Source organism: Elgaria multicarinata, chromosome 2, assembly GCF_023053635.1.
Source record: "Elgaria multicarinata webbii isolate HBS135686 ecotype San Diego chromosome 2, rElgMul1.1.pri, whole genome shotgun sequence".
In the NCBI taxonomy this organism is placed as follows: Eukaryota; Metazoa; Chordata; class Lepidosauria; order Squamata; family Anguidae; genus Elgaria; species Elgaria multicarinata.
The window spans coordinates 102,124,995-102,197,083 of record NC_086172.1 but is presented as its reverse complement, the minus strand read 5'-3'; the positions used below and the strand labels follow the sequence as shown (position 1 = coordinate 102,197,083).

At 39.9% G+C, this 72,089-nt stretch overlaps 1 protein-coding gene across 4 annotated transcripts; it reads right to left on the bottom strand.

Annotated features, from left to right (window-relative positions):
* Nucleotides 1-15,189: 15,189 nt before the first annotated feature.
* Nucleotides 15,190-66,299, bottom strand: WT1 (WT1 transcription factor). 4 transcript variants are annotated; one of them, XM_063118777.1, is made up of 9 exons: nucleotides 65,897-66,299; nucleotides 55,611-55,733; nucleotides 54,010-54,112; nucleotides 36,571-36,648; nucleotides 26,191-26,293; nucleotides 25,500-25,650; nucleotides 18,596-18,685; nucleotides 16,558-16,650; nucleotides 15,190-15,311 (listed from the first exon to the last, which is right to left on the bottom strand). In XM_063118777.1, exons 1-9 carry the CDS (start codon nucleotides 66,297-66,299, stop codon nucleotides 15,190-15,192), a joined length of 1,266 nt encoding a protein of 421 aa, XP_062974847.1. The 4 variants fall into 4 exon arrangements, with proteins under 4 accessions (XP_062974847.1, XP_062974848.1, XP_062974849.1 ...); XM_063118778.1 differs by having other exon boundaries at nucleotides 16,567-16,650; XM_063118779.1 differs by lacking the exon at nucleotides 36,571-36,648.
* Nucleotides 66,300-72,089: the final 5,790 nt, after the last annotated feature.

Below are 72,089 nucleotides of genomic sequence, written 5' to 3'. Positions count from 1 at the left end.
TGGGGCTGCAAGGGGGGAGGGTCGGCAAGTGCCCCTCCCTAACAATAACTGGCCCTCCTCCCAGCTGCAAAGCATCATTGGCAGGAGTAACCAGAGAGTGGCCATACCTGACACTGCAGCCAGTCATGAGCTTTTTGCATGCAGAGGAGGATTGCTCTATTTTCCCCTTTCTTTATGTCCCCAAATATGTTCTTCTAACAAAAACAGTGGAGGCTCCAAGCTGGAGGTATCTTTGCTCATCCCCACTTCCTCTGGCAGCTCCCTGCATCACTCTAATGCCATCCTGGAGGGTTTCTTGACTGTCCAGAGCAACCTTCAGGGGAGAAGAGGGACTGCAAAGATCCACTGTCCGCATCTTCCAGTGCAAGGAGAACTCCAGTAGGTGCTAATCTGCATATAATTATCTTGTTACGATGATTATGGTGGTGGTGGTGGTGGTTTCTCATGTGTATTTTTCTCCTTACCAGCTCACTTTTCTTTAGGGAGAAGCCAATGAAGGTTGGTGGCTCCGATTTTGGTAGGGCTGTGAATCCATTCTGGGTTACAAATCAGAGTCAACAAGAACTCTAATTGTGCTATCCAAGGTGCTGAACCTCATTTGGGGATGGGGTTTGGCACCTTGGATAGCTCCTTTAGAGTTCTGACTGAAACCCAGAATGGATTCATAGCGCCACTGAAATCAGAGCAACCAGCCTCCACCGGGAGGGGCCATAGGTCAATGGCAGAGCACCTGCTTTGCATGCAGAAGGTCCCAGGTTCAACGCCCTGCCGTCTCCAGATGGGGCTGAGAGAACCCCTGCCTGAAACACTGCAAGTCAGTGTTGACAATACTGGTCTAGATAGACTGATAGTCTGACTCTGTATATGGCATCTTCCTCTGTTTCCATATAATTTGTCTAATCCTCTTTTAAATCTGTCTAAGCTACTGACTCAGTATAATTCAGCTTCCTATGTTCCTATTCTTACGCAGAATCCATGTCACAACAAGTAGGATTATGTTGCTGTATAGTCATTCTGAATAGAAATTGCTCTCTAACCAGAACATGCAGCAGGAAGCAGGAAGCAGCAGCAGCAGGAGAAGAATTCCATGATGTTAAGCGGAAAGGTAGCTTTTTTACAGTTTTGCACAGAGTTCTAATCATGGGTTCTTGTCAGTTCCCAAACAGATCTCAGGTGATCTGCACTGGAATGAAGCAGGTGAATATTCTGTAGTCAATTGCATTCAGGACTTATAAGGTGCAATCATATGCATGTTTAGATAGAAAAAAGTCCTACAACTAAAAAGTCCTAAGTTGTAGGATATTTTTCTGTCTACGTAAACATGCATAGGATTGTACCCATAAAAAGTAAATCAGACTTGATGCTACTTGATATTATTGAAGGGGGCTGCTTCATATGGTAAAATCATTAAAACTCTCTTTCATTTTCTTCAGGAACAGCACTCGCCCCTCCTTCAACACACCCACACATACACACATAAATATACCTCTAATGAAGAGGTGCTACTGCCAAAGAATAACATTTACAATAGCATTTATATGAAACAACTTTCTAAACTTCCATTTTTTCAAAGCAACAAAAAAACAAAGAGAAAGAAATTTAGGCATATCTTTAAAGATGCAGTTAGGACTTAGTTATTATTATTTAAGAAATATTACCCCACTTTTCCCCTCGAAAAAAAGGAACTGCTCACAGCAGACAGACAGACAGACACAGACAGACAGACAGATGCACATGAGCCTTTCAAATTGGGAAAGGAAAAACATCTTCTAACACACTGGGTTCTTCTTTCTAAAAAAAATCTGTTTTCAAATGCTATCTTGGTTTCTAAGTCAGTACAAAGTTAATACAGTTTGCTAGCAGAGACTAGAAATAGATTACAAAGACCCAAATATGTTGATATTAAGAGCAATGCAAACATTTTCCATGCCAAAAGGGGGCTTGCAGGGGGAGGAGATATTGGAGTATGACCTGGAAGTTTGAGAACTTGGAGAGCATTGCTTCAGTGTTTAATTTCGTCTTTCTCTGGCACCAATTCTGTTCATTTCAATTTACTGGCGATGCATTTGGAACAGATGTTGATTGTCTCCAGTATACAGTGATAATGACCTAGTACTCCAGTGATTTAGTAAGACTCAGTTCTAGGCAGGCCACTCAGCCAGTAAAAGTCTAATCCCTTAATGGTCATTCATGTCTTTGCAACACATCTAAAAAAAACCACACCTCAACAATACTGCAAATTGAACTTGGTGGATTTACTTGCACGTTGTCCACCCTTGTTATCTTATCAGGAGGCTAATTCCCACAAATTACTGTGAAGTTCCAAAGAGTGGGCAAGGGGGCGGGGGGAGAACACTTGAATCATAAATTTGTCCTTCTTCAGACAGCTGCTAAGTCAGTAGAATCTTGATCAAGTGTGAATTAGCAATTATTCTGAACAATTAAGACCTGAAAGGGGTTTGGGCTCTCTTTCAACAGAATTTGTATTGATTAAAATAGCTGATATAGAGGTGGTGGCTGGTTGGTTGGTTTTTGAGGAATTATTCATTCCTAAATCAAAAATAAATAATGCTTTAACTGGTTAACTGAGAAATGTTCTCACAAATGCACTGTTTTATTTTATTTTATTGGTTCTTTTCCAAGAATTGATCATTGATCATTTACTGTCTCTGTCTTCTAAGTAACCATGCCTATGATTGTGGTGAAAAATCAGTATAATATAATGCAGGTCAAATTTTTCATCATGGATGTTTTAGAGGTGTTTTTTTTTAATGGTAATGGATTAGCATTTTTTGAGTCACCTTACCTCTTCTTCCCAAGCCTAAATCCTCATCCATCACCATTACTGGTGCATTTAAGCACTGTTCATTTTACCTTTTCTTGATAAAGTTCATCTATCTGTCCCTTATCTATGGAGCCACAGGAAGTCAATAGTTCCTCCATTTTTTCTATCCGTATTTCTCATCCCATTCTCAATGTGACCTTGCCATTTTCTATCTGTAACTCAGACAGACGCTTCTCCTAGGTCATCTTAGTCTCTCAATTTCCATTGTTTTAAAATCTGTTATTGAATTTTAAAATCTTTACACTGCTGCATATATTTTTTATTTTGGTTTTATACTTGCCATTGTAAAACTTCAAAAGTTTTGGATTATGCTTTATTGTGGTGTGTTTTATGGAGTTTCTTGGTGTGAACTGCCCAGAGAGCTTTGGTTATTGGGTGGTATAGAAATGTAATAAATAAATATCTGCTTTGTAATGTAAGATCTAAAGCACATTGGGCCTGAACAACTTGACTTCTAGAACTATAGCAGGTTTGGGGAATGTGTGGCCTTCCAGATGTAGCTAGACTGCAAGTTCCATCATCTCTCACCACTGGCTCTGCTGGCTAGGACTGGTGTGAGTTGCAATCCAACAACATCTGGAGAGCAACAAATTCTCCAGCCTTGATTAATAGCAAGTATTCCTCCCTTAACATCTGTGCTCTCAGTGTCCAACATTGCCGGTTTCATACTTTGCATAAGACTAGGATTTTCTTTTGTCTTTTGTAATTATACTGTTTACCTTATTAAACCAGGATAAGATTGTCAACTGTCCTGAAAATCAACATTATCCCCAGAATTAAACACACACACACACAAAGAGGGAGAGAGAGAAAGGGAGAGAGGGAGGGAGAGGGAGAGAGAAAGTTCCTTTCAGTACAGGGTAATGGTTTGAATTGTTAAGAGATATTAGGATGGAGAATAAATAGATAGATAGATAGATAGATAGATAGATAGATAGATAGATAGATATTATAAACCCCCAAAGGTAGTAAAGCTTCCTGTTCTTGACACAATATATCCTTCCTTCTATGTCAATAGACTGGTTCTCTCATGTACATTACTTAATCCAGTGATTATTTGCATGTATGAACATACCATGAAACAGAACATTCATATTGCCTCAAATTGCCTCAGAAGCAAATCGCCTCAGAAGCAATGCTTTTAAATAAATAAATAAATAAATAAACAAATAAATAAATAAATAAATAAATAAATAAATAAATAAATGGAACCCTGAAGGGAACGACTGAAAAACAGTCCATGAGGCTGAGCATGCTCAGTGGCCCTGAAATGCTGACAGCTGCGGGGAGGGGGGAAGGAATGGGAAATAGAAGGGGGGAGTAATGGAATGGAGTAGAGTATCATGGAGGAGGAAGGACTGACTGGAACAGGGAACAGGACCACTCTGCACTGCAACATTTTGTTGAAGTCCCAAATTTGAATGAGAGCTAATCCATATGTCTAAAATTGCCCATATGAACACGGCAAATCCTATATGTATTACAACTGACCACACAATGATTTATGTATGTTCCATTCCTGGCCCAGATTACATTAAGTAAACAATTCTATTAAAACCATTTATTGACCTTACCTCTTCTTTAAAGAGAATTCTTAGCAGAAAGGGGATGACATCTTTCATCAGCATTACTCCAGTTTAAAGTATTTCTTCTATCAGTTCTCCCATGCAGAATCTAAAAGATCATGTCCAATTGTTCGTTTGAACCAGGGATTTCAAATGTTGGTGAAGTGAAACAGGAACCAAGAGAGTTAACACAACTCTAATCAGTGGCAGCAGAGTAGCAGCAAATGTAGTGTACATAAACAGGTGATAAAAGCCGATAAGAGAGATGACCAAAAATTATGAAAATAAAAAAACACTGTTATAAAGATTTATGGAGCAGCTAAAGCAGAGCTAAATAAATGATAACAACCCCTGATAAAAAGAAATGGGGCATCGGCTGTATAAACACTTGAGGAAACTTCAATGCTTCTGTGTGTTACTATGACACTGGTTTGTTTATGCCAGCATTGACCTTCTGCACCAGGAGAAGTATATTAACCATCTCAGTGTCTTTTCTGTTGTTTTACTCCTCAAGGGAAAGTTGTGCAGGGCCGAATCTGATGAATGGCTTTTGCCAAAAGTCAAGTTATCCTTGACTAGATGCAGATGGCCCAGTAAAAAATGAATACTGCCAGCAGACGTCGTCTTTATCAGTTGTAAAAGTTCAGCAGGGACTAGACTTCCTCATCCCTGGCCAGAAAAATGTCCCCCCGCCCACCCCAGCCTTTTTTTTTTCAGCACCAGATCGCATATTGTCCTGACAAATTCTTGCATTTCGATTCAGATAAATATGTTTCTATTCAAGTAGTTTCTAGCCGTTTGGCGCATTTACACAAGCATTTCAAATCCTGCCTGGGACAGACATCAGGAATTTATAGAGCTTAGAAAATATTAGACGGTTCTTACATTGTCTGTCCTGCCTGTTGACCTCCTGTGTCACAGACCAGAGTTCATGCTCTCCAGACTGTCTTCCAAGAGAGGAAGAAGTTGGCAACAGACTTGAGATGAACTCCTGCATCCCAGTCAAAACAGGACTAGAGATCATCAGTGTGCTTAGTTACCAGGAAGCTCTGTTCTTCCTGGGAACAACATACAAAGACTAATTAGATGGGATTCATTCTAAAAATGGAACTCAGGGTTTGGCGCGATGTCTTCCATTTCAACCAATCCTAGGCCAACTTTTGAGTCTTTCCAATGGCTGTCACATATCATTTGTTCAAAATAAGATCAATCTTGCCACGAAACAGGGTGAAGTGACCTGTTTCAGGCAGTTCTGGGGCGGGGGGCAGATGAAGGCCAGAATTAATATGACAAGACTTTTAAACTCTTTGTCTTAGTGAGGAGCTATTTGGGCTCCGTTTCATGCAGCAACGGTTCTTGGGCTGGCACTGGCTCAAACAAAAACAAGACAAGTTAGCTGCTTGCAGAAATTAAAAGCAAAATGTATGAATAGGTTTGCCCAATTGTATCTTGGATAGGACACTCTTGCAAGGCCAAAGGAGCCGGGTGGGAAGAAGAAGGGCCATAATGGACTGGATGAGGGCAAACAAATTGAAAGCTTCATCCCACATACCTGCTTCCCTTGGATTATCCTCGTAGCTCTAAGCTTTCGCCATTGTTGTTGTTGTTTTTGCTACCGGGTAACAGTGATCCTTTGTATACCAGGAAATGAGTTTAGGGGGGATGTAAAAAAATCATAAAAAATCAACGGATGACCCAATCCAATTCAAATTTGGTATGCTTAAAGCACTCCCTAATATCTATTACTGTGCCAATTTTGGTGTCTTTATCTTTAAATCTTACGCAGATGTAAGCATTTCTTTAAAATCCTGCTCCTGCGCCGGCTCGGAAGATACGCTCAAAAAGTAGGGGCTAAATATGGCGAATCTTTTGGCTTTATAGCACAATTAAGGCAGGATGCATGGGAGTACTTCACAATCAAAGCAGATTATAAGGTAGAAAACGTCTGAGTCCTTTACATGCAATTCACAGTAATTGCACAGTATAACGCTGGTGTGATAAAGCCCTGAAGCTTAATCCAAGCAAGACAGAGGTCTCCTGGTCAGTCGTAAGGCAGATCAGGGAATAGGGATTCAGCTTGTGCTGGATGGGGTTAAACTCCCCCTGAAGACACAGGGTCACAGCTTGGGTGTACTCCTGGATTCAGCCCTGAGCCTGGATGCCCAGGTTTCAGCGGTGGCCAAGAGTGCATTTGCACAGTTAAAGCTAGTGAGCCAGCTGCACTCGTTCCTAGAGATGTCTGACCTGGCCACAGTGACACATGCCTTAGTCACATCCCAATTGGATTACTGTCATAAACTCTATGTGGGGCTGCCTTTAAAGAGTATTCACAAACGTCAGCTGGTTCAAAGAGCTGCAGCCAGATTGTTCACCGGGACTGGTTACAGGGAGCATACAGCTCCACTGGCTTCCAGTCTGTTTCCGGGCGCAATTCAAAATGCTGTTTATGACATATACAGCCCTATAAGGCTCAGGTCCAGGTTATCTGAAAGACAGTATTCTCCCTTACGAGCCTGTCCATCCTCTGAGATCTTCCGGGGAGGCCCTTCTCTCAGTCCCACCACCATCACTGGCACACCTTGTGGGAACATGGGAGAGGACCTTCTTGGTAGCTGCTCCAGTGCTCTGGAACTCTCTTCCCAGGGAAGCTAGACTGGCTCCCTCCATGGCGTGTTTCCAGAGGCAGACTAGAACTTTTTTATTCCAGCTTGCCTTTGGGGAGAAATCTGGATCTCTGTTCATGCACTGTTTAGATATTGGATTTTTTTAATTGTTCATATTTTAAATGTTTTAATATTGTAGCTTGTTTAATTATTGTTTTTTTTTTTTTGTATATCTCCATTTGTTTTAACTGTACATGTTTTAATTTGTAAAGCCACCTTGAGTCCCAGTTTTGGGGGAAAGGCAGGATATAAATAAATATAATAATAATTAATAAATACATAAGGTGGCCATTTATACATCACCAAAGAAGAATTGGCCTCAAAATTATAGGTACTTATTTTTACCTTAAATTTATGCAAATTTAAAGATGATTTTTGTAATTTAAATGGAAATAAAATTCATCTCACCATAGCTGTGAAGACTGTTACCAGTTGACCTGTGTGTCTGCTCCATCATTGTCCAAGTGCTAACTGTTGATGGGCAACTTCAAGTCCCCTGCTCAATCTTCTTATAGTTCTTTATCTTTACATTAAATTGGATTGGACAGATCTTCAAATAGAGGATTATCCTCTGCAAAGTAGGAGCCATGGCTACTCTAGGTATGGAACACAGCAACATCATGGTGAGTTTACCTTGGCACTAGATAGCTTCATCACCATTGCTTCCAGATCTTTATACAGCATGGGAATATGGCAATACAAATTGCAGCATCCTTGAAATAGTGCAAGAGGAAATTGTAGTGCCTAGGAGTTTTAGAAATAAGTATCAGGATCCAGAATAGGCCTAGCAGATGTAGAGTTTTAATGTTCAGGTTCTCCCCCCTGCTAACAACAGCAATCAGTTTCCTGGTTCTTCTTTTTAGCATCCTTCCTGTCTCTTCTATTCTAATTGAAGTCTTGGGATAGACTAGCCTGTGACTAGCATTCTGGCATACTAACTTAGGTCATGGAATATATCAGAAACATCTTCTATTCTATGTCTGATCTTCAGGGGAGAGTGCCTGTGCTTATGCAGCCAAAACATCAACAGCCATGCACAAGACAGGAGTATCAGAAGAATCAGGGGAAACCTGGAGCTTGCAGAAGTACAAAAAACATGTTTAGAAATCCAGCCCACCCACCCACACACAAAAAAAAAACCCAATGAGGATTTAGCATGCTCACTGGGTACAGAATGCTAACTGTGGAATAGAAAGTGGAATAGAAAATGCAGGTAGTGGTGGAACGGAGCGTCCATATGATAAAGATAAAGAACCATATGATGTGATGTGATTTGTGTGTTATGAATCTCTCTTATTATTATTTATTTATATAGCACCATCAATGTACATGGTGCTGTACAGAGTAAAACAGTAAATAGCAAGACCCTGCCGCATAGGCTTACATTCTAATAAAATCATAATAAAACAATAAGGAGGGGAAGAGAATGCACCAAACAGGCACAGGCACAGAGCCAAACAGGCTGGCTCTCTCTCTCTCTCTCTCTCTCTCTCTCTGTGTATATATATATATATATATATATATATATATATATATGCATTAATGTTATGACTATTTTACTGGTAAGTAGATCTAGAAAGTGAATGGTATGACAGGAGGTAAATTGTATTTGCATATGTGACATAATTGGCTGAGTGAGTGTGGGGTGTGTGAAATAGGGGGTGATATATAAACAGGGACCAATGTCTGTGGAGTTTATGTAGGGAATGGATAGGGAAAAGACAGAAAGAGCTTGTGGGGAGATAGTGCCTAGGATCTGTCCTTATAGGATTAGGGTGATGATAGACTGCTTCTCTAAACAAATGATTTACAGAAGTTTGCAGGTTGGTTACATGACGTCATCAACAAGCAAGCTGTCTCCTGCTCGTATATGCACTGGCACCCGGCACAGTTGGTCTCCTTCAGATCAGGGCTGGCCCAGAAATAGTCTGGAATAAATACTAGCACTCTTCAGTTTGTATGCAATGGGCCCTGCATGTGAGATTAAAAGCCCTGTAAAAAGCACACACACCCCAAAAGGGCAATGGAGAATCCAAATTCTGCACTGGTGGGGTGGGAGCAGGAAATATTGTAGTTGTCCACATAAAGAAATGTAAAACAAATGGGTGCAGATTATAATCATTTGCACAATCATTCCAGATTTGTAAACCGCCCAGAGAGCTTCGGCTGTGGGGCGGTATATAAATGTAATTAAATAAATAAATAAAATAAATTTTAGAATTGCATTTTCCTGACCGCACAATTTGGGATTTTTAGGATGCAGCTCTAACCCTTGGCACACTTTGGGTTCTCTCCAGAATTCTTCTTCATTCATGCTAGTGAAACTCCGGCATCTCATTAGCAACCTTTCAAGCAGCAGCATTCGACAGTGTGGATGATAATGTACAGATGTTTATCTGTCAAACTCACCTTTGCTGCAGATCATTTGGACATTTTATTTTTCTCCTTGCAAGTCTTTGCTGACATGTAGGGTCAAAGCCACATTACCTTCTGCTCAGCTACTTACAAAATTCTTGCAAACGGCAGGCATGCTCCAGATTGTGAAAGCAGTTGGCCCACCAAATCTGCCCAGCATTCTTCCTCTGTACTGTATCTCTATTATTTTGTCACTGTCTTTACACCTATCAAAAAATGCATCCTATGAACACGTTCAAATTAAACTGATAAAGAAATGCATGCCATGTGCTGCTCCAAACTGCACTCATGTCCAGCCACGAGTACTTCCCCACCCACCTGTTTTGTTCTTTCCCCCCCCCCTCAAAAAACGCATTGCTGAGGCCGCAACCTTGAGTGGATGGAGAACCAGCAGATAGGCAAACAGAGATGCAAAACCCTTTCACGGTCAATTCTTTTCCTGCTCAGCACTCACCCATCCCAGCTAGGGTGCCCAGGTGTCTCCTACTTTACAGAGGACAGTCTGCGATTTTTGAGAGCTGTTAAAGGACAGTCCTCTATTACAAGGTGTCATCTATTTGATGGGCTCTCCGGTCCAAATCCAGTTTAAAGATAAAGAACTATAAGGGGAAAGAGCGAGAGCCTTGGAGTTGCCCATCAATACTCAGCACCTGGACAGCAGACTGAGCAGCCACATAGCTCACCTGGTCAGTCTCCTCCATTATGGGAGAAGAGTTGAGTGTTTAAAATATTGTATTTCTATTAAAATTATAGTGTGTGCTCATGTACGCATGTGTATATTAGCATATGCAAATTTTGTCCTCATTTTTGTTGATGTGTAAGTGGTCACTTATAAATTGCCAAAAAAAGATGAAATGCATCACCAAAGAAAGAGGACCAAAGAGATCACTGATTTGCATACATTTCGCTTACGCCAATTGATAGGCAAATTTAGAAAAACTCATTTTACTTTTACTAGAAATACATTACATCTCAGCTGTGTGCCTGCCTGTTCAGGCTGCTGCCCAGGTGCTAACTGTTGATGGGCAACAGATCTGATGTTTGTTATCTTTGAACCAGAATGAACAGGACAACCTTCCAAGTAGAGGATGCCTTCAAATAAAGGACAATTCTATAACAGCCGTTCAAACAGTGGACTGTCCTCTTTAAAACCAAAAAAACAAAACCAAAGGGTACCTGTACACCCTAGCTGGCCCACCACTACTTGCCAGCTAGGGTATAGTTAAAAGAAGGATCGAGATAAAAGACTACACCCCTCAATGGTTTTATGCTATTTTACACCATCAAATCAGACTGAAGACTCAATCTGGTTGTATAACTGTCCTGGGGCCATGCCAAACGATCTTGAATGAAAACTCACTCAAGCCCATTTTTTCACAAAGATACCTTTTAAGAACTATATCACAATGCACACACTGAAAGGACTGGTCTTTGGGAACCAGATATCAATAAGACAACAACGGAATAACTAAATAGAAGAAAACATCACATCACCATGATAGTCTTACAGAAACCTATGAGATGGAAAATCATAATGGAACGAAAAATCATAATGTAAAAGGTAATGGATGGGGGAAATGCTTAAAAATTATTGCTGTTAGGCATTTGCATGCTCAGTACAAACAGTTGCCACTTGCAACATGTAGAATGTTTATATTACTTAATATTCCTTTTTTTATGATCATGCGAAATGTATACAATGATCATTTATTTTCAATTAATACTTTTTATTTCTGATAAATTAGGTTGGAAGAGTAAAACATATTGCTCTATTCACCATATTAGCTGTGAGGTTGTTGATGCAATAAAGACCGTGGGGCATGGGCTCCACCCATTGACACACAAGTGGACTTTCTCTAGTGCAATGGAGCTTCTCCTTCATCTTCTCCACACTGCACCCAAACATGAGCCCCCCAAATCTGCTTGAGCATCCTCTGAGCAATCCTTGGCATGTCTACTCAGGTGTAAACTTCACTGAGATCAATTAAGCTAACTCCTAGGTAAATGTGCATAGGACTGCAGTCTAAAACCTCATAGAATTCATTTACAATGCATGTCTACTCAGAAGTAACCTCCACTAAATTTATTCAATATGACTTTATTTGAATAGACATGGATAGAATTATATTGTAAAATTTCTTTAATTGGGTGATAGCCCAATACTGTATTCATGACTATATTTTCAAAAAGGGTACTTTATTCACCTTATTTTACCACATGGCTTGTACCATAAATCCATTGGGCAGGTGTCTACTTGGAACAAAAATAAAAGCAGTCTGCATCATGCTGAAAAGAACACATGGATTCTTATTAAGTCTGAATTTTTAAAGAGGGGATTTAAACTGGGATCATCAGTATATATAATCTGGGAAGTATAATGTGTGTATGTATCTTTTACACACACAGTGCGAGAAAGCGTGTGTGTGTATATACTATATATAGTGTGTGTACAACTACCTTTTTCCAAATTCTTTTTGTTTGCTACTCTTGTTATGAGTTTCACCAGAGGCATACTATCTTCTGACAGCAAAAGATAAAGCTGACTAATACAAATGAGACACAGGTCCCTTGAAATTTAGAGTGATTCAATTCCAAAGTAAGGAAGACAACTTGAAGAATTAACTGTTGCATTATTCTATAAGATGCAGCTGTACACTGCAAATATAATGAAGGCAAATATAAACCACTTCCCTTTAGTGCATTTTTTATATAAATGAACAAGAGGAAAATGAAAGGAAATAGGCACACTTTAAAGAGAAAATGTAAGATTAAAAAAAATGAGGGCATAAGCCAGAGTCAAGACCTGGACAGGTTAATGTATTAGTCACTGTGGCAAATACATATGTGTTGCACAAATAATGCTCACTTACATGCTTCACTCTTTTTAACAAGAGTTCTCAGTCAGTTGGAAGGGCCACTTCACACATTTCATTTTTAGGTGCACACCAAAAGTCTTTGTCCATGGAAATTAAAGTAGTTCAGATTACCACTCATCCATGAAGTTCACTCACTCTAACACTAACCTACCTCACAGGATTGGTGTTTGGATAAAATGGGCTGACATAAATCTATGTCTGCCATCATGAGCTGTTTGGAGAAAGTGTGGATTGTTGTTGTTGTTGTTTTAAAGGTAGTTAATAACAGTAATAATCATGCACACAGTCACAGGTATTTTGGGATTGTGGTGTGAAGCTGTGATATTAAAGGGAACGAAACTTTTATATCTTATCCTGGTATATTTAGTTTGTACTGAAGACAGTGGAATCTATTCCAATGTAGGAGAGGCAATTCACTAAACTCTATCAGACCAGAGTAAGTATATCCTGTGGGTTATTCTCTTAAAGAAAAACTGCTGTAAGTGTCCAGAAAGTGGAGTGAAACAACTCTCTCCTACAATGTAATATGAAATCTGATACTGTTGTCAGTACAATTCCCCTCTGAGAAGGATAAATTGTGGTCAAGACCTGGACAGGTTAACTAGTGGTCATCCATTCTGGTGGTACCTTTATATACAAAAAGGGGTCAACACGATTGGAGAAGAAATTTGAAACCTAATACCAGCCATGAAACAAGACATCTGTTGGACTCTTATTTGCTTCTCTTTAAATGGGCTTTAATTGAAAGCTCAGTGAAAAATGCAGGTTACAGTCTTTGTGGTATCAATAGCTTGCAGCAACATCTGAACTGTGATGCATCTAACGTTTATTCACTTTCTAATTTTAATTGTTTAAGAGCAATACATTATTAGATATATATTTATAGATATATGTACACCACTTCAAGCAATTAATAGTAAATAATAAACCATAAACCCTGAAATAATATATTTCCTCACATTGGGCATCTCTTTTTGCACATATAATTGTAAATGGAGAGACAGTCAAGTCACTTAAGAGCCATCTGTTTAGCTTAAGCGCCATGTGTTAATGGAAATTCTGGACCAGCCTCTTCTTAAGTTCAACTTTAATTTTATTTTATACAACTTGCTAGCCACATAACCAGCATGGCTGCATGTTAAACATCTACAATGATATGGACGCTACTTTGTGCAAGGACCTGTGTCTCAAAGTGAAATAAAGTTAAACCAGTTTCAAAATACAAAAAAAAGTACAGTTTCTTTTACATGAAAGCTGTTGGGAAAAACAAGTCAACTTCAATGTAAGATTCTCATTTTCAGTATAGGAAAGCCTTGGCTCCTTTAACTTTATCAACTGTGGAAAAAATCTAGCCTTCTTGCAGATTTCACACAAGTTGGGTTTTTCACATACTCACCAATCAGTTCTATGCAACATAGCGTTTCACAGCACAATCCTATATGTATCTACTCAGATGGGGCTTTCTTGCAGTAAATTGTGCTGGCATAGGATTGCGCTGTCAGCCTCCTTAAACGACTAAGGGTACACCAGCATGACCTTCGGATGCTCTTCATCAGAGTGAGAAAAGGGAGGAGAAACAGAGTGTCTAATAGCATGGAAGATGTGATAGGGTAGAAACACAGATATAGGGGTGCAAAAATCTAGGTGCCCAATGGCATCTAAATATGTGGGCTTGGTGATCTGGCAACTTGGATGCTTATGAGGACAGGAAGCATCTCCCAATTAAGCATTCGTTGAAAAGGAGGCCAATGTGTCACTGACTATTCCAATTCCAGTCTTGTCATCAGGGAGGTTACAGACCATTCACACTGAATATACATGGGGGCGGGGCAGGGGGAAAGCAGAATCATGGTGGCAAGCCTGACTCTTGAACAATATATATTCAAGGTCTACACAGAGCATGGGATTGAACAACTTTATCTGCATAGGGCTCTCTCCATATGAACAGGAATCCTGAAAAAGGAAGGTTCGTGACCTGATTGTACAGAGGAAGTCCTACAATACTTTATGGTATGCTCTATAGTCTTTGCAGACTTTTAATCAAGCATAGATCAAGGTAGGGACAGCATGCATGATCACACACACAGACGTATGCACTGATTTTCTGAAAGAGGGTTGCATCAGGTGCACTGTCTTCAGTGTAAAAAAGTATGAGAACAGTACATGTTACAGCCAACCCAGACTGCAGGGCTCCAATGCATATCAAGATATGTATTCAATGAACTCCATATGCCTATAAGAAAAGCAGAGCACCCACAGTTCTGAGGAATGGAAGCAAGATACTTGGAATAGTCAAAAATGAAGATTCACAGAAAGAGTATAAAACTGTCCCCCTTGGGTAGTACAAAGAGTACCCAAATTGACTCAATAGTTGTACAGGACTCCAGCAGTATTTGGAAACTTCAATGGTCGCAATAAGCACATTGTATACATGAACAGACTTTCACACAAACAAATCATTATGTATGAGCATTGCCATTAGCTTGCACTTGCAAATTTCAAGTAAAAAATAAAAAGTACAAAACCTTCTGAAGGAAAGAACAAATATACATAACTAGAGTCTATAGTAATATTTATAGTATAACATATTCAACTTGTAATGATATAATAATGTTACAAATTGAAACCATTTGAGGTTTCTGAATAGGAAGATTCAAAAGTCCAAGCAGAGGCCCAAACTGAACAGAATCCTACAGTTTAGTTAACTTGTCTCAACTGCATTGTGAAAGCATCTGAGGATTTCCTTAAGAGTCGAGAGATGATGTTTGAAACATTTGCAGTAGTTCATAGGGTCCCATCTGGTTTATACAGATAGTATGAAACATCTAAAGGGTAAGTTGAAGTTTAGTCATGTTCCTGTTGTGCATGTTATGATGACGGACCAATTCATCAGACCGGGCAAATTTTTTTTGACAGCTGGGCCACCGACAACTGAACGGCTTTTCACCTGTCAACAAAACACATAATTATTAAACTAGCATAGACTGGAACCTTATCATCTAGTTCCTTCCCTGGAGACCCTTAGCAAATATGTAAAGCAGCCTTCCCCAACTTGGCGCCCTCTAGAAGAGTTGAGTATAGTAACATAATCCCTATCCAGTATAGAACTGCTGGCTGAGGATAATGGCAGTTGTAGTCCAGGACATCAGTTTGATGAAAACTGATGTAGCCCTAGCTAAAGCATGTATCTAAGCTTTGAATATATGGTGCTTTATTAAAGTCATGGGAGCCAATAATTTCATTAAGAGGTGGATGGCGCTTTTAGCTTCTATTACTTTCTATTTTAAAAACTATGCTTGCACCATATTATACTTACTCTGAAAAGTTCAGAATGATTCCAGTGCATCTCCCACCCTGGTGGTGTTCAGGGGCAGACCAAGTTAGCTTCAGCAGATCATCCTTTGGGTCATAGTAGCTTCTTTTATTGCTTTTAAGCTTCAGGAAAGGGCATCATCCTCTTATTTTTATTTATTTTATTTTATTTATTTCATTTCTATGCTGCCCAATAGCTGAAGCTCTCTGGGCGGTTCACAAAAATTAAAACCATGAAGAGCCTGTAGCTTGATTGTTTCTGTACATACATATACACACACACACAAAGGATTATGTGCAGCAGAAACACTACTTAAACTGCTAAGGATTTTTATAGATGATCCATTGATGAAGACAACAGATGTTCTTATATTCCTATCAAAATATGATCCTACAATCTCCAACTTCAGTGGTCACTATTTTTTTGATATTTAAAGTTCAGGTGAAGCCACATGAAGACTCACACTATCCTGACTTTTAAATCTTTTTTTCTTTTAAAACAAGAAACTCAAACTTGGCTACCTTTCCATCTATCTAGTACATTTGACAAAATATTGCACTGCAGAGCCTAAACTAGGGCTGGTACATATCTAAGAAAAAGTTCTGTTATTTCAGTCACCTAGAAAGGCTGTGAACATTTGTGCAATATTTCTATGCGCTCTTGCTTAAGCTTTACTCTTCCACCAGGTGGTGACGGTGATAACTTTCTCTATCTCTTTCCTTCACTCTAAGCAATATTTTCTGATGTCATCACTAAAAGAAATGGATGCCATTTATACGTTCACTATTTCCTGGGGAGGGGGTCTAAGAATTTACATCACAGCAAAATTAGTTTAGGTAAAGTAAATTTAAAAATATAAATGGGAAAAAAGTATACGCACTTGTTTTACCTGTATGAGTCCTGGTGTGGGTCTTCAGGTGATCAGATCTGGAGAACTTTCTCTGACAGGTTTTACACTGGAAGGGTTTCACACCTAAATAGATAAAATAAGTCTATTCCCATATTCGAATACCTTTTCAGAGAAGTGAGGGACATTGGTTAATTCTGAGTGTCTAAACTACGGTCTTTTTTGTTGTTCCAAACTACACTCCTACACATCCCAATGGTCATTAATCAGGCTTCCCAGCTATCTAACCTTTTACAACCCTCTTTTCCTCTTTAACTCCAGTTAGAACTTTCACAGTGCTTTTGTTCCTGGCAAAGTAAGCAACTATTAACTCTCCATTAGATTCAAAACTTGAAAAGTTGCAAATGAGATGCAATCCTGTGGAGCTGATTGTTGTTTTTACAATGTAGTATCTCAGGCATTGTTAACATTTAAATTTGAAAAATACTTCAGCTCAGTGTCCTAACATTTTCTGTTTTAAAAGTTTATAAATCATGTGATTCTTAAGGAACCATTTCACCTAGGATATTTACTCTCAATACTTAGCACAAGTCTTTAACAATCAGTTGTACCCATAAAACTGAGCACAGTATTCCACATACTTTATTAATAAGACCTAAAATTTAATGTTGTCAACAGAAGGTTTAATGAATGCAAAAATGCTTTGTATTAAGCTACTAGTTTAGCTGTTTTAACTCCAAGGTGTTGTGTTGTATTGTGGAGAGGCCCACACAGCATAATTGTTAGCAAAGGTTTTCTCATCCTTTCTTAAAAGAAAAATAAAATAAACATATACATGGTTAGGATTATTTTCCAACTTTGGGTAGCATGCAACATTGTTCCAACACTAGCATTAATGTTGTTGCACTAACACAAACCAATGCTTGCGCAACTTAACTAATTCAACAGGGGAAAGAGGTGATTTGCTGCCGAAACTTGGTGACGCAGCAGTAAAAGAAAGAAAACTTTTCTTCAAAACTGGTTGGATACCACTCTAAGGCTACAATCCTATGCCCACTTACCTGAGAGTAAGCCCCATTTAATCCAATGGTTCTTATGTTTGGGTAGACATGTATAGAATTACACTGTTAGTCACATTCTTTACTTCTCCAGTTTTGGCTACATAGAGAGTTCCATTTCAGCAAAACATTAAAATCTTTGTAATATTTTACATTAAAAAAAATACAGAAGAGATTTGCTGCACTAAGATGTAGACCTCTATATCATAAAGGAAGTGTAATCTAACCATATCTCTACCCCATCTGTATTTCTTTTTCCCATCAACAAATGACTGTAATTGCCATGCAAATAGGGGAGTGTGGCATTTGTTATTAATGAGGGGTGGATAATGTATGGATATCACAGTTATATAGTTCATCATGTTTGTATTAATAATATATTATAAATTATGGATTTAAAGTAAATTTGCAAATATGTGTCATGACCCTCCAACTAATAATTTGTTTCCATTTAGTGAAGTTTAATTGCTGAACAATTTTACCATTCTTTTTTGTATAAGCATATTACCACCCCAGCTACACTGTTTGGTAACTCTTTTCTAAACTATTAGTATTATAATCAATAGTGAAGTATTTTTTCCAGGGACATTATTTATGGATGATGGGAAGAGCAGCCCATCCCTATTGGTTTCAGAACATAAGATTATTCATCAGCATCACATGTACCAATGGACAACGTACTTGTCCATGCACTGGCTACAGACATAAACAATTACATTGTCATGCATTTACATTGTCAAAGGCACAATTCTGTTTGCTTGTCCCCATATTAGGGATGACTGACCAGTGCTAAAAATACTATAACTTTATGAGGCATAAAAATGACCACAATATAAGTTTGGTACTGCTTTTTTGCAGTTTAATTTTGAATATACTGAAACACTTGATGGCATATGCACACAGAATCCTGAATGGCTAGCAAAAAGAAAAAAGAAAGAATTCCATCATACACACTCCAAGTAAGAGAAATTGCAAAAGGCTACACATTTCAAAAGCCAAGATATACGACAAACCTGTATGTCGTCTTTGGTGTCGTTTGAGTTGATCTGAACGAGAGAATCTTCGTTCACAGTCCTTAAAGTCACACTGGTATGGTTTTTCACCTTAGGGAGGTGAAAAGAGTAAATAAAGTTGGAAGGCATTAAAAAAAATCCCATATTAAAATGCTAGAACAATTCTCACTCACATAAAAAGAAGTACATTCTATGGAGGGAAATACATCTAGGGGAAAGTCAACATAACTTGTGCTTCAATAATAAATAAAAATAAGGTAAGGAGACTTTATAAAAGCCATTTTCTCAAGAAAATCTCAAAATAGGCGTACATATCACATATGAAGCATAGCAAAATCATTGATTTTGTTACCAGTGCACAGGTAGGGCATCAGTTACCCAATCTTCGCATTTATAACAAAATAACCCTCATACTACAGTTCAGACATCTCACTGTTTTTGCTTAAATTGAATATCCATTCTTAAAGGAACATACTCATGTAAATTGTACTTCTTTTTAAATAGCAGGTTGAAAGGGCTATGTTTAACTAACTTGTTAGTGGTGTAATCAAAATACTCAAAATATTTAATAACCAGTGCAAAATGTCCCTGGAAGATACAAGCATGAATGTTTTTATTTTTATGAATCTTATAAAAAAAAATGTGTATTTTATAGAAGATGCCTAGAGTGCCTAGAATGCCATTTTTGGTAGACAGTGGGGTAAAAATAAAATAGATTAATAATAATAATAATCTGCAAAAGAAATTAGTTAATAATATATGTGTTATAATTTGATTGCAGTACCTTAAAGAAGTTAATTTAAATGTTTAAGATTTTTTCCTCCTCCTCTGAGTTTAGAGAAAGCAAGTACCACACTTCTGAAATGAGTCTTGTGCCTTATGGTGAGGGAGCTCTGTCTCATAGTATTTAGACATCTATGACAGAAATTGGCCGAATTCTTATAAAAAATATGTTATCTTGTTAATATGGCATAAAGCAACAACTCTTATATATTGATTTGTGTTTTCCAAAAAGCAGGTGATGCCAGCAATATTAACAGCTCTTCTACATATGCATTGTGTGCATTAAGATCAAAACCTAAAAGTAACTATTGAATATCTGTCAGAGAATCTTTATAACTTCCTGTGCAGTCACCCAAAGGAGTTTACTGGCTCTTAAACCCCCAAATGGGTTATTTCCATGTCTCTTCAATTTAATTTATTTATCCAGAAAGTTATATTTGTCACATGTGTTTAAGATGGTTCCTTTCAAATCTGACCACAAGGTCTCCCACAGGAATAATTGTGCCTTGAAACCAATTCTGAAAAAGGCTTATGCCTTGGCAGATTTAAAAGGAACAGTGTTGGTGGAACAGAATGCACTGAGTTGATGATAGCCTCCAAACTGCAATGCAAAATACAGTGCTAAAACATGTGGATTTGAACAGAACAGTGTGATATGTTTCACAGTGCTTTTATATTGCAAACAAAGGTCCTTTGTTGTTGTTAGACTTGCTGGAATTTTATGTCTTTCTCAAGTCAAGGTACAGGTGCTAGCTACTAGACTCATGCTACCGTCACTCGCATACATCGGCGTATGTTAAAACAGAACATCATTCACCCACTTCAGAATGTTAATGTCTTCACCCATCTCTGCATTTCTGATTTAAAAACTTAGTTACCGGGGAGAGGAAAAAATCTGATCAGATCCGGATTAAGATTGAAATTTAAATAACATGTGAAAATATTTTTGGAATCAAGACTGTCCCCATGATCACATACCTAAATACACAGCTTGCCTTGTCATGCAAACCCAGCAAGATTCCCATCGTTAACAAGCCACCCTAGAACCCTAAAATAACCTATAAGTTCTGGGTGGCTTGTTAACCACAGCAACAAAACACCCCTCACAGGTTCGCACTACATGCCAAGCCACACAGGAGAGGGTAATTATGCAAATCCCTCTGGCACATGACCATGATGTGCAGCAATGACTTACCACCATGACTTACTTCCCTCTCTATGTTCATGTGAATCTGGTTGTTCATACATTAGGTCTGTTCACATATTAAGTATGCACACCTCAGATGTTTTAAGTGTACACTCAAACACGCAAACCATACTTACCAGGGACAGAATGCTTATTTATTTACTTATTTATTATTAAGACATTTGTATCCTGCCATATATCACAAGGATCTCAGGGCGGCTTAGTAACAAACCTTGAGTAATGTGTGAATGCCTTTCAACATGTAAATGTTAAAGTTTCTGTATGTTCTACTTGAGCTATTACTACTAGCCTTTAATATATATAGAATAGTACCTGACAGAGGACTGTCTAGCTGCATCTTGAATGTCTCTAGTGTGGTAGAGCCCACAACCTCCCTAGGTAATTGGTTCCATTGTCATACTGCTCTAACAGTCAGGATGTTTTTTTCCCCTGATGTTCAGCCAGAATCTGGCTTCCTGTAACTTGAGCCCATTATTCCTTGTCCTGCACTCTGGGAAGATCCAGAAGAGATCCTGGCCCTCCTTTACAAGTATTTGTAGAGTGCTATCATGTCTCCCCTCAATCTTCTCTTCTCCAGGCTAAACATGCCCAGTTCTTTCAGTCTTTACTCATAGGGCTTTGGTTTCCAGACCCCTGATCATCCTTGTTGCCCTCCTCTGAACCTCCTTCAGCTTTAATGCATCCTTGGTGCAAACAATGTGCTAGGCTTGAGTCATTTTGCTGAATGATGCCAGAGGGCACCATGCTTTGTTTCTGGTCATGATCAAGTATGTTTCTATGTGGATGTTCATGTGTGAATTATGTGAGTCTGCAGATGCATTTGCATAAATGTGCAGATATGGATGCATATGTGCATGAAACTCCCAACCCACCACCCAGCACCATATGTGATCCTCAGTGCAGAAAAAGTTGCCCAACACTAGAATCTAGGGCCTGCAGTCAAATGTGTCCCAGGATAAGAGTTATGAACATAGGAAGCTGCCTCATACTGAGTCAGATCATTTGTTCATTTAACTCAGTGGCTGTTTGGAGTTTCAGACAGGAGTTTTGCCTAGCCCTGCCTGGAGAAGCCTTAAGCATGCAAAGCACTCTACCACTGTGCTATGGCTTCTCTCCATAGATTACCTATTTATGCATTTTAATGGGCATCAGGACTGGTTCAGACACATACTTGTCATTGAGATGCCAGAAACCAACCAAATTTGGAGCACTATCCAACACTTTTAGGCTCATAAAAACAATCACTAAGCAGCACACAGAGGGTTGAATGAGCAGCAAAGTCACATCTGACCCACTGAGGTCTGCACACATGAAGATGGATCACTGTAAGCCCATACAGGAGACTAATTCCACTGTGCATTCATGCATAGGAGCCATCTTATAGCTTGGTAGTATCTTGCCACCTAACTCCAAAAGGGTGAAGACAGAAATCAAACTCTTACTACTGAAAATGCAAGAAATGAACTTTTGTGGAAAGACCTTCAATGCTGAAAGTATGAAGTGTATCAAGACATGCCAGCTATGAAACTTATACAGGAAGAAAGAATTGTTGTATTTAATTGTTTTGTAGTTATGATGTAGAAAACCCCATTTTGGATACTTTTTTTTCTTATACCAGCTGTCCATAAATTTAACTAGTCTCAAGATTAACCTCAGTGCGTACATTCCAGGAAACAACAGATGTGTCCCCAGGGAGCTGCCTGTCTCCCATTCATTTTCTCTTCAAACCTAAACCACTTCATACTAGCCTGTTGAGACCACAGACTGATTAAGTGCCCAGCTAGGTAGAGTTTCAGGGGGCAGCTCCATCTTGACTACCAGTGATCTTCTTTCCTGCCCCCATTGCTTTTAGTAAGTATCAAAACACCTGAAAAGTTCAGCTTCATAGCTAATCGCTACATTGCCTGGTCCCAAATGTAAAGTGACATTAAGGGTAGTATCCTATGTTATTCCTATGTAGAGGAGACCCACTGAAATAAATAAGACTTAAGTTAATCATGACTACTCTATGTAGGAATAACATTAGATTAGATACTACCCTAAACCCTCAGTCCCAGTCCTGAGTGGCAAGGAGTCATAAAGCAAAATTCAGCATTCAAAAGAGGGGCGGGTTGTTGTTTTTAAAAAGTGTGGATTTTCCTAGGGAGTGGAGGGCAGACAGAAATCACTACTGATACTGAGATGATGCTATCTATTATGTTCTACATCAAGGTGTCATTATTGGAATGCTGATTTTTATCCTAGCAAAATTTTAAGGCTTTAGCAAGCTCAACAGTTTGCATCAATGCAGACACAGAGTAGAGAATTTGGTATTAGGTTTGTAGTTTAGTTCTTTTCTGAGAATTGCAAATATTGATGCTTTTGACCCCCAGTGGTTCCCAGTCTTGAGTTCCCAGGTGGTGTTGGACTATAACTCCCATCATTTCCAACCATTGGCCATGTTTCCATAGGATGATGGGAATTGGAGTAAAACAACACCTGGAGCCCCAAAGCTGGGAACCATTGTCTTTATTTACCAATAAAAATACCTCTTAAGTGGTGATGTTCTTTAAGCTCACTAATATACCCACAATTCTTGAGTAACATTAGTGATCTGGAAAAGAATGGGTATTGGGTAAAGTTGGAGAGGCAGCACATTCAGAGGGTGGGAATAAGAGATCTGCACCCAGAGAACATCCTCCTAAGCAAACTCTCTAAAGGTGATCCCTGCTTTGGAGTAGAAATGGTATATGGATTGGTACAGTGAATCAGCCCTGCCTGATAAAATGCAGAAGGAAATTCTATTCAGAACCAGCACAGCCCTGTACAAAATGAGGTGAGCAGGTTCCAATGAATAAGTTCATGACGATATGAAGACATTTTGGAGAAGAGATTTTGTTTCCCCTTCTTTTCCCTTTCTTTGGGGATGCGCCATGACTTTCCATATGAACTCATTAATGCAAATCTTTTTTACTTAACGAAATTCTAATCTTCAAACTAAAAGTTCTGTTATAAGAACTGTTTGTTCAGTATGATGATCTATTCTGTTCACAGTTATGTTTACAGTTTTGCTGAGAAGGAAGCTTTCATTGGGACAAAGTATCACTTTTTGCTGGCAAAAAACAAATCCTCAACCCATACATCAAGTTCCAGAAAATCTTCAAACACATGATTCATTGTTGCTGGAACTTGTTAATGGTAGATGGAAGATTCATGAAATCTTATCACAATATTGTTAATACTTTCCCCCTCTTATATTTATAAGCTTCAGAATGCTCCAAGATAACAGTATCCTTCATGATTATATCTGTTTCAATAATGCCATTGTTAATGCTAAGTACACAAAAACAGCAAACGTTTTGTGGCACCTTAAAGGTTAACAAATTTATTCTGGGAGCCATAGTGGGATGAGATGTCAGCAAAACATGTGTTCAAACATTGATAAATACTGATATGAATTCCAGTTTTGTTTATCAGAGTTCTACAGATAATAACACTATCTGAAAAATAGTCTGCAGAAAATGTAATGAGTCAGTTGCCTATAAATGTTTAGGCAGTGAGAAAGAGGAATCTGATGATCCATGTTTTGTTTTGTTTTTTTGTAACCAAATTGCTGCTTGGCTTACCCCCCTCTAAAATACAAATCTATATTTTCAAGGACTATTTACTGGAAAACATCAATTACTATACACTCATGAGGCAAGAGCGGCAGAAACTCTGTCCATTCTAGCCCAGCGGGCTCCATCCGCAGGGAAAATAATCCCATGCCAGCAAGGGTTTGGGGAGCCCAGATAGTGCCATCCCTGGGTGGGGCAGTGCAATTCTCACCTCCCCATGCGCTTCCTGGCATGTGCACATGCCGTCCCTGGTGGGGCACTGCCAATTGCGGTACCCTTGTCACCACCACCCAATCCCCTCCTTCCTCAGCAAAGTATTGCCCCAGTGGAGCCATCTCTCCTTGAGAGGAGCTGGGATTCATTCACCACTGCAGCCGTCACTCAACAATGGACGTGCTGTGTCTCTGCGCAGTTTGTGTCTCCTCCCCATGGAATGGTGGCACCCCGGTAAGGTAAACGGTAACCAGCGCCAACATCGCCCAAGGGCGCTCCACAAATAGCCATCCATGGAGTGGACTACTTCCACTCCGTGGACTAAAGTGTCGCCCAAACACACCCACTGAAAATGATATATGTAAGTACTCTGCTCCCTTAAAACACCACACATTCTTGTGGCACCCCAAAGACTAACACGTTTATTACAACATAAGCTTTCATGGACTACAGTCCAAGTCACCATGGTCCACAAAAACTAATTCCATAAATAAACTTGTTAGTCTTAGTTCTTTTTGCAGCAACAGGCTAACACACTACCCCTCCAGAAGTGTGTCCTTATGCATGTAGTATTGCCAACAGAACAGATATTACTGGTGGATCAAATTCTCCCTCTCCTCTGCAGCTCCCCTCCCAAAGCTGCTCCAGAGGGTTGAGGGGTCCTTCCAAGCAGATTTGGCACAATACAGGGAACCACATGGAGGAGGGAAAGAGAAACTTGCATTGTGAGAGCAAAAGGCTATTTGCATCATGTTGGATTTAGACCTACAAAGCCACATCAACACAGGCAGGATCTACACTACTGCTTTAAAGCGCTTTAAAGTGCTTTATAACAGTTTTGACAACTGTTGGGGCCCAGAACACACTGCATATACAGTTTTCAAAATGTTTTCAAAGCACTTTAAAGCAGTAGTGTAGATCCCCCTTTAGACTCTGTTTATTATATGTGGTCAGTGAAGGATTATATTGAACTCTCAAGTTCCAAGGCCCGTAGAATGACTTGTGTTGGATGGACTACAAAAGGGTTCCATTGCTAGGACAAGGGCATGGGCCCCAAGATATATAATCAAGTAGAGACAGTTCTGCAGTCAGTTAAGACACTTACCAGTGTGTTTTCTACCATGCATCTGCAGATGAGACAGTTTAAAATATCGCTTGTTGCAGCCAGGGTATACACACATGAAAGGCCGTTTCTCATTTGTCTCACCAGCTGATCTAACAATTGTAGGAGCTACTCCAGGCACTCGCCGCACATCCTATAGTGGCATAAAGAATATGGGTTTGCAATATGAAGAATATTATTTGACCAACTGGATAACTGGAAAAACTGTAGGGCATACAAAAACGACTGCTTTCAAGCTACCTTAACCTGCCAACAAAACACACACACACACCAAATATACAATAACAAGTCCTAATCCTTTTATTTATTTATGTTTGCCTTCCACAGAACGAGCTATAATGTACTGCCATTTTACAACAGTAGATGCTCAGGTAGCTGAAGAACTGGGGTTAAAATTTGGGAATAAGCAAAGTCACTTAGAGGTTTCCAGTTTAAAGACATTTTGCAGCTAGTTAGCAATTAAGTCTCAAATGTATTCTAATAAAAAGGAAATTTGTAATTCCCATTTCTTTTGATTTACCCTGTGACTGACAATGAATTTATATTGGTCTTCCATGGAAGAAAATGGTTCCTTATTAAGATTTATTACTGACACAGTGAACTGAAGCACAGCAGTGATTAGCATCAGCCAGGTAATCGATCTAGAATTATACATTTGCCCCAAAATACTCACTTGTATTCCTCTAAATACTCCATGGGTGTGTATTCTATATTGGGCCCCACAGCTGTATAACATAGGGCCTGCATGGTTATCACTTTCATACCCTGTTGCATGGCTGAAAATAGAAAAAAGACCAAATGTTGTGATTTCAGTATACTTGGTTCACAAATCTCTATAGGAAAATGTTTGCAATGCTTCTTCATTCAGTACTAAAACAGTTATAGTCCAAACATCCAGTGAAACATAGTAGAGGAAGATATCGTGGTTCTGTTTAAAACATAGATTTCAAAGAAAGAAGACAAGATTTGTCTAGCAGTTTTAAATGTGTGATTAGTGAAGAAAATTAGTGAAGATGGAGAAAAACACAGAAGAGCAAAAAAAAAAGAGAGTTAATGCTGTGCATACGTGCAAGTTATTTATCAGCTAAATGCCAAGTTGGCTATTGCTAATATCTTTGGAATGAGCAAAATGCCTCAGGTTTCACATTAAGTGCAGTGGGGTTTTGTCAGCACCTCATGACTCAGATATAACCAGATAGGTCTGAGAAAGTGATGACATTTACAAGAACAGCAGTGGTACAGCCACAGGATAGGATTACAAATCAGTGTACTAACTATTTAACCCACATATCAGCTTGGAAGATGTACTGAAGATTAACCTTTTGTAATATCAACAAACAGGGAAATCGTTACCCTGTGGAAATCAATGGTCTTTTAGACTTTCAAGAATTTTACTCAGCCAATTCTTTAAAAAAAGTATTTAGGGCTTTAAATTCAAGGTTAGAAATTTTGGGAATTCATTGATGTATATTCCATAATATGAACTTTCCCTGCATATAAATCTGTGTTTCCCAAACTTTTGATAGCTGATACCCCCCTCCAAAGATCACATCCTATATTACATTGTTCCATTGCATTGTGATAATGGGGTTTAAAAGTCTAGCACAAAGTCACCAACAATATGGAGAAGGGAAAAGGCATAAATAAAATTAATTTTTATTAATTAAAACTGGAGGCCTGCTTTAGTTATTGATAGAGCAAAAGGTTAGAGGCAGCTATGGCTTCATGGAAAATTTGCTGAAAAATCAGTATAACACTTCCATCTTAAAGACACTTTTTAGAACGAAGTACCATTGATTTTACAGGATTGTACATTTAAATGACTATGACTAGTCACAATGTTTAAACCATTAATATTTTTTCTTTACACATAATCAAAGATCCACAGAGAAAGAAGCAAAAAATCTGATTTACATCCCACATTAAAACAATTTCTTTTTATGGTACCTAGTATAATGACCATCCAATTCTGATCTTTAGTTCTTACTGTCATAATATCCTCAAATATCACTCGATCAATGGAACCCCCCTCCAAAGATCACATCCTATATAACATTGTTCCATTGCATTGTGATAATGGGGTTTAAAAGTCTAGCACAAAGTCACCAACAATATGGAGAAGGGAAAAGGCATAAATAAAAGAGACAACCTATGATTTGAAAAGGCATACAACATTAGTCAACCTTTTAGAATAAACACAGGAATAGAGATCTATCCAAAAGAATTTCCCTGCCTTTTCCAAGTTCATAAGCAGCCACATGCCTTAGTGCTAGCTACTGGAAGCACGTATGCAGGGTGTTTGCTGGTTGAGGAATTTGAATAGACCATTCAAGCAACTTGGACGCCTTATTTCAAACCCTAGAAAAGATGCATAGATCACAAAGAAACACAAATTGATACTTGAATTTTTTTAGCAAGCACTATATTTATCTGTCTGAAAGCCAAGGAAATCCTTAATAATTGGACAGAAAATGTTTTAAAATTATTAATCATAATTCTGTTTAGTTTGTATAAAACTGGTAAAATGTAGGTCTTACAGAATAAAATGTGTGATGAAAAACAGAGCAGCTTTGAGGAATCATATCAATGGGATTTAAAGAAAATCTCAGAGAATGATTAAATTCTAATCTGAAAAGTATGAAATCTTCAATTACTTTCTTACGCCATTCTTTAATTTTGTTACTTTGGCCTTGTTCATATGATTCATATATTATCGCCCTAAGTTAATAAAGATGTACTAAGCTTTTTCTACAGAACACAGAGACAAGTTAGCAAACATCAGCATGAAATATGAACACTGAGTGATTCATCATCATCAGTCCTGAATGCCTTTTTTTTAATCCTGGGGTGGGGAGAAGATTACACAGAGCAGATACAACATTAAGTTATAACTTAATAGCATTTCAAGGAACAAACTGAAATTTTAGCATGCAGACAGCCAAAAATGTGAGACACAACGAAGATACCATTTTCATTTTTTTTAACTTGAATAAAAATTTAACATGACTGTCTCTTTTTAAAATTTGTCAGAAGACTGAAAAATATTCACTACTGATTGCTATGGCAATAATACTACTATAAAGCAGAGACATTATGAAGAAGGTCTGGACTTTATTTTTAAACAGTTTAAGTATCTGTTGAGGTGTTCTCCTTGCCCAGGTTAAGTGCTACAGGCTCTGTACACAACTTGGAGTAGGGTTGGGTACCTTAAGTCCATTGATTTCAGTATTCTTAAGTATGACTGACATTGCATCCACTAGCTTAGTTCCAAAGGTGCTCTTGTGCAAGCAGATGTGCAAATGGCCCGTGCCATTTTCTCAATTTCCCCTTTCTGCTGCCACTGCAGTACTCCATCCCATTCCATCCCTTACCTATGCCCTTCTTTCTTTCTCCAACTTACAAGATGCACTTTGCGGATGCAGAGTGCTGGAGTGGGGAGGAAGAGACAGGAAAGCCCTATTGTATGAGCAATGCTCTTTTCATGCATCTTAGGATCCAAGCCATTGTTTATAGTAGCAGTCTTTAGATTTTGGCACTGAATTTAGGAGTCTGGATCCAAAATACAATTCTAATCATGTTCAGGCTTGGAGAAGTCACCAGGCAGCTCCCAGAAAATGTCATTATGGCAGGTACCTGACATTTTCTGGGGGGCAGTGTTCTAACACAATATCCCTAAAAGGATTTTTTAAGGAGAGGGGGGGGACAACTTTTTTTTATCAACTGGCGATGGAGCAAGCCCTGTAAAGTGGAAAGGGGGGCATATTGTTTGATCCCTTCAATTATGTGGTACAGCACACTAAACATAACAGTTAATCCAGTTCTGAACACTGTGAGCTGAGAATGTTTTTAAGTAATATCTGTTTAGCTCACAAAGAACTAAAACCATCTGAATAATGAAGTTTTTCTCTTGACATTATTTAAACTGCTGTAATAGTAGCGTGATACTGATTTGCCAAAAAAGTTAGTTTTTCAAAAATAATCACTGTAATCATGGGGGGGGAGGGAAACACAGTAGATGAAGAAAAGGTAGTCAGACAAATGGTTTTAATTAGACTGTATATATAATCCATAAGTAATAATCATCAAATCTAAGTTGGCAATGCTATATTGTACGCCACCATGAGTTATTAATGATATAGGGCGGGATACAAATGGTTTAAATAAATAAATAAAATAGATTTTTTTTAAAAAAAATCCTCAGCTTTTCAAGGGTCAATACAGTCTTCAATGGGATGAGAAGGAGGTGGGGAACCCTTTTGTTAACACAGAACACCACATGTAGTTCCATATCTGTGAAATCAGGACAAGTGAAACTTTGTATACGATCATATGATATTTCAACTCAACGTATTTGGAAAGGCTATGAGATATATGGCTTTATGTTCTTGCTAACCCATCATCTTTTCTATTTTATGAATACCTGACTTTAATATTTAAATGCAATTTATTATGTGTCATTTTGGAATTTTAAGAAATCGTAAAATGCCAGAGAGAGAGAGAGATTCACAGAGCTGGATGCTTTTACTTCTATTTTTCCTTCATCTGTAGCACAAAAGAAAATTAAGCTGGTAGATTAACAGAGAAATGGTGAAAAAGAACCAATACATGGAGATCTCTGAGAATAACAGGGCACTTCCCTCTATAACTCTTTATTATGCCTCTTACTGTTGCTCAACAACCATTGAGAAAGTTGCCCAGTTACTATTAGAATGTAAGCTATTGGCAAGGGCTTATTTTTCTAATTTATATAGTGCCTAAAGTAATATTATACACTTTAGCAATATAGTAGTAGCAGTCATAAATTTATGTTTGTCAAATACATAATTAATGGTTTGGTTTAATTGCCATTATTGCATAGCATCCAGTAAACATGGCATGTTACAGAATGTCATGTATATCACTTAGTCTCTGCTCATATTTATCAACAGTTCATGACTCAGAGATGATTGTTTGAACCGATTCTTGCTTCAGTGTAAAAAGGACTGTTCCGCAGATAGCAGATAGCAGCTCTGATCCAGCTGTGTGCATGTGTACCCAGCAACTGTGTAGAACAAGGGTAGGGAACTTCTGGGGGCATTAGTACATCTGGCAATTTGAGAAACAGTCCTGGGCACCACTAGAAGGTTAGGCAAAGGACAATTAACTTGCCCAAAAGAATAAGTACATGGCAGAAGTAGAATCTAAGCCCCAACATGCTAAATAGCTCCTCTGAATCCACAATTTTGAGCACCAACAGAAACCAATTTGACAGTACCTTGGAAGTGGTGCCAAGAAAGGTGTCTGGAGGCACATTGGCGCATATAGGCACCATGTTGCCTACCCTTGACTGATCAGTGCTACCACCAATTTTCTGAAAAGACCATATGTTTGCAGCCCAGCAACTAAATAGGAAATGAAATCTTGTGCACAGCACCCATTGGTATGAGCTAGCCACATGCATTCTGAAACGTATTTCCATGCACACATGTGACCTAGGTGGACTAGTAACTGCACTTCATAATTTTCCATCTCTACAGTTTGAAAAGCCTTTTTTAAAAATCTCTAAAATATGGGAAGGAAATCTTAATTGAATCATAGGGGAAGAGGACAGCAAGTTCAAAAAAGCTGTCATCTCTGGAGAAAAATAAAGACGCTACACATTTTAATGTAAAGCAAAATGCCAATGTTCATTATATACTTCAAGGAGGAGGAAAATATCTGAAACACTAAACTCCTGGGAATCCTTTATGAACAGTTCATGTATTTTAAAGATGTAAATCTTAGGAAGAGTAGCTCATGTCCATGGAAACTGAAACTGAAGGCACTGTGTATTGTAACTCTCAGCCAGAGAAAACAGATAAGTATTTTGGCTCATATTACCAACAGTGAGGCTATGTCTAGCTCTGATTTTCCACAGAACCTGCAATCTTGGCCTACACCAAAAACATTTAAATTTGCTTTACCATAGATGGGGCATCTTGATTTCATCTTCTCTTTGCTTTTTCCTCCAAAGCATCCCAGGTCACATCACTGCTAACAGTCAGCACTTACGGATGCATAAAAAAAAATTATTTTCTTCATTCCACTTTAATATTTTTGTTGAATACAAGAGGGGGGCTCACTTCACTTAGATCCCTAAAGAATATCCTCTTCCTAGCTTTAATTTCTTGGATCTCAGTCAAGGTTGATATGTTTCTTCATTTTGTAGCCTATTTTCTCCAGAACAGACAAAACAATGTCTAATATTGCAATGAGTGATATATTTAAAGGATTGGGTTTAAAGAGGAAAAGGCAGATAATGAAGGATAAGGTCGGAAATAGGCTCAAAATATCAAACATGGGGTACTTGAATTTAAAAAATCAAAACCATGTTACACAATAGATTCTTTCCTCTCTTCTTTCCTCCTTTCCTGTGAGTTCTATGTCAGATTTCTGAGGTACCCCTTGAAAGGTTGACCTGGATTGACTATCATTTTACTGCTGGCTTTTAAGCATGTGCTTGATCCTGACACAGTGGTTTGAATGAGGTGTAAGAGTACTAAATCAAGTCTATAAATATGTTGTATGGGTCACACCATAACATTCCTCTAGGCAGTAGATTGAGAGTCCCAGAATCTGTTGTATGTGCTATTTATCCCCATCTATGTTCAATCTATGGAGGATATAAAAGTCTGTTACATCCTAGAAACTGCCGGGCTTAAATTCTTTAAATTTACCAGTATGAATTAACATCATTAAGTTCTAGTCATTGCTATTGTATTGCAAAGTGCATTCCTGAAATACAGATGTGTTCCAATTTTCAGTCATCTTAGCATGGCTTTATATGTAATCATGCCCTTTATTTCTGAAGTTCTGGTACAATTGCTTAGGTAGCCAAAATGGAATCATCCATGCACAAAAGGGAGGTATCAGCAAACATGGGGGAACAGGCTTTCCCTGACTGACCAGCCACAGTTTTAGATAACATAATCTGGTTTTAAATCTTTTCTTTTCTTTTTCTTTTTATTGTTCACTGCTCAGGAATCTTGTCAGATATAGGCCCTGTTCAGAAGTTACCTTAAACCACGGTGGTTAAGACTTTTTTGTTAACAAAAAATCCTTAACCACCGTGGTTTAAGGTGTCTTCTGAACAGGGCTATATATCCATCCTGTAAGCAAACAAACAAATAAAACAACTTTAGAGGCGGGGGAACTGAGATGATCCCAATAACAGCTCAGTGAAGACTCAGTGTGTTCACTAGACATGGAATGCTGAGTGATTATTGGTGGAGGAGGGGTGGGAATGGGAAAGGGGAGTGATGGAATGGAGTATCCGAGAAGAAGGCATGGCTGACTGACAGTAATAATGAACAGAAGGACTTCAGACTGCAGCAGTGAGTGACATAATTTCTCAATCCTGCCAAAGCAGCATAAGCAGTGCATATACCATGCAGTTCTCTTGCGAACTAGCCACATAACAACAACAATAACAACAACAATAATAGTAACAATAATAAAATTTATGCCAAGCTTAGAATATTATTCTGCCTAAAGAAAAGGTGAACTGGAAAAGAAAGGTTGTCTGTTTTTTAAAGTAATTTTAAAAAGCAGTTTCTATTATGTGCAACAATGAGCTGTTTGGAGTAAGTAGCATCTTTTTAAAAAATCTCTTTAAAGATTCTGGTTTTAGTTTGAAGGTATCTGGGTTTGCAGGTGACTGGAAGCCTGTAATAGACAGGATTAAAAATGTGGATTAACAAAGTAAAATTCAATCCAGACAAGACAAGGTCCCATTCCTCAATAGACAATCTGACCCAGGTTTGGGGATATTACCTGGGTTACGATGTGTACAAATGTGCTCCCCCTTTCCTTCCCCTCCAATTTTTGTTGGCTGTTTCTTTGTGGGGAAGTTCCATTTGCTCCATTTATACAGCCAGCAGATGGTGATGCGACATTGCAGCAGTAATATGCTATCCAGTAGAAATACACCAGTTCTTTGATGGCGGTGTATATTTGTTTCTCCCTTTTCGGTGAGTTAAATCATGGCTGAATAAAGCAATAAAATGGCTGAAGAGGCACCAGAGAATCATGGCGATGTGAAAAAGACCTGCAAAATTCAGTGAATAACCGATCTTGATCGTACTACATAAGCTTCATGTGAAGGAGCCCATAGTCACTTCCTGGCTAGACTACAACAATCACTCTATGTATGGCTTCCTTTGATGAGCACTCCAAAATTTGGCTGGTGCAAAACGCAGCAGTCAGACTGTTGTAGTGGTGTGCGTTGCATGGACATATTACACCAGTCTTGTGACTGTTCTGCACTCACTGCCAGTTTATTTCCAAGCTAAGTTCAAAGTGCTGGTTGATACCTATGAAGCCCTAAATGGCTTTGGACCAGTATATCTGAAAGACTACCTGCTTCCATATGAAACTCTCTGCACCTTATGAGTCTCTGCTCTTTGTCCCAGCACCAAGTGAGACTAGATGGATGGGAACAAAGGAAAGGGCTTTCTCACTGGTAGCATTCCATTTATGGAACTCCCTCCCTAGGCAGATCAGACTAGTTCATAGAATCATAGAATAGTAGAGTTGGAAGGGGCCTATAAGGCCATTGAGTCCAACCCCCTCCTTCACTGTTTGCCTTTCAGTGAGCCATGAAGATGTTTTGCTTAGCATTTAATGACTGTGAATGAGGAGCTGATTATTGGCCTCACGGTTATATATTTTGTTGTTCTGCTTTTAAGTTCACTGTTAAAACTTTTTTTTAAAAAAAGTTTTTATTGCATACCACCTTGAGGGCCATTGGCTGAAAGCTGGTATAGAAATATTTGAATTACAACCTAATTGAACTTTGCAAACCATTATTTCTCTTCCCTTCTCTATCTACAATATGGGATAATAATATTAACCTATCTTTTCATGGGTTTTATAAAAATTACTGTATGTGGATCACTTTGAACACTAAAAGAACTTTCTAATAATGCTATTATTAGACATTCTGTATTTTGGTGAAGGCTTCCAAAATTTTGTATTTTGGTGAAGGCTTCCAGGACATGTTAGGCTTTATCTTCCACTAGAGTTCAATCCACTTCTATTTAGATTCATGTTAAATTCACTTTACTTGCATTCTATTTTTATTTAATACCTTTATTTGGAAAACTCATCACAGGGCTTCTGCATAACATGTATACACATATGCTGGATTATTTGGGAACAACTTGGGCTTGTTTTTCTTCATCCTTACAATGTCTCCCCTTGCACTGGTTGTTTTTTTAAAAAAGAACCTCTGACAATTATTTACTCTGCATGGATAGGGAGCATTCAAATATTTCTTCATCGTTCTATTAGGGCTAAATTTGAACAAATGCACAAAATATAGTCAGGAAAAACAAATAAAACCTGATCACTTCAATGAAAGGGGATGGAGAAAGATAACAAAAGATAGAACGTGCAAATTCCAACTGAGAGTTAGTTATGCACATTTAACACAATTGGTTTTAATTGGAGTAAGCATGCCTAACTCTTTGGGTTGCAGCTCAGATGTTTGAACTGTGGGGTTTCAATCTACCTATATCTGTGCACTGTCTTAAGTTGGAGTCAGGAAATTTTCCCTTCTTCAAACAAATGTTTTCAATGTGATATTACTAGATCTCTCTAAATAATACACATCTATTTTTAAAAAGCAAAATTATTCCTGTTAAACTCTGAAAAGTTGTAAGTCAAAGGAAAAAGAATAAGTTCAAAAGCAAATATAATGTTGGTGGTTTAAAACAGAGTGAATTATTTTATATTTGTCAAGATGCATTTTCTTTCAATAAACTAGATACTAATAAAGTTGTTACGTATAAACAAACGTATTTTTAACTCACACAGTGCTAAAGTTCTGATCCATCTAAGGATGCTAGACAGTATTAAATTCTATTTGTAGTGACCTTAATCTTCCCACTCTGACCAAGCTTCAGGAAAGAAAGGAGAACAGTGTCCAGAACAGCCCCCGTATCCTGTCTATAACTTCATCCAATATCTTTACTTTAGTAGCATGCAGCTTCTTCAAGAAGGACTTCCTGCTTCCAGGGTAGCAGGAAACCATTTCTAGCCAAGCAGTGATCACTTTGGAGCCTACTCCCTACAGGTGGGAGAAAACAACTGAAGGGAGGAAGCTAAGGAAAATGGGAGGGACAGCGGAAAAGCAAAGGTGAAGGATGTAAGACCTATGAGAATTCAAGGTAATAAAAAGATGTGAGAAGTGGAAAGAGTATTTAAAAAAGAGTGGAAGATTAAAATAAGAAATGTGGAAAGGGATGAAGAAAATGAAAGGTGTAGGCTGTAGCACTGTCACTGTTTGGAGCCACCATGGCTAGAACCAGGAACTTTTGATCTGTGCTCTGTTGCTCCTTTTGTTCAGTGCAAGACCTGTACATTTATCTAAAATGTGTGATCTTAAACAGTTCCCATTTCTTTTCCAATAACTAGCCCAAATGTCACCCCACCCTCCAAAAATGATTGGTCCATTGTATTTCTGGAGCATTGGCATCCCTACCTATGACACCAGTGCACCATCAACTTCAATTATGCCATTAGCAAGGCATTCGTGGGACTATCAGGCTGCAATCCTACTACACTCTTACCTGAGAGTAAGTCCCATTGATCTCAGTGGAACTTACTTCTAAGTATACAAGGTTGCAGCAGAAGTCAATGGACAGTTGAAATCAACAGGATTGCACCAATGTAAGTGAAAGTAGAATGGTTAGAAGTACTTATGAGAGCAGCATGCTTGTTCAGACATAAAAATTAGGAAAACCCACACCCAGATTGCACTCTCAAAAGACAATGCCTTAAAGGGGGGAAATAGCAACAAATGAGAAAATATTGCTCTCTTATGCCCTTTAACAGTTTAAGAAGCTCAGAATATTGAGCAAAATTTGGCTTTATTGAGCATTTACAGATACTGTGTTCTTTTAAATTTTAAAAATGCCCATTAAGTTTGATATTTTGATAACAGTTTCCTTATTCCATTTGTAATAAAAAAATTAACTTCTTCATAATTTTACATTATAAAATTGAAAAGGTTTAAAAAAAACAAAAACCTTACCCCTTAAGTGTGGATCCCAAGTTCATTTGATTCCATGTCATGCATTCAAGTTGTGAGGTCATTTGGTATAAATTGTCACTGTTATGAAAATATTTAAAGTTAGAACTAAAGTTATGTGACCCAATTCAAATAATTTGTTTTATAGAGAAGCAATATTCTTATTTTTTTAAAAAAAAACATTTCAAAAACAAATGTAAACCAATCCAAAGTCATTTATTACTTGCTAACTAATATACCCTTTTGTAAGGCTGAATTTAAGAAAGAAGAATAGTTGAAAGGAGGGAGGAAAATGATAGAGGAAAACATAACATACTTACCCACCAGAGTTTTCAAATGTCCACAAAATATTACACATACAGGATTGTATCCAATGATGTCATTCCACAAGTTCAAAGCATCTACTACTTGCAAAAGCCCTACTTTCATCCTTGTGCACATATCAAATCCAATACTTTGTTTCTGCTTGTGCAAGAACTTTCACAAGCCATTGTACAAGTCATTGTGTGTGCCACTTGTACACGCACTCACAAGTCATTAGGACTTCACTATATTATACTAGGTGCTGTTTCTGCTAGTTGTAATTCTTTCACTTGCACAAGTGCTAGTGGGACAATGCCATTCCTTGTACTTTTTCTAATAGTGTTACATTGGGCCTACAACCCTAAGATTATTTCTGTAAAGGAGAAAAAATATTACTATATGCAATTTTATTATGTAAAGATCTATAACAGCAGCTTATTGCTTTGGGGGAAGATTTTTAAGTCCTTAATGAAGACTGCATTACATAGTTAATTAACTGAAACAACTATAGGGATAAGTGATTAATGTTGCAACATAAAGTAACTTGACACAAAGAAAAAAAATGAGAGCCTGAACTTTAAACTGGGCTCAACCATGTGTGAACAAGCTATGAACTATGCAAACACAAATTCTTTCTGAAAATGGTTCTTTATTGAGAGCTTTGGCTATTGGGTGGTATAAAAATGTAATAAATAAATAAATAAATAACTTTTTATTATTATTGAAACATTCTTAGGCAACATAATCTTAATTTTATTAGTATAACAGTTCCTTTTAAGAAAATGGCAAATATTATTTAAGAAGAAAAAACTAGTTGCAAAAACAATTTACATGATTTATTTTTTCTTGGAAACTTCTAACTCCTATAAACAATAGGTTAGGAATATGACGTCTTCTTCTCCATCCCCTAGCTCAACAGGTCCGTCAGTCACAAATATATCTTAAGCACATCAGCAGATGTGGTGTCCAGGTTATCTAGGCAGATGCACACTGCATAAAGACATTATAATCATTTGGGTGGACAAATTAACACCTGAAAATACCCCATTTCTTTGGCGCTTCTAGGAAGAAAGCCTTGCAGTACAACAGCTAAGATCAACTTACTTACAAATGACAGAAGGAAGTTTTACTTCCTGTTGAAAAATACTGTTTTCTTTAGTGGATTCTCATTTGTGTGTACATCAGAGTAAGCATGGCTGGTTTTGTAAGTTTTGGGTTCTCTCAGTTTCTCATTTTTCCAATCTTAATTTTGGTTTGTACTAAGCATTGAGAATATTTTTGAATCTTGAGTTCAATTTTGCTGAAGTAAAGTTTTCATGAAAACAATGTATACATGTACAGCAGATGAAAAAGAATCATGGGACTATATTCTTATATATGACAACAGAGGCAAGATTACTATATGCACAAAGATGGAAGGGCAAAATAGTGCCCACAATAGAGGAATGGCTACTGAAGATGTTTGAGCTAGTGGAGATGGCAAAACTCATGGCAATAATGAGAGAAAAATCAATTTTAAGATTTATGACTGAATGGGAACCTTTTGTAAATTTTATGAAGGGACAAGAAAAAGATGACTTGTATATCTGTGGATTCAACCAATAATGTAGGAAATGTTAAGAAAGAAATTAGAGATTTGGATTTGACAGTGATAGAGTAAGAAAAAAACAACAACATTGTTACATATTATTGCTGGGGAGAATATTGGAAGAACATTTTGTTTTTGTGTTTTTTGTTTGTTCATTTTTGTTTTGTTTTTTGCTTTGTAATGTCTTTTATTTATTGGTGTTTGGAAATAATAAAAAGATTAAACTGCAAAAAAGAAAAAGAAAATAATGTACACATTTTTCTGTGCATTTCTTCTAGTGCATGCATTTTGTATGCAATTTTGCCTAAGATACACATTTTTGCAAACAATTTATCTGCTATAATGCATTTTTGTCATGTTTTTCACTAACATAGATCCCTATGCTTCTTTTGCCTGGAGAACTCCATTGCAAATTTTGGAGAATTGTGAATTTTTTTAAAGGATAACTGAGTTTCAATTTGCATATTGGTTTGTATGTACAAAATTATGTAAATTCACATCAAAAGCCAAACCTAACAAATTTCTCCCATATCCATAATCGAGGTAGGCAATGTAAAATTGCAGTGCGACATCAAGCTACCAAGGATTTCTACCAGCCTGCACACAGCACTGCTCTGCTATCCTGCATCAAATTGCCCATGTTCTTTGTTCTGAGAGAAACTGCTTGTGAGAAAAACCTTGGTGCGTGCTCAAGATAGCCTTCAGATAACTTACTACATATTCCAGCTTACATGAGTACATGGATAACCAAATGACTATAAATCATCTACCTACCTTTCTAAATGTAATTATAATAAAATTCACTAATATATTTTAAATCATTTTTCTCTATAGGAATCAGATTCCACTTTTAATACACACATGCATACACATAACCATAGAAATAAAGTTGAATGACTTCAGTTGCAAAGTATGTGTAATATCATTTGTCATTACCACTGAATACTATTACTCATTAGAGTGTCTGAACTGCTATTATGCGACTACAATGTCCTGCATATCAACTCAGAAATTGTTAAGACTCTCCTGCAGTTTCCCCATTTGCAACAGAAGCTCGTGCTGGTCTGTGCCACTCCATTTTGCAATTCCATGAATTCTTCCTGTAATGCTGGTGTAATTAATTCCTCCAGGGCTCTGATTTTTATTAGAAGTGCCAGACCTATGCATTTACAGCAGGAGATTTCCCTTTAACTTTATTTCATTTGACAGTTCATTTATAAGAGCCTCCTCCACAAGATACCCTTCTTTTTCTTCATTTGTTTTTTCATCAAGTAATATACTTACTCATGTTGTCACCAGCAAGAAGCCACTCAGATTACCAGGACCAGATCCTGAAAGGGTTCCCTATAACTTTAAGCGTTATGTACAATGTTGTAGTAACAGGAGAAACGATACCTGGTGTAATTTCCCCTTCTATGCAAAAACAACTGCTATGTATATAGATTTGGGGTGGGGAGAAAACCATTGCTAAAGCAAATATATATTAAGGTACAGGTTGCACTATCTCAGAGTCCTGAATCAGAGCAAAGTCCAGCATGCTGTTTCCCATAGTGACTAAACAGATGCCCCTTGGGAAGCCCACAAGTAGGCCATTAAGGAAATAGTTCTCTCTCACTCTTGCTCCCAAGTTGGGATGGATGAGAAATTCATTCAGTTTTCATTTTATGTGAACCTCCTAAGTTCACACTTTCAAACCATTATGCAAACCATATCCTTCAAAATCCATAGTTCTCTGAATTTTGCATTGAGTTCTCAAATCAAAACGTTTGCACAAAAAAGTGTATGTTAAGATAAAAAATGCTTTCATACTGCTTGCAACCATTTTTGTCCCCACCCAAATATCTCTCTTAAAGTTACCTGTTGACAGTTTAGATATTGCATGGGTGGGCCTTTTGCTGCCTTCATCAAAACCCATTACTACTTAAGTTCAAACATTTTATTTTAATCAGTCATTTAACTAAGGATAGGAATGTGACACATGTCATTTGGGCAGATTGAAGTTTCCCTTGTGGAGCCTGTTTTCCAAAGGAACAACAGTTGCTGGAGTGAGTAGGCAGCAGCCATGGAAGACAGTAGACTGGGGAGGAGAGCTCTAAAATCTATGTTTACGAAGTGCTCCTATGTGTGTCTGAATGTGAGGTGCTGCTTCATGCTACTGCATGTGAAGCGCTGCTGTGTGTCCACATGTATTTGAGTGTGATGTGCTACTGCGTGCATCTGCATGTGAAGTATTACATGTGTTCTTGTGTGAAGTGCTATATGCATGTGAGTTGTTCCCATGTGATGTGCTACTGCATGTATTTGTGTATGGTTGCATGTGACATGCTTCTGGGGATATTTGTGTGAAACATGCTGCTTTCGTATTTGCTTGTGGCATGAAGCTGCATATGTTTTCATCAGATATGCTACTGGCTGTTTTTGCACATGCATATCTTCATATGTGAAGTGCTATTTTGTGTGTTACCATGTGAAATGTTGCTGCAGGTGTTTGCATATTGTGCATTTGAGTATGTGTCTGTGCAATGTACTGCTCTGTGTTAGCATGAGATATGCTACTGTGTGTGTTTCCATGTGAAGTGCTGGTTGCAGGTGTTGATAAGTTAAGGTCAACACTTCACATACAAAAAACATGTCCAGTCTTTTTGGTGCACTGGTGAATTTGTAAGTATCATTACTCTTTTCTTAAATAAAAGAGGGTGGTTTTTTTTAAAAAAAAATCCTAGAGTCCTTTTAGCGATACAGTGTGGAGACACAGTACTCCAAATACGCCATATCAAAGAATTGTATAACAGCATTACAATACTGACAGTTTTATTTTCAATCCCTTTCAAAATGATCCCTATTCCCCACATACAATTTGCTTCACATACCCAGTTCACATTTTCATTGAGCTGTCTGTCTTCATTCTAATCCAGTTCTAATTGGTATATCTGTGAAGTTAGGATATTTTGCATCAAGATGCGTTATTTTAAACTGAGCCATTTTGTTGCCCATTAATCCAGTGGAAGGAAGTGCTTTCAAGACTGTGCACATTATGAGCAGGTCTATTTAAAGCAGTGGTGAGCAACCTGTGGCCTCCAGAAGCCTTGGCCTACAATTCCCATCATGCATCACATTGGCTATGCTGGCTAGGACTGATGGGAATTTTAGACCAAAATATTTGGAGAGCCACAAGTTTCCTACCCCTGACTTATAGCAACAGCAAAGGAAGGGTCATGGTTCAAGGAAAGAACACATGCCTAATAGAAGACAACCACTCTGTTTAACCACTCTAAGAAGCCAGTGTCATGACTAAGTGTGAGGTCCAGGAAAAGTGGAACATAACAATTCACTCACTGTCTGTTCTGAGTCATGTCAGGAACTTGGATAGTGCAGTGCAGGAAGCGATCTCTAGAGTATTATCCCAAATGGAGCCATTGCCCCAGCAAAAGATTGCAGTCAACTGAAGCCTTAAGAAAGCTGGCAGAGCCTCCTCTTTCGGTAGCTCCACCCCTACTGGATGCTGACTGTAGTTCTTAAAGGGCCAGTGTCTGTTTCTGAAGTCTCATACCCCTACATCATTGAGGGACATGAGAAGTCTGCCTGGGATGTATCTAAGAAGGTGTTGAGGTCTTCCCCTGAAGTGGGGTGACCTGTGACCCATCTGAATCCAAGTCCTCCTCAGGGTAATGCAGAGCTTCAGAACAAGGACACATGACAGATAGTTCATAATAACTAGTACTAGCTAGGAATTGCTTATTGGAAGAGAAGGGTAATCGTGCAAAGAAAGTGGAGGAGGTTGACAGTGATAGAAGTAGAAAAGAAGGAGACCAGCAGGTGTATGGTGGCAATTTAGACACTTTACTAGGGGGCGGAGGGGGAGGTCTGCCTTGCTTAAGGCTGCAATCCTTTATACACTTACCTGGGAGTAAGTCCCATTGAACACATTGGTGATTACTTCTGAGTAGACCTTCATAAGATTGCATTGTATGTGTCTTTTGTATCCGACTCAAAATAGAAAATGAATTACTCATAACATAGCCCAATGCAAATCACACAAAACAAACAAATATGATGTTAAAACATTCCCTACTGTCTATTTGCTTATATTTGACAGAATTACAATCACCTAGGACTTACTGAATTGCCACTTATCTAACTTTGCCTGTCTATGGAACTCAAATCTAAAAACCTTCTTAAAGTGCTTAAAAAGGAGCCTAGCAGAGAGCAATAAATGTGTTATGAACATGGCTAAGATAAGGCTATCAAAAAAAATTATTTATTTATTTATTTATTTATTTAAAACATTTGTATCCCACCCTATATCATTAAGATCTCAGGGCGGCATACAGATAAAAACATACAGTATAAGACTATAAATATGCACAGTTAAAAACAATACTGTGAGTATTAGGGATACTGAGTGACTCACTTTATTCAGCTAATACCCCAGAATTGTCACCTGTTGGGAACAGCTAATGGTTAAGGGATGGTTTCTGGATAGGTGGGGGATATCTCAGTATGTTTAAATGTGATATCCATTAGGACATGGAAAGGTGGCACACCTCCAGCTGAAAGTAGAGACACACAAAGACAGAAAGACAGTGTGAACACTATGAGCTGGCTGGGGGCAAAGCATCTTGGGGATTCCTGTATCTCTCTAAGTATCTAATGTAGGCATGCAGGCGTGAATGCCTTTGGCCTCACTTATATTCTGCCTTCGCATGTTTGTAAATAAAGCAAATATTATTATTATTATTATTATTATTATTATTATTATTATTATTATTTTAAAAAAGACACTCTAAGTCACTGTCTAGTGCTCTCATCCAGAGGAAACTGCTGCTTAAACTTCTCAGTGCTCAGAAACATGAGGGCTGTGATAGCAATCTTTTAAAATCTTCTTAATAGAGCTCTTGTGTGATAGGATGCACATTAAGATCCAATTTTTATTTTGGAAGTAAAATGTTGTGCAAATTCAGCATTAAAAGAAAACTCCTGAATATGCAATTCCAGGAGGTGGAGGAGGTGTGTTTGTATGGTTAATGCACAAGAATCAACTGCAGAAGAACACTGATGTAAAATGAAATGAAATACAACTGATCTGCTAGCGTGGACAAAGAGTTATTTTCAACATCATGAAAAGAACTTTGCTTCCAAAAAAAATTAAAAAGTTGTGTCTGACCATAATAATATGTGCTGTGGGTGGCAGAATATGTCCCTGACAGTGGAATCATGCACATGTCTTCTCAGAACCAAGTCCAACTAAATTCAATGGGACTTACTTTTAAATTGGCATACATAGTATCATGCTGTAAATATACTGGTGCTGGTTTCTATTTCTATTCATCATTAATGACAATAAACCAGAATAAGAACCTCAGAAATCAGAGGGCTGGTCCTTCTAATTTATGAGGAAGCAAGAAATAACTCCTTGTGGCTAGTTATCAAGGTTTCCCAGAATAATTTAAATTATTTTCTATAATGTAATATATTCAAATGTCATTTAAATTGGGCTACATCTCAAATGCATTCTTGGAACCAATAGCTGTATTCTCATATACCTGCTTTAAGGCAGTCTGAAGTGCTAGAACTAAATTGGAGAGAAGATGATTCTAATTATTTTGAACTGAATTTCCCAAATCACTGCAAAGAAACCAGTACAAAAGTCATTCTTTCCTGCAGAGATTTAAAAAGGGGTGGAGGGGGGAGACATTTGTACAGGAGGGATTAATGTCAGTTGGAGTGAAATAAAAGGAAGTTAACTTTGAGCAAAAAGAAAAAAGAAAAAAAGAACTTAAAAGGAAACCAGTAGTAGATCATAGAGAATTTGTTTTGGCCTCCACTGCAGCCTACGAGTTCTTGACCTTGGTGCAGAAAGAGCTATAATCTGAGCTGCAACTCCTCCGCTCTTAAAGCCTTTGTAAGTGTGACTCATAGTAAATTTTCAGCATTAAACATGTTTACTACATCAAACTGTATGATGCAGAAGAGTTCACAATGTCATTTTAATTGCGCCTCAACTGCTGAGCATCTAATGAGCATTAATGAACACATGCCCCAGTCCTTCTGGTACTACTGTCCCTTAAGGGTTATATAGGAGGAAGAATCTTACCAGGTTCAGCTTTTCCCCCTCACAATTCTATTATGACAGGAGAAGCTGCATCTGATGAAATTTCCCCATACGTATAACTCATGCAGCATACTCCTAAACATGTTTAGTCAGATCCACTCAGTTCAATCAGAGTTACTCCCCAGTAAGTTCACTTAGGATTGCACCCTTAAAGATACAGGAACTACTCTGGCAACTGAAGTAGGGTAAAAATGCTTTAAAAGAAACTGTTCTGGCAATAAGGAAAGCCATTTGCTAGAATTATTGTTCCATAATAAAAATAATTAGCAGTAACATCTATTCCTCCCCTAGATTTATCCTACATTATTATTTGTCTCTACATTCAAAAGCAAAAACCAAAGAAGGGTCTTAAGGGCCTATAGTTCAGAGAGAGAAACAGAGAAGGAAAAGGTGTTTGCCTTCTTGTCTCTTGCAATTTCATTTAACCAATTCTTCTAATCTTTACTTAAACATAGATCCTATTGGCTTCAACAGAGCTGACTTTCAAGTGAGTCTGAAGTGAAAATGCATGAATTTTTAAGGAATTATTGGAAACAGCTTTTAAGTCTGCAATTAAATCAAGTACTAAAATAATTGAAAGCAAGCACAAATCTTCCTTTCCTATTGCAAACAAGCTACTTCCTACCTAGACAGGAATTGTGTTAAGAGTTCCTAAGTTAAATCAGCATAATGTAGATAGAACACAGACTCTTTGTCAAGTGCACTGTTAAGAACTGCTGGGAATTTGATGTAAAAATTCATGACATAAAGGGGCACTGGACAGCAGAGCAAACTCTATAGCCAAATTTGCCAATGGTGCTGTGATCATTCATTCTTATTGTTCTGGTAACTTCAACAGGCCACAAAGCCATCCCTTTAGAACTGGCTCAGAACCTTGTTGTGTGAACTATCGATTTATCCCAGAGAGCAGGTCACCCAATTAATCAGGACAGCTGGGAAATGACTATTCCAATTATTAGAGGTAATGAGTTCATAGTAGGGAAATACCTTTTGGGGGTGCATACCCTTTCTCACTTTTGTCCTATTGAGAATAGTCTGCCTCTGAAGACTCATTGAGCCAACTGGATTACAGAAATTATCATTATTATTATTATTATTATTATTATTATTATTATTATTATTCCATCAGCGTGCATGGAGCTTTACAGAGTACAGGAGAATAGTTCCTACCCCAAGGAGCTTACAATCTAAAATTTGAAACAGGAGAAACATAGGCAGGGGAAGGAAGTGCAAGCAGAGGTAAACAAGGAAGCAATATGAGGTTGTTTCAGTTGCATGTGCTTAGACTTAGGCCTCATCTACACCAAGCAGGATATTGCACTATGAAAGCAGTATATAAGAGGCAGGAGCCGCACTATGGCTTTATAGCAGTATTGAAGTGCACTGACCACTGTTGGGGCCCATTGACACAGGCCATATACTGCTTTTCATACTGCTATATTCTGCTTGGTGTGGCTCCTGCCTTTTATATACCACTTTCATACTGCTTTCATAGTGCTATATCCTGCTTGGTGTAGATGAGGCCTTAGTTACATTGCATTCCCTTAACCATTTTGTGGTTAAGCAGCATGGTTTAGCATATTGTCTGAACCAGGCCATTGAGTCATAGTTGGAGCATGGGAACTAGGTGATTGTGCCAAAAGCTTCGAGGAAAAAGGAGGAATTTGAATGAAAAAAGAAAGGTAGCATCATGCAAGTGTTCTGGGAGACAGTTCCATGCATATGGTTTGGCAAGGTAGAAAGGCAATCTTCAGGCAGTGAAAGGTGTTGGAGGTAGAAGAGTAAACATCATGGCAGGGAGAGATGACTGAAAGCAAGGGAATGGAGCGCTTGAATGTAAAGTCAAGAAGCAAATGCTGGATTCAGAAGTAGACAGGAAACTAGTGAAGGGGTTTTAGGAAGGATGTCATGTATCAAAGCAACAAGAGAGGCGAATGATTTTGTCAGGAGAGTGCTGAATAGACATGAGGGGACCAAAGCAAAGGGGAAGGAGAAGATAGCAATAATCTAGGCAAGAGATGACCAAAGCATGGACTAGAACTTTTTGCCAAGACAAACAGAGAGTAAAGACCATATTTTCCAATGTACCTATTGCTTGCTATTTAGGTGATGCCCTTGTCAAACTATGGAACATCAGGTAGACCTTATTGATCAGAACAGTAGTTCCAAGGCATCCTCTTTTCTGTTCAGGATCTTCTGATTCATGGGACCAGGAGCAGATCAAGGAATGGTCACCTTGAGCATGGATCTTTCTTAAGGGTCTATGTGGTGGTGATGTTGATGTTGGTATAAAGAACCAGAGTTTGCAGTACTGGAGATTTGCAGCTCAGTCATCTGCAGGTTTACACAGATATAGGGTGACCATATGAAAAGGAGGACAGGGCTCCTGTATCTTTAACGGTTGTGTTGAAAAGGGAATTTCAGCAGGTGTCATTTGTATACATGCCACACCTGGTGAAATTTCCTCTTCATCACAACAGTTAAAGCTGCAGGAGCTATACTGCAGCTGCACTGTGACCAGATTTAAAAGAGGGCAGGGCACCTGCAGCTTTAACAGTTGTGATGAAGAGGAAATTTCACCAGGTTCCCCATATATACAAATGACACCTGCTGAAATTCCCTTTTCAACACAACTGTTAAAGATACAGGAGCCCTGTCCTCCTTTTCATATGGTCACCCTACACAGATATCTGACCTCAGTAGGGCTTCCTTCAAAGTAAGAAAGGACCATGGACTCAGACTTGCCTTTTATTTGGATTTATTTAGCTACAAATTTTATTTTATTCCTACACAAAGCTTGAGTCAACTGAGTGATTATATTTTGTAAACATAAATTATATAATTGATTGACTAACTTCATTCCACTAGGCATTATGGTGTGTTTTTTTTACACTTATTGAAAAGTACATATTTAAGGCCTAATTGCATGTATATATTGGAGGACAGCTAATTTTTGCCATTCATCTCTGAATACTTTGACAGAACACTGTATTAAACATTGTTTCTTTAGTCATGGAAGGATCAAGCCATTAAAATGGAGGAACGCTAATAAATGCAGATTTGGATAGCTCTAGTTAGACTATAAACTGCAAAATGTAGCTGCTTAGTACATAATCTAGATGCTTTGTCATAATTATGAGAACATAGACATTAAAAATGTTTAGTCAATAGTTGCAAAGAGAGTTATGAAAATTCCATGGAAGTGTCATCATAACCCTCAGAAACCAAAATGTTACCAGAATTTTGCACAGCTGCTTCTCCTCTAGAACTTCCCACACCCACTCACATTAACCCTACAAATATATAAGAAGATATTGCTAACAGTTCAAATGTCCCTCAACAAAATTACAGTTGAAGAAAATGAGTTTTCTGTTTGCAAAGTTTTGAAGGTTCTAACAAAGAATTCTGCAGCTAATCATAAGAATATTTGGGGACTTTGAAGTAGTATCCATATGTTATTCAACTGGGCAGTTATATATAAATACATAGGGCCTGAAATGCAGGGTTCTTCACACACCCGCTGGGGTAGGAAATACTTGCAATTTTTACAAATGTTAGATTTCCAGATGTTGTTGGACTGTAACTCTCATGATCTCTGACCATTAGCTATGCTTGCTAGTGATGCTGGGAGTTGTAGTCCAACATCATCTGGGAATCCAAGATTGGGAAAAGCTGATGAAAGTTGGGCTTAAAAATAATAAAGACTATTCCAAAGAGAGGTAGAGGACGCAAGAGGTAGGGGCAGCAAACTATTCTGTGACATTCCCATTCCCTGATCCTCAGCAAAACATGCACAGAACTGTTATACCATCCTCTGTTAAACAGAAGCCATGTAGTTGGGAAATAATGTAAATTAATGGAGGCACAGTCTTCTTCTTTTTTTTTTTAATAGGAACCAAATCTTCTGGATCCAGTGCTACTTCTTTGCTATTTGGCATCTGGCTCAAATGAGAGGAATTGTGCCCACTGAATGAACTGCCTTGCCAGCCAGTCATTAAAGATGATTAACTATCCTTCCAAAGATGCTGACCTTGAGGAGCTAACATGAATATAGTCACTTCCATTTCACAGGTTTGTTCCTCCATGCAGTAATGCTTTCCAACTGTCATAGGTATGACAGTATGGCAATAGGTTTTTTACACCAGGTTTCTGGAGCTATAATTGTTTTCAAGTGTATTATTATTATTATTATTATTATTATTATTATTAGACACAATTTATGAGATACTTTTGTGTGAGAGGGTTTCACTGTTAGATTATGAGCCTGAGACCAAACTGTTCACATTTAGAGAAATGGTTGTAAATTGCTCAGAGCCCATAGGATAAAGCAAGAAACAAACAAGAAATTAAATGTGAACCTGGGCAAGTATTAAAATGTCTTTACGTGTGAACCAGATTCATGAGACATATTTGTTCAGCCCACAAAAGTGGAAGAAACATAATTTGCAGCTTATAAGTGTTTGTGCCACAATACATTTGTCAAGCTTTAAGGTCTGACTCTTGCAAAACTCTTTGTTATTTTGCCACAACAGTCTAGCACAGTTACCCTTCCAGAATCTTTTAAGACAAGTCACTCACCAGGCCCCTGTGAGGGAACCACAGATCCTCCTCTGCCCTTGCTTTTAGCCCTAAAATTCATAGCCCTTCCTCTGGGTTTGTGATTCCTTTTGTCCCTTGGTCACCTCCTGTGGAAGAAATCATTGTCAAACGCTCTCAAACTGGTTCAGTCCAGTATCTTTTGCAAGGGCCAAGTGTATCCTTCTGCCTACTTCTAATATGCAGGCTGCTGAACTAGAAATCATTATCTCCTCTTTTCATATGAGGCTACTTCTTCACTTGGGTTGGCAGAGAACTTTACCAGATTAGGAAAAAGATGTGAAGCCCAGTTCAGTGGGATTTACTCCCAAGTAAGTCTGCATAGGGTTGCAGCTTGGCAGAATTAGTCCAGCCACTGGTGTGTTGTTATGAATTTATGGACAATTAATTTGGGGGGGGGGGTGGAATTAAGCCGGAGAAGTCTAGGGGGCGTTGTAAACAATGTCATAGATTACTAGGAGAACTATTTTAAAGTTACAATGGCCAGATGGAGGATTTACATTTACATTACAAAGCAGATTGAAGCAAGAAATGCTTTAAGGCCAACAAACTACTCTAGGAGGATTTATGTCTGAATTATAGACTCAAGAAATGTGAAACCAGTTTGTGTGTTACTTGTGCAAAAGAGGCTGCTAAAGTTTACACACACCTCTGGCATTTATGGCAATTACAGTGCACAAAACAAACAAGAGGGACAGCACTACAACTATGTGCTTAGTAGGCTATGGGACTTCACCAAATCTTATTATAATTGGTTGATTTACGGAGAAATCCAAATGTATTCATCTGCATATCTTCATGAGATCTAAACAAGTTATCCAATGAATTAACAAGCTGGTAGAGTGGTATGTTGATTCATAATTATAAACATAGGGGGAAATACTCCAATTGAACTGATTCTGATGGAACATACTGACTCATAAGATCATGGGTTATGCTGGCAGGGGTATGGGGAGAAACACCAATCAAAGCTCAAAGCCAGCTGCTAAGAAAAATAGTTTGTAGAAAGGCACATCTACAAGTAAGATGTTTAGAGTAAACAACCCTTCATTCAGCAGCAAATGCTTGAACTATCTGATTTAGCCAAAGTAGCAAACTGTGCCATATGCACATGCTGCTAAGTATGGGTTCTGTACAATGGGCTCTATGTAACGTTGGTTTAACTTAAGTCCCGTTCCCTTCAATGAGTCTACTCTATTTATTTATTTATTTATTACATTTTTATACCGCCCAATAGCCGAAGCTCTCTGGGCAGTTCACAAAAATTAAAACCATAATAAAACAACCAACATGTTAAAAGCACAAATACAAAATACAGTATAAAAACCACAACCAGGATAAAACCACGCAGCAAAACTGATATAAGATTAAAATACAGAGTTAGAACAGTAAAATTTAAATTTAAGTTAAAATTAAGTGTTAAAATACTGAGAGAATAAAAAGGTCTTCAGCTGGCGATGAAAGAAGTACAGTGTAGGCGCCAGGCGGACCTCTCTGGGGAGCTCATTCCACAGGGTGCCACAGCGAAGAAAGCCCTCCTCCTAGTAGCCTCCTCCTACTTAGTCCAAGAAGGACTAAACATTGAACACAACTCCAGGTAAGCCGCGTTACTGGGGAGCTTGAAGAAGGATCCTAACAAGGCAACCCTCTGTTTACTCAAAGGCAAGTCCTGCTACATTTGATGAAGCTTACTTCCACATAAATGGGTCGAGGATTGCAGCCTAAACCTAAGCGGTCAGAGTACGCGGGAGCTTTTTCTATAGCCCCAGCCGTGGCTACAAAGTCTCTCTCTGTCTGCTCCCTTCGCTGCGGCATCGCTTTTTGCACCGAACTTTAAGCAACAAGCAAAGCTTAAAGGATACTTTTCGGTTGCACTACCTAACGGCGGACACCCCACGTCTCGACTCTTGCTAATTAAGCTTAATGAAGCAAGCCCGGCCCTGTCTTCATGCAGAGGGACACCTCCGAAGTGTTTTTTGCTCAGGTCTTTGGCCTCTCCCCTTTTTCACCCCTATTATATAACCGCTGTGGGATTCACCTTAATGGATATCTCTTCTCATCTGAAATTATGTAAATGACACAAGAGGTCTCCCCTCAGCCCCAAAACCTGATTCAGACTGCCATCCTATGCACCCTTGCTTGGGATAAACTTCCATTGGATTTAGTGAAACTTGCTTCTGAGTAATCAGACACAGTATCGCACTATCAAAATCATACTTCCTGATGTCTCACAGAGACACACGATCTTCCTGGCTATTGGCTTTGGAGAAGGATTTTTCTGTTATTATTTATTATTATTTATTTATATAGCACCATCAATGTACATGGTGCTGTACAGATTACACAGTAAATAGCAAGACCCTGCCGCATAGGCTTACAAGGTTATTGCAGTGCAGCTTTATCACAGTCCAGTTATGGTTCTTCCCCCCCCCCCCACCCCGCTCTCTTTTCCTTCCTTTAGTACCGAATCTCTTCTTCCCCTGATGTCACTAAGCAAAGGGACTTCTGGAACTGGGGGACACAATGGGTTGCAGCCAACGTTAATCCTACTTAGAGGAGACCTATTGAACTGAAAGTAGACTAACATTAGATACAACCCGATATTTTTGCTGTCCTTTAATGCTGATTAATCAACAGTGATATAACCAAGCCTGTATCGCAAAACTGTGATGTTTTTGTGTGCGCACATTTCTTAGCAGCTCCCGAGATGAGGGATTTGTTCCAAGTTCACCAAAAGTTGAAAAATAGGTGGGGGAGAGAGAGGAGGATTTTGTTCTCTGGCTCCTAAACAAGCTCAAAATAAACTCAAAGGTGCTCCCCCTTCCGCTTGCCAGGCCTGCTGAGCTCCACCACCACGTCAAAGAAAACGGCAACAGCTACTGGCCCAAGGCAAGCTAAGCGATTGGTGTTGTTTTGATTTTGAAACATATGTTGCCCAAGCCACAATGCTCTAACAGGATGGAACTGAACTGAATTGTGTTTGTTTGTTTGTTTTAAAACATGCGCATTATGGATGGCTTCACATTCTCAGCTTGGTTCCCCGTTGGCAGGGAAAGGAAAGGACGGGGGATGGGAGGTAATATTAATGACTAACATCTCCTGTGGTGAGCGTGATTTAAAGGCACGCATCCCGCATCCGACTGAAATAAACCACAGGGGTAGGATCTACACTACTGCTTTAAAACAGTTTATAACAGTAGTGACAACTGTTGGGGCCCAGGACACACACCATATGCAGTTTTCAAAACATTTTCAAAGTGTCATATCTTGCTTGGTGTAGATCTGGCTTCCATTTGTTTTAATGGGGCAAACAGGGACTTTTTAAAAGCCACTCTGCGTATTCCCAGTGAACAAAGTACGACATGCTATCCGATTCTGTGAAATACAGAGTTAAAACATTAGTTTGCTCTTTTCTCATAGTTGGTATAAATCTCCAGGAAGAGGCCATTTACACTGATTAATTTTAAAACCCGAGAATTCCGGGATGTTGTCCATCTCAGAGACACCCTGACATTTTCAAGCACTGCTGTTTTGTCCTGTCAGTCTTTGTTGGTAGAAAGGAACACACCCGGTCACTCCCTTTCCCTATCTGTCAGAGATGGATTTTTGCACTGACTAGAATGAAGAAAACTTAAGGAACTAAGCTAACCCATTCCTCAATTCCTTAAGTTACTAATTAACAAATTAATGTGGTCCTTAATTTTCCATCTCACCAGTAGACCAGATCCCCAGCATGGGTTAAACTGAGCAATAATTTTGTCTCAGGCTAGCTTTGGTCTCCTTATTGACTTCATTTAATACTAGGCTGTGCTTAATTCCAAATGTCCCCTACCCTGTAGGCAGGACTGTGAGGAAAGGAGAATCGAGCTTTCCCTTGTAACTTCATACAGTTCCAGCAGAGGACAAGATTTGGGTCTTCACTGAACACAAGGATGAGGTAAACGGGCTGACTTGCTTCTAGCATAGTTGCGTAAGGACCCTAGTAGAGGAGGAAATTAATGCTCAATATGCCCATTTTATGCCAGTGACAAATCTTTACACCAATGCGAGTTGTTTGGCTTGCTGGTTGGTTGTGACATGAAAGCTTATGCCATGATAAATAGATTGGTCCCTAACATGCCACAAATCTGTTTGTTGTGTTTACAGCATTGGACCAACCCGACTACTCCTCTGAAAATGGCCCTTCTTCTTGATGGAAGAGAGGCTGCTGCCCAGTAAAGAGGAGAGCAGTTCTGTTTATACATTTTAGAATGAGAGTGCTACTATTTAAAGTGGTGAAGGTCATTGTAGTGTTAGCAATACCTTTACAGTAAATAGATACTGAAAATTAAATTAACCTGGATTGTATTAGACTAAGCATGCAAGCAAGCCTGGTGTTCTTGAAATATTAGAAATGTAGTAACAACAACTTCACCTCATCAGTTCCTCCCCCACCTCACCACACCCCAAGGAACACAAATAATAGTCTAAAAGCTGCTCACTTGTCTTTCATTGTTTGTTTATTTGTTTGTTTGTTTTTAGCATTTATGGCTAAATGACTAGTTATCACTAATTCTCCTAAAGGAGAATTAGAATATTCATCCTGTCCTTGGGAAGTAAATATGTGAATTTTGTATAAATAAAGTGGGGCTGGAAGAAGAAGAAGAAGAAGAAGAAGAAGAAGAAGAAGAAGAAGAAGAAGAAGAAGAAGAAGAAGAAGAAGAAGAATTCAACTTCAGATACACTTGAACCAAAAAAAGTAAAGCCCTTTTCCCAATATCTGAGAAGTGAAATGGACAAAGAGACTCTGGAGAATAAGGAGAAAGATGAAGATGAGAAAAAGATTCCCATTAAGGCTTCGCACCTGTTGTAAGGGTTCCTCAGGAGCAGCGCCTGGCTGCCTGTGCAACTATCCGTGGGAGTGTGGCAGCCGTAGACTGGGGGAGGCACCGAATATTGCTGGTCACCTGCAGACAAACCACAGAGAATTCACTACCCCGCACAGCAGGAGTGCCTTCAATTCCCAAAGAGATTAATGTCGCAGCTAGTGAAAACTGGGAAAGGGGCTTTCTCTAGTCACTTTACAGCTAAATTTTAAAGTGCCGATGGGACAGGGAGCGGCCCAGTCCTTTTGGAACCAATAAATTCATTGCATTTTCAATAGTCATTTTCATCTGTGGGGGGGGGGGGAAGCACTAATCCCTCATTACCTTAAAATTGTTAAGTTGCTTGACAGAAATATACTGTTAAAAATGGTGGATAAAGCTAGCTTGAGGAGAAATCCTTGGCTTAGATGGAAGCAGTCATACTGGCTGTCCTAAAGATGACTGAGGCAACCCATATTAAGCGCTAGTTCCAGTTTTTGAAGGTGGCTGTGTAAGGGCTGAGTCCAGACCCTTAAAATCAATGGAATCACATTGATTTCAATGGGTCTAATTTAAGTACGATGACTGGATCCAGCCCATAATGCTAAAAGCACCATCCACATAAAGTAAAGCTAAGAGCACGATCCAGTTTAATCCCAATTGGTTTCAATGGGATCTAAACGAGGCATTTAAACTTTGGTTGGGTTGTGCCCTTTGTATTTAGTCAATAACATTTAGTCAATAAATTGATGATTCAAGCACAAAAGAAGTGCCTGTTTAGCAGGACAGCAGTCAGAGTTTAGTCGATAACAAAAGCTGATCCTAAAAACAGCTCTTGTGGAAATAGCCCCGCTTGTTTCAATAGAACTTGCTACAGTCAGCACACAATCTTAAATATGTTTATTCAGAAGTGTTTGCTGAAATTTACTCCCAGGTAGGCGTGTTTATACTCATATTTACCTGGGAGTAAATTCCATTACACTCAATGGGACACTTTTGAATAGACATAAATAGGCTTATGCTGTTAAAGTCTTATCAACTTCAGTTGAACTACACTGACTTAAAAATCAGTCCATACATTTTGTTTTATGTGCAGAAGCTCAAATGTTGTGCTTAGTTATAATTGGTGTAACCTCGGAAAAGGTCAGGTTGTTTGTTTGTTTTAGGGCAGTGCAATTAAGGACAGAGAATTGTCACCTTAGTCCTGATTTACACTATCACTAATGGATCCTATTCTCTTCTGATTTCCACCCAAAACTACTTCCGTTCGATCCCCACCCAACCCTAATTGTCCGTCTACTCTTGGCAATGCTATGATCCTACCGTTTATGGTGCAATCCTACAAATGTTTAGACAGAAAAAAGTTACTGACTAGGGAATGCTGGGAGTTGTAGAACTTTTTTCCTGTCTAAACAATGCATAGGATTGCACCCTTAAACACACGCCCCAAACCTATTGCCTCAACTTGCTCCCTTTGTAGACACCCTCCCAACATTAGGCTAGGGCTCCCTTTCATGGTGAGGCTAGCACTCCCGCTCCTGGGTAGTGATGGGGTGCTGGGCCGTTTGCTCGTACAGAGGTTATTTCTGCTTGCAGTTACCTAGAGACGTCTGTTGGCCCATGGGGTCCTCGTGCTTGAAGGAGTGGTTTGTAAACTGTGCTGCGTGGTGAGAGGGAGTATGGCCATAACTTGGAGTGCCGTCAAATGCCACTGTGCCGTAACCTGCCAAGAGAACAACATTGTCAGGAATCAGGAGTTGAATCGCGCCTGCCCTTGAACTTTCTCATGGAGCGGCTTCCTGCAATATATATATAAATAAATCCGTCCCCAAGCAGGCAGGCGTCAAAAGCCTGAAACCTTTCAAGCGGCCGGTGGCTCCTTCTGGAAGAAGAGATACGCCAGCGCAGTGAACCCAGATAAACCCATCGAAGGGAAAGACCAAAATAGATCGCTCTGTGTTTATGGCAGCAGAGGTTCTTGTCCAGCCCCAGCCTTTCGGGATTCTTATGTAACCTTCCCCGCCATTCCCCCTTCTACATCCGAACTGGGCCTGGTGGAAGGCAACTATTTCTGGCCATAAAAAGCGCTCGCTCAGGCTACCACCCATTAAGAGGACAATAACTTCAAAGAGGTCGCTTCAAAGCGGAGGCACAAGTTAAATTCCTTAGGGCGCAATCCGATGCATGTTTAGACAGAAAGAAAGAAAAAATTCCTACAGTTCCCAGCATTCCCCAGTCAGCCATGGCTGGGGAATGCTGGGAGTTGTAGGGCTTTTTTCTGTCTAAACATGCATATGATTGTGCCTTTAATCTATGCTGTACCTCAATTCCCCTTTCATAAAGTGGCCGTAATACTGCTGCTCTCTGGGAATAAGAGAAGAACGGGACGCGATCAGGCACACAGTGCAGAAGCTGTGGACGAGGGAAGAACCTCCAGTCCTATGCACTTCTCATGTCGATTTCAGTGGGGCTCCCTGCCAAGTCATAAGCAGATCCTAAGGCTGTTTACTTGGAAATGAGTTTAGGACTCAAGGTGCCTGTCCGGCTGTTAGGAAGGCGAGGCTCAAATGCTGTTGTGAATCCCGGGGCTGGTGTAAAGTTTGGGCTGCTTCTGAAAAGGGCGGGCCGGCCATGCTTTCATTAATGGTTCCCCATATTTAAGAGAAGGTCTCCATCTGTTAAGCGAACGCCTGTTTCACATGTAAAAGTTACCCTTTAATCTCGTTCTCTCTAGCTTCTCACTTGTTTTATAAGATTAACTTTCTGAAAAGTCTGCAATAAAAATGGCAGGCCGTTAAATGAAAAATAACCTCCTACTTTTAAGTGAAAATTGCTCGCTCAAATAATAATAAACAGCCCATTAAAAAAAAGTTTTTTAAAAAGAAGCGAATTCAGATGGAAAAGAATCGCCTCTGGTGACCCCAAGGTGACACCAAATCGTAAATCAGGCATTTAGACACCAACTTTCATTAATTACTTGGAGCCAGTTAAACAACTTCAGCTAAAAAGTAATTACAAAGTAATATTATCTTTGAAGCGTCTCGGCTCATCAGCATTTACCCCAAGACCCAAGAATGCTTAGTGTAGCCCTTATGAGATCTTCCCTAACTTTCCCAATCACACACGACATGTTGACTTAAAATAAAGAAAGAAATTGGCAGTGCCTAGAACTCTCCCTTATACTTAAAAGCGTGTTATTTCTAATCTTTTTTCCCTCCTTTAAGGCTGCAATCCTATATAGATTTACCTGGGAATAAGTCCCAGGGAGCTCAATAAGACTTACTTCTGAGTAGACCTGTATAGAATTAAAGCAACAAAGAGTGTTGTGGCACTTCACACGCAAACAATTTATTCTGGCGTAAGCTTTCGTGGGGCGGGGGGCGGGGAGAGAGAAGTTCATCCCATGCAAGGTTATGCCAGAATAAATTTGATCGTCTTTAAGGTGTCACAAGATATGTGTAAAGTCTGGTCGGTGACCATAATAAAGATGATGATGATGATGATGATGATGATGATGATGATGATTCCTTGTTCTTTTTGCTGCAATACACTAACACCACTACCCTCTAGAAACAATATAGGATTGTGGTGTAAGTCCGCTTGTTATTTAGAGAACAGGTTTTATTATTCCAAACATGGAATTGGCAATACAGACCCATGGAAGATTGTGCAAGACAGGGGCCGCAAGCAAAAGCTCTGTAGCAGAAAGAGTTGGAAAGTGCCACTCGCACCCTTTTTTCTTGTGCCATGAGCATTACTACTACTCTATTGGACGCATTAGTTGGACTAAACTTTCACCTCTGGAAGGGCTGTTCCTTCAACAGACAGTAGATCGGCAGTTATGATGATGAAGATGGATGTTAGACAGACCATGACAAAATTGATACTTAAGAGAGAGTAGAGAAAGGGGAAATTTTCCAGACCACTCACGTGAATGATTCACTGACAACACATATGCAACCCGATCCACGAGCTACTTAAAACAGAAGAATTTTATAAAAGACGATTTAGACCTCTGCTCTTAAACTCATCTACGGTACCCAAAACAAGGGTGGAATTTAGGGTGGGCCGGGATACCTTGCTGTTTTATAGGGTTGACCCAGCCTAGTTATTAACATCTTGGGATCTCTGTATTTAACATACATTTGGGTTGGTTAAGAAAAAAAGTATTCAAAATATTTAGAAAATTAATTTTAAATTAATTTTATTTTCACCAATAGACAGATATAAATTCAGACTCATGCCTTTTGAATAGATTGCGGCATGGACCAAACTGATGGTCCCCGAAGAGCAGGGCTGCCTTCTTCTTACATTACAATTCTGCCCTTGATTTAGAAGTAAACATCCTAAGCATGTTTACTCAGAAGTACTGTACTAAGCTTAATTTCTAGTAAGTGTATCTACTTGTTGCAGCCTTTCTTGAAAGTAAACCTGTTGAAATCCACTGGCTGAAATCTAAAAACCGCCTGTTTATTTCCCAGTGATGTGTTGAGGATTCAATACAGGCCAAATAGATGGGAATAAATCCTACTGAATTTATGTGGACATTTTCAAAATTAGGGAAATGGGGTGTCAGACTTCAGTGAAATTAATACCCCCTACCTGAAGGTGGGTATACTTGCTTAGAAGTCTCCGCGATTTTAATGGAACTTGTTTCCAGGTAATTATGCTTGGATCATAATTTTAAATTGCTATCCAAAAGACCAGGTTATGTTGGATTTTGAAGCCTACTGAAGTGCCGCATTAATGCCAATGGCACTGCTCCAGAATAAACTGGAGTTTTATTGCCTTCAGGTTGCAGCATAAAGCAGGTTAAGTATCTGAACCCAAAATTTTAGTTGCTTGTGGTAGATCCTACTCTTATAATCACATTCCACCCTTTTATAGTGATGTCAGTGGTGCAGCTAGGTACATTTTTAGACCCTGGACTTTAACGGTCATGTGTATAACTTCAGTTGTGAAGCGCACCATTAACATTTCTCTTCACCATAACTGTTCTGCCCATGCCATCCTTTGCAACATTTTCTATATTCTGTGTGTGTGCCTGTGTGTGTTTGAGTTTGAGTGCAAGCCAGAGAGAGCCCAGATTTTGAAAAAGGAATACTCCAAACATACACAGTTTTGCATTTTAAACTTTTATCACTTAAATAAAAGTACCAGCATGACTATAGGGAAAGAAATGTACTTTCCTTCTACTACCCTGATACTAAACACATTTACTTGGGAATAAGTACCACTTTGTTATAGAAGATAAGTAGAAAATAATAAAATGCATATCCGTAACCATGCACATTCCAGCCAGCCTAACTATAAAATTGGAGGGGGTAGTGCCCATTGCCCCGACTGCTGATGCCGGGCCTGTGCCTCGATCACCTGCCACTCCCTGGGTGGTAATCTGGGGTGGACTGAGTTTGGGGCCCTGGACTTTGGCCCCAAAGTCCAGTCCTAGCCACACCTCTGAATGAAGTAGATTTTACAGCGAAGTAGTTGGATTTTGCCAGTCAATTCCCAATGAAGTCAACAGGATTTCCAGCCAATGCTGATCTTAAATGTATTTATGCTGAGGCGAGTCTCAAGGCCTAGTACTTGGAAGGTTTTCTTGCTGCACCATCCTTCTTTCGCAACCACCATTATCTGGAAAAATGTTGAGCCATTCTGCTCCATGGGGCTTGCTGCCAAGTTAAGCGTGTATAGGATTGCGGATGTAAGGTGTCCAGGACTTGGACAGAAATGGGCTTAAATCACAACGAGGCAGATTGGGCTGCTTTCTAATCTTAGGCCGTAGCTAGACCTAAGGTTTATCCCAGGATTGTCCTGAGGTCAAACCTGTTCATCTAAGTGCCACACAGGGCATCCAGTGTTCAGGCAGGGACGAACCCGGGATGATCCCAGGATAAACCTTAGGTCTAGCTACAGCCTTAGTGTCTCTTGGTTCCTAAATCTCCTGGCCTTTACACACACCCCTCCCATCCCCGCATCTATCCCAGCCCCCTGGGTGCAGAAACCATTGGGCCTGAAAGCCTGGCAGGCAGAGTTCCTTCCATAAGGGGAGGAAGGCACACACTGCCTAGCTCTTCCTTTGCCAGCAGCCAGTTGGCCAGCGGTGAAACCAGCAGCGGAACGCGCCTCTCCAAGGCTGCCGCTGCTGCGTGCGCTTGGCGCGTTCTAGTGCTCCAAGTCCCCTGTCTCCTCGGCCCACGAACAGCGATGACAGGCCGGTGCCCAACCCTTGCACTTGCATGCTCCAGCTGCTCCGGGCTCCCTTATCTCTCTCAGCTCATAACCCACAAAGCGAAGGCTTCCCCCTCCTCCCTTTATCCCTGCTCTTTGCTTTTCTCTCGGAACAATTGACACTTCAAATCTGCAGTTACTCTTGGCTCACAGGCCGCGCTTCGGCGACCTTCAAAATTCTGCTCCGAGCAGAATGATGTTTTGGCCACATTTTCCGGTGTTGCCTGACCCAAAGCTTTAGGAATGCGATAAGGGGGCTGAGTTCTGAACCAGCCTCCTGATAGCGAGGTCTCTTTAATTAGGGCTTTATCGGAGGCTGGGCTGATTAAAACCTGCTGAAAATAATTTGGACATCTGGTGAAGAAGGCAAATCTTCTGAAGGGGTCCAATTGTTGGAAGAACCCAGCTGCATGCAATAATGGAGCGGGCGAGGGGAGGCAGACGGGCAAAAAATTCAAAGCAGGAGAGGCTTTTCCCCCTCGTCAAAGACTTGGCAAAAACGCCAAGGTAACATCTTTCCCACGGTGGGAAAACCCGTCTCAAAAACCTAAACTTCAACCTTGACTGAATCAAAGCAAGAACATTACATTCATCGCCCCAAACATTGTTTGCCAGTTTTCCCAAATACTTCCCAGCCACTGGAGAGGGTGGTGGTGTCATGCAGTCGCTCCCCACCCCCACCCCCACCCCCACCTCCTTTAATTTGTCTCAGCTAAGAAGAAGCTGGTCATTTGTTTTGTTTTTAGAATATCAGTAAAGTTTTCATTTATAGCAAGTTTTTTTAAAATATCGCTCTTCCTTAACATGAGTCTTCTGAAGCGGTAATGAAACCTAACAGATGTATTACTCTTCTTCCTCACTTCCTAGTATATAACATGAGAGATCTAAGTCTGAAACTAAGGTGGACCTGTCGCTCAAGAGCACCAGTATTCATACTGCTATGTATGCTAGATTCCTCAGGTCATCCTTTTTGAGATCAAGAGTATAGACTTTTAGCTTCATATCGGAATAGCTGCTGAACCTATATAAAATTAGGTGGACTCAAATTCTTAAGTTACAAGTATACTTGAGCTATCAAAAAACATTATTTTCTCCCAGCATTTTGGTTTAATGTTCGAGCTTTGGGTAGAATTGCTGTGTCTGGATTTATAACATATGGATATATACATGACTTCTACAGTAATTTTGAAAGGAATTGTCTTATGGCAAAAGTGGATCTCATTCAGTCATGGGAAGTCCTTGCTTCTTTTCACATATATATCTCTTTTAGCTAATTTAGAAATATTTTCTTCAACAACTAAAAAATAACCAAGGACTACAATTAAATATTTAGTCACAGAAACAGAAATGTAGCAGGAGAAGTGACTCTTAAGCAACAAATGATAAAGAGATAAAATGCAAATGAGTTCTAGCGAAATCTACATGAGAGAATTTTAGAACAGTGTTTCATATCTGTATATCTATAAAGATACATACATATATACAGAGAGAGAGAGAATGAGGGAAAGAGAAAATATCTTGCACGGACAATCTGATTTATATATATATATATAAATATGTACAATATGTACATATGTACAATATATATGTATATATATTAATTATGTACAAATAATATGATAAAGAAGTGCCCTGAGATTAACATATTAACATCAATTGGAGATTGGAAATGTGCCTCTGTTTCTGTTCTGATAGCCAAATTGATCAGAACATGTGCACCCAGTAAACATATAAACACTACTCTTTTTAAAAAAATCATAATCAGCAGTATTATGTGTAATTAACTAAGGACACTGAATTGCTTCAGATATCCTTGGAATCAGTAGTCAAACTCCATAATTCCAGTAAGGCAGTATTCATTAAAAAAAATACTATTAACCCAGATGCAAGAAGTTACTGGGGGTGAGGAAGCAGCTATTTATAAAAGGGGTTAGTTTCCCAAAATAATGAAAGGCATTGCCTTTATAACCTAATGTTTATATATTTCATTTCATATGCTAGGGCCTGTGGCTGATGCAAATAAAGGTATCTCTCCCTCTCTCTCTTTCTCTGTTAAACAAACAAGCAAACAAAAAACCCTAATGTTCTGGGCAACATAAGCCTAGTCAGAGAGTTGAAACATTCTGACCATGTAACAATTGTTTTTTTAAAAGTGGAATGACAGTTTTCTCCCTCTTCAATTATCAGTAGAACTGTTATCAATTATCATACTCATTTGGTAAAACTTATTAAAATAATGAAAGTGTGTGTGTGTGTGTGTGTGTGTGTGTGTGTGTGTTTTAAAAAAAACCAACCCACTGTGATTACAGTTTAAAAAGTTAATCCAATGAAAGGAATATCTATTAGAAATTAATTAAGTTTGTTTTTGCTTTGCATTATTCAACTACCATATTTTCAAGGACCTACTAGTATTAAGTCAACCTTGCTTTGCTTTCTTCAAAGATGCAATCACTCCAAAACACTGTGGAACCTGTCACTGTTTACTACAACAGGTCAAGCTACAAAAGTAAACATAAGTAATTATGGAATTCACAAGTAATTATCTTCTGGAAGTCACTGTTAATTATATTGTCACTGTTAATTCATGCATTTGCTCAAGTAGGCTATTGCCTAGGAAAACTCATGCCATAATAAATCAATTAGGGCATGATATACTTGGAAGTTGTCCTGCAAGCCAGCTGAAATACATGGAAGCTGCAAAGAATAAATAACTTCTTCATTTCTGCTGATTTTGTTTAATCCAATTATGCCAAGGTTTCACTAATTTTACAGGAAACATTCCTTCCTTGCTAATCAAGTACTTATTATAAGCTGTTTCCAGTGCCGTGGCTCCAAGGGAAAGCAGCCCAAACGAATGCACTGTGGAGAAAACTACCTCTTTCATCTAGCCACAGTCTATTTAAGTCAAAATGCTTGCAGTCAATGGGATTTAATAGTACTAGGCATATTTATTGAGATGTAAGTTATACTGTGATCAATGGGGCTTGCTCCCAAGCAAGAGTGTATAAGATGGCAGGCTGAGTATGTTTCTTTGCATGCAACTTCCCCCAAAATCGAAGGAGCTTAATATTTCTAAGTAAATTGGACACAGAGGTTCCAAGAAAGAAATCCAAGGATTTTGGCTTAACTGGGCTTTAAAATGCAATTTTAAAGGACCTTGTCTACACAAAAATAAGCTGCACTGAGTTCAGGAAACTTATTCTCAGGTACATGTGTGTATAGCATTGCAACATTACTATTATATAAATACTACTGTAATTTTATTCTTTTAGCTTAGTAATCCACCCAGAGAACTGTTATTACTGGGAAGACTAAAAATAAATAAGTAAATAAATAAAGCTCAGGATCAGGGTACCAAATTTATTTATTTATTATTTATTTATTACATTTTTATACCACCCAATAGCCGAAGCTCTCTGGGCAGTTCTCAATTAGTAACTTGTTCTCCAAATAACTGCCCCTTTTAACCAACATCTCTAACATGCCCCTCTATTGTGTGGGTAAAGAATGCCTATTCAGCACAATTCTCTAAATATTCTCCCTGTGGAGTTCTGGCTTCTTAACATAAGCAGGTCCAGCATGGTCTAATGTAAGTTCGTTTTCTCCTCTTTACTGTTTTTTGTGAGTTTGAGGTGGGGAGATAATTCGGTTATAATTAGTTCACCACCACTATCACTGTTGGCTCTACTAACATGCAGTAGTTTCCAGAATTTGGTTCCAAAATCAGTCCTAAATTCTTGTGAATGAATGTCATTCTGCGGTTTGGTTTCTATAACATTAACCAAACATTTCACATCAAGAGGGCGTTTATGTATCTGTCAGGAGAATATCTTCGGACAGGCAATACTACAACCTGTTTGCTAAAAAGGAATGAAGTGGGTGGGTGTCCACCCCATGGATTCTACACATTGAATACCAAGCTCCACAGGATTAAAATTAAATCAACACAAGCTGATGAGAACTGATATCAGTAAGAGTTATTAAAAGCAATCGCCACACCCTCTAAGAGTTGATTTCCATGGAAACTCACCTATGCAGTAAGGTTTCAAGAACTCAAAAGGTCTTTCTCCCAGGTAAGTGGTTATAGCCAGCAATGATTACATTGTTAATCCCATGGAACTCAATGGAACTTGCTTTTGAAAAAAATATGTATGATTACATCCCAAAGTACAGTTATTAAAATAAAGTTCCCACTGAACTCAAGATTATCATCCCCCTGTTAGGAAACCTTTTTGCCTTTCATGGAACATCTCTCTGGTCTTTCCTTTTGAAAGCAAGAAATGTAACCACCTACTATGAAAAGAGGTCCTGGGGTGAAAAACTAGAAGGCAGCATACTAAAAATGGGAGTTACCATAAAATATTGACTGTAAACCACTTTCCACTGACTAGTGACTCTGGATTGCACAGAAATAAAAAGCTCTTGTGATCCTCAACTCTCCTATTCCAGAATAGCCTCTGGAGGGGGGGTCTCTAGTGAAAGTGCTTCACAATTAAACGCAGCTGTGGTTTTCATTACGAAGCTGCACCAAATCAGCAACTCGTTCAATCAGTATACATTTATTTGAATGTTAAATATAAAACTATAATTCACAAGCCACTGAACTTGCTAAATTAGCTATGTGACCCGATCCTACGCACTTCATACGTCCAGTAAACTCTTAATAGCCCAATCATTTACATGACTACTGAGAAGTAACTCCGATTAAGTTCATTGGGGCTTACTCACAGATAAGTGGGTATAGCAGCAAGTCGTGTAAAGTGGGTGCCGCTGGTAAACCTGCTACATCCATTTAATCTGGAGCCCATCTGGAAGCATCCATCTCCAACCTACTTAGTCTGGCATATATTGGTTTAATGGTAATTCAAATCTTAACATTCTGGAGTAACCTAACTTTATATTCTCACAAACCTATGCATGTGCATTCAAAACTAACTCCCGTTAGATCTCATGTAGGCATATTTAGGATTGCTGGTTTAGGTTGCAGTCCCATCCACACTTAACCCACTGAACTCGGCATCCGAGTAAACATCCACAGCCTCCAGTTGCTGCACGTGTGCGTGGGATTGCTCTTGGCTGCAACTCTAAGCATGTTTACCCACTTGGAAGTCCCTCCCATTGAAATGAACGGTATTTACTTTCCTACAAACACGGTCAGGTTGGCCAATATATAAGCCGATCGTTTCTAGAACAATGAAGTTACAATGTCTTGTGGCTAAAAGAAAGAAAGCTCTAAAGATTGATGGTTAGAATCGAGCTGCAGGACTTGTTTTGATTGGGGTTTGCAGGTACGCGGCCGCTGACCATGTGTGCCAAGTAAGGCTTGGGCGGCTGCACAGGGCTTTTTGTGGTCCAGTGAAGACATGGTCTGAAGGGAAGATGTTCCAGTCATGGCGTTCAATTGCTCTGGTGGTGCCAAGGGGTAAAATCTAACTAAAGACCCGTTGAAATGCATGGGACTTCAGTTAGTCATGAAGCTTAAGCCCCATCCAAGGCAAGGGTGAACCCATGCAAGGCAGAGACCCGGGCAATGGGGATTGCAGGACACCTGAGACGGTCTCGGTCTCTCTTTCTTTCTCTCTCTCTCTCTCTCTCTCTCTCACACACACACACACACACACTCACGCCTTTGCTGGCCCGCGGGCCCGGCTTTACCTTGATTGCGGATGGCTTGCTGGCTCTCCAAGCAGTTCGGCAGGTAAGGGCCGTTGGGGAACATCCGCGCTTGGCTGGAGGGCGCTTGGCTGGGCGGCGGGGGCGGCGCGAAGGGGCCGTAGCGGCAGGCGCCGGCGGTGCCGGTGAACTGGCCCGAGAAGTGGACGGTGAAGGCGCTGAGGCACTGCTCCTCGTGCGGCTCGGTGGCGCTCCAGCTGGGCTCCTGCTTGATGAAGGCCGAGTGCGGCGGGGCCAGCGAGCCGTAGGAGGCGCCCGGCGGGAAGTCTAGCACGGGCGCCCACTGCGCCGCGCTGCTCACCGGCATGGGGCAGTTGCCGTTGCCCGGCAGCGACGGCACCGACGGAGGCAGCAGCGCGTTGAGGTCCCGCACGTCGGAGCCCATGGGCTCGCCGCACACTTTGCGCCGGGGCGCCGCGAACCACTCGCTGCCGCCGACGCCGCCTCCGGCGCCCGGGGCGGCGCACTTGTTCCAAGCGCTTTGGCTCCTGCCGGGCTCGGGCTGAAGGCACCAGGCGGCCGAGCTCAGCCCTTTCGGGGACGCCGGGTCCGGGTTGGGCAGGCAAGTCCCCGGCTCCAGCCCTGCGGGAGCCGGCAAAAGCGATAGAGCGAGGTTGGTCTCCAGGGTCGCCCTTGGGTTCGCCTGACAGCAGCGCGCGGAGAGACGCAGAGAAAGAGGCGAGGCGGAGCGCGGGGCGAAGATGCTCGAGGAATTGCTGGCTGCGAGGGAGGCGGGAGAAAAGGAGGCGCCCACTCACTGGCTGACTGACTGACTGACCGACCGGCCGGCCGAGGAGCCGCCTTGAACTTCTTACCTCAACTGCGGCTTTACCTCAAGTCCCCAAAGCTCGGCTAATTGAGAGGGACTATCCGCGTGAGGAGGAGGAGGAGGAGGAGTCAGGAACAGCGCGCGGCCGCTCCATTCACACTTCGCCGTGACTCAGCCTTCGCGAGCGCCTAGAGCACAGCCCGGGGTGCGTGGGAGGAGGGGTGGGCACGGGACGCGCTCGCGCTCGCAGGGCGAAAGGGCCGCGCTATGAGGGAGCGGGAAGACTAAGCCCTCCTCTCAACCGCAGCCGCCGCAGCCGCCGCCTCAGGAACGCAGCCGCCAAACCGAAACACTTTCCCAACCTCTTGAGAGGCTCGGGACTTCTGAGGCAAATTATTATTAGCCGGCGGGCTACTTGACTCCAAGGCTCCAGCCTGGAAAGGGCAGGCAAGCAGAGAAATGTGTCTCACAAGTGGCGCGGAGATTCCCTTGGCGGAAGAGCGTCCCGGGCGCGCGGAGGAATAGGCTGCCCAGTCGTCTTCTCGTAGCCCACCGGGAACAGTGAGAACTACGGCCTCACTATGGTCAAAGTACACGGGACGTGTCCAGAGCAGTGCGTGCCTCCGAGGTGCAACAACTCTCCATCCCGTTCTTCTTTGACTTCAGATTGGCTAAGATGGCCACCTGCCTTCCATGAGCGCCTCTTGCTGTTTTTCACTGTGCTGGTCCTCGGGGTAAATCCACCCTACAATGAAACTTCAAGCGCTCAGCCGCTCAGTGGATCCAGTCTTGATAAATTATGGCTTTGGCATTAAGGAGCTGGTATGTGGCTTACCTGACAGCTAAACGAGTGAGCTGCAAATCAGGAAGCCTCATATTCGAATCTCACCTTGAGCAGGTGGTGTTAGGCCAGCCCGTCTCTGTTTCTCTTTCCCTCGGTCAATAATACCCACCTTATAAGCCAGGTACAAGAATAACATCAAGCAGTTTGAACATTCTGAAGCGTCATGTAAAGCTAAGTCTTAACAAGCTAGAATGTGAGAAGAGCCCTGCTGGATCAGACCAAAGGCCTATCTTGTCCATCCTTCTGTTCCCACAGTGGCCAACCAAATGCCTCAGGGGAAGGAGGGGGAGCTTGCGTAGGCACAAGCAGGACATGAGGGCAGCAGCCTTCTCCCTCGACTGTCGTTCAGAGGTGTTCTGCTTCTGATCCTGGAAAGAGCGCCATGATACGACTACTAGCCACCCATCGCCATCTCCTTCATGAATGTGTCTACTCCCCCTTTTAAAAGCGGTCAAAGTTGGTGGCCATTACTACAACTTGTGGAATACAGGTGTTAGGATGGCAGTGGTATTAATTCCCCCGCAGCTGAAAAGTTTGTGCGGTGCTGGTGGGGGGTGGAGAGAGATCTGAAATGTGGAAAGAAAGAAAGGTGTTTTGTTTTGTTTTTAAAGCAACTGGCTCCATCCTTCACGCTGAGTGAGCCTGCTGTTTGTATCGTTAATATGGCCCAAAATACTAAAGCAGCCTTCCCTAACCTGGTACCCTCCAGATGTGTTTGACTGCAATTCCTATCAGCCTCAGACGCCATGGCCAATAGTCAGGATTACTGGGAGTTGTAGTCCAAAACACCACATTGGGAAAGACTCTACTAATGCAATGAGATGGGGGCGTTTTAATGCAGCCAGGAGGTCATGATCTTTTTCCAGGGGATGCTTCAACTCCTGTACCCAAACCACAGTGAAGTTGCTCCACCGAACAGCTGAACTGAACAAAGGGAAAGCGAGGTCATCTCTCCACACCCCCGTCCTCATACTTTTCCAGAATTCTTCAACTGTCCAGCAAAGAACGGCTTCTTCCCTGCCCCTCCCAGCTTTAGATTCCTCTTCCGCCCTTTAAGGTTAAAAAAGTATGCAGGATTAAGGCTGCATACTTTTATAACACGTTCTCCGAAACCAGTCTTATTGTACCCAATGGAATTTACTTCTGAGTAAATCCATTCATTGGATTTGGGCTGCTATTACTCTGAAGGCAGCATTCGTAGAAGGGCAGGTTTCTAATCGCTTGTACTAAAGCAGAAACGGTTTGAAATTCACACAGGTCTCCCCAGCATCAACCACCTTAGGCGTCGCCGGTCGCTTCAATAGGCGGTGGGGAAAGCAAGGGACAAGCGCCCTTCCCTCATTTCTGGACCTCTGGGATTATTTGGAAGAAAGGTGTTTTCCACGTGTTTGTCCCGGCCTCGAAATGTCTTCTTCCCCACCTCACCGCCCCCCCCAAAAAAACTTTTTTCTTTTTTCCTGATTCCACCACCGGTCCCCCGTTGAAAAAACTGCACTGCCCTCCTGCCAAGGATTTCGGCACTCCGTTGCTTCCGTGGATTTTGGATGAGACCCATTCTCTTACCACCTGACAGGCAAACGCACGCAGCCACAAAAGCGGCAGCAGGCGCGCCGGTGGTGAATTAGCACCGGGTTAATAGTGATCCGGATTCATTTACAGGGCGTGGCCTAAGGACGCCAGATGTATTTCATCGCTGAGCTCCGCATTTGAAGCCAGGCCTCCGCCGACCAAGTCTAACACTCTTTCCTTTACTACACCGTCTCTCTTCAGAGAGAACACGCTCGATCGAATTCGAATTATGCTGAGTGGTGGTGTTTGTTTGTTATGGACACATTTATTAGTTATTTTCAGGTGTTATTTCCAAAAGCAAGAAACAAGAGTCTTCTCTTGGCACTTAGTCCACAAAAGCGTATGTCTTAACCTGTTGGTCTCGGTTATTATAAATTATTGTTTCTCGGACTTCTTAAGTGCAAAAAAGTGTTTTACAAGTATGAATGTGTTGTGAGAAGAAGGAAGAGGACGGTGAAAGATAGTGACTTTGCCGAGGCTACTAAGCAGTTAGGTGGCGATTTAAACCCGGCTCCAAATCCATCCCTCTCTCTACGGGAGTTGGATTACAAACATGTTCCAAGGAATGAGATCTCAATTCATCTCCAGATCTTATCGTAGTGTATTTCGTCTTACTGATACGCCCTCCGCCAGGTTGCGTGTTTCTCTGCACCAAACTGACTTCTCTGGGCTGCCTCCTTCTCTCCATGATGCTAATGCCGATCCAATTCATTGATAGAGAAAGCGGGGTGGGGCGGGGCGCACGAACTTCCATAGATTTTAGCGGAACTTCTTCTCTAGTAAACTGTGCGGGCAAAACCGATCCTATGAATGTCGATTCGGACGCAAGTTGCAATCACACGCTTACCTAGGAGTAAGGCCTATTGAATTAGTGGGTCTTACTTCCGAAAGACATGCATACACACGAGTGCGTTGTAAATCCCATTGAGGCCGATAAAACTTACGCTCCAGTTCAGAGCATCGCAGCCTCAAGATGGCAGCCTGAGCTGTTTTTGACATCTGGCTCTGATGACAGGTCCTGACGGATGAAATTTAATGCAATAAACTTACCGGTGTATATTACAGGAGAGGAAGCAAAATGTTGCAAATCACTCTTCTAGTGTCACTTGCAATTTTTCAGCAGGTATTAAAGAACCTAGTTAACATAATGCTCTCTAGGGAACCGGGTTACTTGGTACATGAAAAGGGCAACATCTAAAATTTCAGTCTTATTTTATCACTTTAAAACCATTCAAAGTATATGAAGCATTTTGCACTCTTCTTTTTTTCTTTTTTGAAGCATTGTGGAAAAAAATTATACCCAGAATTTATGGAATTTTGTTTGTTTTAAGAATATGTAGGATACTTATGGTATTTTTGTAATTAATTTATTTTCATTTTCAGGAATTGACTATATTGTGTCTGGAAGGCATCCTCAAATAATTTCATTCTAAATGTAACACCTATTTATTTCTCAAAAGTATTTAATTATACCTGTGAAATTCAGCAAATAATTTTGTCTCCGAATAAAGGGACATGGTTTTGAAGGACATTTATTTTGTACTTCTCCTCCCCCCCCCTTCGAAATGTGTTTTGGACACACAATTCCAGAAAAGGCTAGACTGAACTTTGGTAGGTTTATACATTCCCTTTCTTAAATTGAAGGCAATGATAAAATAATAAATCACAATTGCCCACAATACATAGCAAATCGTGCATGGTCTGCTTCTGCTCCTACACAAATGGGGGATTTGACATAAGGACAGATGGATATTTAACTTCTGGTAGATGATTTCTGGATCATCCCTCTTCCACTCATAACATTGAGATTTGTAGTAAAAGAAAACAAAACAGGGTGCATATCAATGGGTAATTTTGAATTATTTATTATGTTTGTTTTATTTAAAATCTGGATCTATAATTAGGATGAATGTAAAGTTCCTTTATAAAGTATGAATATCTTAATCTTGCCATTACTCAACTGTTCCTTCTCGAATGCATTACTTAGTATGTGTTTGTTTTATTTAAAATCCGGATTGCTCAACGGACAGCACTTTCCCCAACACAGAATGAAACACTCCCAAATCTGATCTCTTTGTCCAGAGTCAGAGGAGCAAGTCCACGCTTTCAAACTACTTACATTTGGGGGAGGGGGTGAGAAGATAGATTAGAAAAGAAGTCCAGTTAACAGGACTGGCCCGAGACATTAGCTGCCTGAGTAGGACAAGATGCTCCCTCTCTGGTGGCTCGATTCCAGTGGGGCTGTGAATCCATTCTGCTCCACCTACAGAAGCCCACTGGGGTGCCAATTGAATCTTAGTTAAATCAGTGACAATGTTGGAGGCAGCAAACTAGCTTAGGGGGCTCAGAAGGGAATGGCTGGGGTAGCTCAGAAGGAACTGCTGGGCGGGGGCTGCAGTCACTGTCTCCCTCACCTCCACCACCTGATTGAGGCCGCTGCCTCGCTCTGCCTAATAGTAGGGCCTGCCCTGCCAGTTGGCTTCCTTAGAGGAACCTTCTTAACTCCCATCTCGCAAACTATTACAAAATCTCTCAGCCTTCATTGATTTTTACTGCAACAGGCAACAGCTTTTTACAGATAACCTGGAAAGACTAAAATAAAAATATAATCTGCCAATCCACCAATTCTGAGACGGTTTGTATCTCGGTTATTGCAGCCCTGTCCATACAAGAGTAGTTGTTGTTACTGCTGATGCTGTTTTGAAGCACTGGAGGCTGCTAGCTCCGATTTCCATGAATCCATTCTGGGTTTCAGTCAGAACCAGCCAGAACTCTAAATAAGCTATCCAAAGTTCTGAACCTAGTTCAGCACAGGAAGCCAGATTCTGGCTGGACATTAACTTATTAATGCCCCGTTGAAATCAATGGAACTTGCTTGCTTCCAGGCAGTAGACATTGTTCTTCACGTGTACAGTAGGTTTGGATTGCCAGAAAGCGAGGCCATAATAGGTTTGGTCAGGTGAGCCTTTTAGAGAAGGAGAAAGGGGGAAATC

Bases quoted from the DNA above. Each gene is read 5' to 3' on its own strand.
- WT1 (XM_063118777.1), bottom strand. From the start codon at position 66,299: ATGGGCTCCGACGTGCGGGACCTCAACGCGCTGCTGCCTCCGTCGGTG. The intron at 55,734-65,896 runs GTAAAGCCGGGC...TTCTCTTGGCAG, and splicing joins GCAAGCCATCCGCAATCAAG to GTTACGGCACAGTGGCATTT. The intron at 15,312-16,557 runs GTGCGTATACTT...TTTTGTTGACAG, and splicing joins GACTCATACAGGTAAAACAA to GTGAAAAGCCGTTCAGTTGT.